General features: G+C 36.5%; 1 protein-coding gene and 1 long non-coding RNA gene across 2 annotated transcripts; one reads left to right on the top strand and one right to left on the bottom strand.

Annotated features, from left to right (window-relative positions):
* The first annotated feature begins 30,878 nt into the window (after positions 1-30,878).
* Positions 30,879-71,151, top strand: LOC129003540 (transferrin-like). Its single transcript, XM_054431835.1, has 14 exons — positions 30,879-31,050; positions 33,045-33,187; positions 34,404-34,548; positions 35,065-35,222; positions 39,350-39,474; positions 40,881-41,032; positions 50,011-50,105; positions 50,688-50,833; positions 60,110-60,261; positions 61,362-61,505; positions 62,411-62,548; positions 68,868-68,977; positions 69,886-70,035; positions 70,865-71,151. Exons 1-14 carry the CDS (start codon positions 30,879-30,881, stop codon positions 71,063-71,065), a joined length of 2,031 nt encoding a protein of 676 aa, XP_054287810.1. The 3' UTR covers positions 71,066-71,151.
* LOC129004179 (uncharacterized) lies at positions 63,370-63,931 on the bottom strand. The gene is made up of 2 exons (XR_008491680.1): positions 63,793-63,931; positions 63,370-63,480 (listed from the first exon to the last, which is right to left on the bottom strand). It is a non-coding gene; the product is annotated as an uncharacterized LOC129004179 (long non-coding RNA).
* Positions 71,152-72,089: the final 938 nt, after the last annotated feature.

Here is a 72,089-nt window from a genome sequence, read left to right as displayed (position 1 = left end):
TATTGTCTTTATTATTATCTTTATCATATTGTCCATCCACTTTATTTGAATAATGATTAAACATTCTTTTACCTCTCACTAAAGAATTCTTATTATTTAAATCGATCCCGGTTACGCCCCCGGTCACAATTCCAAATCGTGGCAGAGCGTAGCGAACGAACTTCAACCTGGAGGCGAGTTAGCGTAGCGAACGAGCTAACCTGAAGGCAAGTGAGCGCAGCGAACGAGCTCCAACCTAAAGGTGAGTGAGCGTAGCGAACGAGCTCCAACCTAAAGGTGAGTGAGCGTAGCGAACGAACTTCAACCAGGACGTGATTGAACCATGCGAACGAGATCATCTTGAAAATTAAGAAGTTAAACGGGGTAAAGCCCGCGGGATTATAAATAGTCAAAGGCAAGACAACGTCTGCCGGGTTCAGCTAGTCCTTATATATAATACGTGAAGGCGATTTCTACGAAACACTACTCCTCCGTTAATAATGGACGGATTTTTACAAACGACGTGTCAAAATAAAGTATTTTTTGTGTAGACGCCCCCTTTCACCAATTTCTGTAATAAAAATCCTCGGGCTTTGCCCCACAGGCCATCAAAGTTGGAGTTTCTCCCATAAGATTAACATGGGGGTATCTAAATATTTAATTGGAAACTTTGTCCCCACTAATTTGAGAGAACGGCTGAGCGCAGAAACTTGGTAGAGGTGTCCAAAGAAAGGTCTTGGTCTGTAGATGAGTTATCAAAAGAAAAACTATGCAAAATCCTTTAGGACTCTGCCCCAGAAGCCTTTAAAGATCGCTCCACAGAGTTGTTTACATTTTGGCCATGTGAATAATACTTTTTAATGAAACAGCTGTTCATTTTTAAATTGTATTTCAAACAACACATATTTATTGGGAGTTACTGAATTCTACTAAATAAGTATTCGCAATGTTATTTTCTGATTTTAAAATTGATTTTCTTCTTTGTCATGTCATGTTTTGCGTTCATTCATCATGTCATGTATAACGTTCCATTACGAAATCAGTGGAAAATCCTTTTATCAAAGCAATTCTTAAATTATTTCTTATTTAACTATCTTATATCTATTGTACGGGTTGGTGTCTGCCTTTTTCACCACTTTTGCCTACATTTTATCATATTATTCTACAAATATCAAATATTTATGTAGAAATACCTGCTCTGATCGTGTCTAATAAAATCCAAACTTAGAAACCTTGCCTAAAATGGTACCCATCTTGACAAATTATTTGCACCTGCCTATATTACGGACTTTGGCGCACTGGGTTGGTAACATTATTGAAAATAACACGACATTTTGGCTGTAAAATATGGTACAAAGAGAAAATACTATTTAAGCAGCTACTGTCATGACAGAGAGGTCATATTCCTTTTACACTAGATCACATAATCCTTTATAAGATACGTTGATTAACAATATGTAAACGTCAATATATACGTAACAGCCAATTTACAGTATTTTTGCTTTTTGGAAATGTCCCATTGCTATGTCATTTGAATTATTTGTTGCCAATGAAGCCACACGACCATATAAATGAGGAGGACCCTAACAGTTCTAGAATAAAAGCCAACTTCACTTCAAGTATATTCCACTACACCTAATATTCCGTAGAGAGATTATATTGACAACTTTATGTTAATGATAAGGTTGAGACAACTAACTGACATTCCCCGTGTCAAGGAATTCCAGCTTTAACAGTAACTCCACAATCAATTTCTCAAAACTATGCTAGAGGGTTCATTCATTGGCACAGAAGTATGATATGAACTGACGCGACGTGACGAAGCAAAAATCAAACTTACACTGTAACAGATATACCTCTTTTTGAAGTTATGTCTTCCCAAAAATATAATCAAATCAAATCATATTACACTGATGACATCACGGAAGCGTTTAGCTACAAAATATCCACCTATACGATTTTAATACTATTTAAAGGTTCTTCCAAAAGAAGAGATACCATATAACATACTAATAATAACTCTGATGACGTACATTATAGGAAATATTTTAATCATTGAATGATCAACCAAATTTGGCAACTAACGCAATTAATATCATTATTAATAATTATACACGTCTCACTCTTTAAACTGATACCCCGTGCGGTACCGGGTTAGAATAGCACCGCAGCCTTCTCGGGCTTGTCGTAAGAGGCGACTAAAAGGGTGACCGACGAACTCACTGGGAGTCCCTGGGAGTGCCCCTGTTGTGTTGCAGGGGTTGATGTGTGCTCTGCACTGCCGATGGGTATTCTTAGTGGGTCGTGAGAAGCCAGCCACTTCGGTCCTTGGTCAGGGAGTGCGGCATGGATGTAGAGGTCGGGCTCTGCATTGCGACGGGCGACCCCCGGCACGTCAGGTATCCGGTGCTGGGCAAACGGAGGTCAGGCCCCGGGGAACTGGGGTAGGGGTTTTTGTCCCCGAGGGTATACCCGTTCCTGACTGATTCCGGGCCGCTCCTTGCCGCACGATGCGCTGGAATAAACTCGATGGCTTTAAATAAAACCCCTCATAACACATTTTTGATTAAGAGCTCAAATGAGCCAGAAAAGACGTTGGAAGTGGAGCGGAACGCTTTTGTCCGTAGCTCCAAGGTGCAGCGGTCGCCACCACCGAAAAACGTGAGGACATCTCCCCCACCTGCCACCTTCAAATGCACTAAGGAGTTCCCCCATTTAGGAGCTCCTTCGGCAAGTGGAGCTGGGAACGGTGCGGAAAACGTCGGAGATGTAGGTGTCGAGCTTCTGTTGCCAGCAACTCTCCCCCACTCTGCCAGTTCTGCTGTAATGATGCCGGAGGAGCCATTCAAAGCACCGCTGAGGTCGGAAGGCTCTGAGATGGTGCTTCTGCGTCAGGAATATCTTGACGCAGAGAGTGACATTGAAACCCGGCTCCAAGACATGGAAGCAACGATCAAGGCTATGCTGGACACCTTCCGGACCCAGAAAGCCGTAAATCAAGTGGTCAAAAACGGCATGGCCAAACTGGAGGATGACCTTGGCTTCGTTTTTGCCTGCCGGGTGGTGAGTAAGGCAGCCATGGAGAAGATTGCCGAGAAGGTTGTGTCTCTGTCTGACGAAAGAACACTGCCTTCTAAGAAACGTAAAAGGCCTCCCACATCGGACAGTCCTCAAAAAAGAGAAGAAGGCGTCCAAACCAAAAGGACCACGGTAAAGGCCAAGGCGACTCAGACTGACCTATTGTCTGCTGTGCCCAGATCCTTTTCGGACATAGCTGCAGCTCCTGCAAAGAGCCAACAACCACAGCTACCTACGACCCCCCTTCAGGGAAGCTCCCGAAAGGGGTCAGTCGTAGAGACACCTGGGGCTGCGTGGGAAAAACGTCGTTCCCGAAAGGAGAAGAGGCAGTTGAGGCGGGCGGAGGTCGCCTCTATAAAGAATGTGGCAGTGAAGGCACAGCCGACCGGCGTGGCCCAAACTGGGTCCGGCTCGGTCTCTGCTCCGAAAAAGTCCCGGCCAAAAAAGCCCAGGACGGAGGCAATCCTGGTCAAGCCCTCAGGGGGGAGATCTTTCGCCGAGGTCTTGGGTGCAATTAAGGCCAAGGCTAAGCCAGAGCAGACCGATACGGTTGTACGGTCGATTAGACGAACCCGGGACGGGGACGTTCTCCTTGAACTGGGTAAGTCGAAAGACAAAGCAGCCTTTACTGCCGAACTGAAGGCAGCTGTTGAAGGCCAGGGCACCGTCCGTGCTCTTGAACCAAAGACATCAGTCGAGGTTCGAGACAATGATTGTGTGTCGACGGAGGTTGATGTTGTTGAGGCCCTGAAGAAAGCTGTCCCCGAGCTTGGCGGGCAAACGGCTTTCCTTAAGGTGTGGCTCACAAAACCGAACAGGAGTCAGCAGCGGATGGCGGTCGCCGAAATGGGAGACGCACATGCCACGAAGGTGCTGGGACTCCAGCATCTGAGAGTCGGCTGGGTCAACTGCAGGCTCAGACGGAGAGTGGAAGTGAAGAGGTGTTTTAAATGCCTCTGTTTCGGCCATTCCTCCCGAAACTGCAAGGGACCCGACCAAAGCAAGAACTGCCTTCGGTGCGGGGAGGTCGGTCACGTCCGTAAGGACTGCCAAGTCAAGTCCTGTTTCCTTTGCAAAGAAAATGGGCTCGCTGACAAACAATTGAAGCATATAGCTGGGTCTGGACAGTGTAGTGTATTCAAATCTGCACTACAGCAAGCGAAAGTCCTTTCACGAAGATAAGAATCCTTCAGTGCAATCTTGAGCGATCCAGGTCGGCTGACGCACTTCTATGTCAGCTTGCCCTAGAACACGATGTCGACGCGCTCTTAGTCAGCGAACAGTACCAGTACCGTGATAGGGACCCATCTTTTTGGTTCCCTGATAGTCTTGGTACTGCTGCATTCTGAGCGCGTAATGCAGCAAAAGTACAAGTACGGGGTCACGCGAAGGGCCGAGGTTTCGTTTGGGTTCGGTGCCGGGATGTCACTTACTTTAGTGTCTACCTCACTCCCAATGAGGCCATCCGTGAATTTCGCGAGAAAATAGACCGCCTGGAAGAGAGCGTGCGCAATACCACAGAACACGTCGTCGTGGGTGGGGATTTTAATGCTAGGGCTGTCGAGTGGGGAATGACCCTCACCAATTCCTGGGGCAAGTACATTCTGGACTTTGCTGCCAGAGCCGGACTCGTTGTCGGGAAACACGCCAACTTTCCGGCGCCCTGGGATGCGGGGAACGATCCCAGACATTACCCTTGCATCTGAGTCCCTTTTGCCAAGGATCAGAGCCTGGAGAGTTCTGGAGGATTACACGGGCAGTGACCACCAGTACATTATTTTTGATGTCCTGGATGGTCATCAGAGACAAGTAGCCGCGTTTCGTCAAGTGCCCGTTCGATGGAATATTAAAAAATTGGACGTGGCAAAATTCAATGAAGCCATCTTACGAGGAACACCGGTGGTTCCCCCCGCAACTAGCGTGGCTCATGCAGAGGTGTTAGTTACATCCATGATGGGACTAATCGTCTCCGCTTGCGATGAGTCTATGCCTCGCGGAAGATCCCGGTGCAATAAGCGACCTGTGTACTGGTGGACTGCCGAGATTGCGGAATTGCGTCGGTCAGCATTGAGAGCCAGAAGACTTGCTACCAGGGCCAGAGAACCTGTAGACAGACGTCGTAAGTCGGATGCTTACAGAGTGGCTAGGAGGTCTCTTCGTCGAGCCATCAACCGGAGTAAACGTAGTTGCTGGGAGACATTAAGGGACGATATCGATTCCAATCCGTGGGGCTTGGGTTACAAACTGGTAACCAAGAAACTTGGCACCCGCTCTCCACCTTCCGTCATGGATGGGGCCACTATGGAGAGGATAGTCGAGTCCCTTTTCCCGGCTCACACGTTGCGCCCACTGCGGGATTTCGGAAGGGTGGATGACGTACCACTTTTTAGTCTTGGAGAGGTGGAGGCGGCCGTCCTATCCCTGAAGAACAATAAGGCTCCTGGACCCGATGGGGTACCCGGCGAAGTTCTCAAAAAGGTTTTGACTATTAACCCCTTGATCCTTTTGCGCATGTACAATGCCTGCCTAGTCGAAGGAGTTTTCCCTTCGTGCTGGAAAACAGCTAGGCTTGTGCTTGTTGGGAAGGGAAAGGGAGACCCAGACCTGCCATCCTCTTACAGACCTCTGTGTATGTTGGATACGGCTGGAAAAGTCCTCGAGAAGTTGATACGTTCCCGACTGAATTCAGCCGTGGTGGCTGCGGGGGACCTGTCCCCTCGGCAGTATGGATTCAGGATGGGGCGATCTACGGTTGACGCTGTTGAAGAGGTGAAGCAAGCCGTGATGAGAGCTGAGGATTTTAACCACTACTCTCGAAGGGTTGTGCTGCTCGTCACTCTCGATGTGCGAAACGCATTTAATTCGGCGAGGTGGTGCGATATGCTGGATGCTCTGGAGAACACCTTCCACGTCCCGGCATACCTCATGCGTATCATAGAGGATTATCTCCGGTTCCGCCTCCTCTTGTATGACACTACAGAGGGCCCACGGACGATGAGTGTCACTTCCGGTGCTGCCCAAGGTTCCATACTCGGCCCGGACCTCTGGAATGTCGCGTATGACAGCCTCCTGAGGTCTGAAATGCCTGAGGAAACTGTTTTGGTTGGGTACGCGGACGACGTTGCAGTTTTGATAGCTGCACGTAGCGTTGAGCTGGCTCAGCTAAAGCTGAACCGAGTTATGCGTACTATAAACGCATGGATGACAGACCACGGTCTCTCGCTTGCTTTGAGCAAAACTGAGATCGTGATATTAACAAAAAAAACGGATTGACACCATCGTGCCGTTGAGGGTAGGGGCCGTTGAAGTCCAGACCGTTCGTTCTGCCAAGTACCTTGGGATTATGGTGGACAGCAAGCTTAGCTGGCGGGATCAGATTTTCCGTACGGCGGACAAAGCCGCTAGGGTGGTCTCCTCTCTTAGCCGGTTGATGGCCAATGTCGGAGGGCCTCGGTCCAGCCGTAGATGGCTGTTAATGTCTTCTGTCCAGTCTGTGCTCTTGTACGGTGCTGAGGTGTGGGCAGACGCTCTAAATAAGGAGGTATATAGGATGCGGCTTGCCCGAGTGCAGCGTCAGGCAGCACTAAGAGTTGCATCCGCCTACCGAACAGTGTCCGAACCCGCCGTCCTGGTGGTTGCTGGAGTCATCCCCGTCAAACTTTTGGCGGCGGAGAGAAAAGCAGTTTATCAGCGCCGTGGGGAGGACCAGGTACGAACAGAGGAACGCACCCGCACCTACCAGCTGTGGCAGGAGAGCTGGGAACAGGAGACTCGGGGACGCTGGACCAGGCGACTGATAAAGCAAGTCCGACCTTGGGTTAATCGGCGGTGCGGAGAGGTGGACTTCTACCTCACCCAATTTCTGACGGGTCACGGCTTTTTCCGGTCGTACCTGTTCAGGATGGGCAAAGCCGTGTCACCCGATTGCATATACTGCCCAGGAATTCCCGATGACGTGGAACATACCTTTTTCCACTGCCAGCGTTGGGAAAGGCCCCGCCTGGAGGCTCAACAGTTAGTAGGAATGCTGTCGGTGGACACGGTCATACCGATGATGACGGAGGGTGAGGACAATTGGACCTGTGTGTCACATTACATCCAGGGTATTCTCCGCGCCAAGAAGCTCGACCTTGACCGGGATGCGGTGTAGGTCATAAAGTATCCAAATGCCATAAACGGTGAGAGCCCTGAGGGCTTAGGTAACATGTTGGCCTGACTTGAAGTAATGTGACAAACAATTCCAGGTCTGTGTCCAACAGAGTAGAGGAGGTTTTTTAGTGAGTAATCTGCGATAGATTCAGGAGTCTCACACTACAGGCTGGCTACCTGTGTGCGTAAAAGCATTTTCCCTCCTCTCCCTAAAAAAAAAAAAAAAAAAAAAAAAAAAACTCTTTAAACTGATAAAAATATGTATATTTCACCCAATTTATCAAAGTTAGATGAATTAACGTAAGCCTTGAAAGTAACCGTCGATTTCGACGGGTTTCACCTAGTACTATTGTAATACTGTAAATACTTTCCAATTTAATGGAAGGTCCTCCAAAATACGTTGACAAAATTCTCAGGCCTAATTGTCTTAACTCAACACTATATCAATAAAGCGTCTTTGAATTTCTTCAAGAAATACGAGCGTCAATTTTACTTCTTTGAGCAAAATAAACTTTGTGCTAAAGTTTACATCATTCTACCCAGAAACAGCTGTGTTCTGTGCTTGTTGGTAAGCTAGTATGACTCTTTGCCAAACGCCGGTAAAGTACTAAAGTACTACTGCACGTTAAAGTACTTACTGTGCACTTATACAATACAGATTGTCAAATAAATAGCTAATAGCAAAAATTCTAAACAAAATAATGATTTATCAAAAATAGTACTGAGTGAGAATGAGAAGAGATTAAAATATGCAGAAGGCTACTTTGTAGATTCTGTGAACAGCAAGGTGGCAGTTTCTAAAACTTTTTAAAAATACAAAGAAGAAGAAGAATAACTAATAAATGACAAAACTAAATAAGTTATTACAAGAACAAAAAAAAGAATTTCTTTGAAGTTAAAATTTAAATTATTTTGTTGTTTATTAGTTATTCCTTGAGTTTTTAAATAGTTTTAGAAACTTTTACAATTATTGAGCAATTGAACAAATATTGATCCAATGGCCGTTTAAGTATAGACCCGTATAATTCAGGATTGTTGGCAAAAATGTCTGTGAGTGAAACGAGGGTCCCCATAAAGATTCAATTTTGAAGGATTTAACAACAAAAACAATAGAACCTGTAATATTACTGTTAATCAAACCGGTACTTAAATATTAAGTGTTTTCATTTTTAAAAGGTGTTGAAGTTAGACTTATTTTATTTTCTGAAATGAATAAATATTTTAATTTATGTTATGTGATAAGTTTTATACAGTACGTAGTTTGATGCGAAGTGTCGTACATAACTCGCCCAGCAAGCTTTGTCAAACACTACTTACTGGGCTATTATGTAAAATACTAGTACCGTCTTATCTACACATTACTAAATGTTCGATGTCTTGAGAGCTGTATACCATCACTTATATTGTAAAGAAGAAATTACTGTATTAAGAAGATGTATTATCAGCTCACGTACAGTTTCGTATTTTTATAGAATCATCAGCATAAAGAGAATTTGTTGGACTTGACAATGTCAAAGTTAATTGTAGTGAAACCAACAATGAAGTGCTTTACAATGTTCAGCGTCGTTTTGCGGACTTGTGCTTGTAAATCCTGCGTCGTGTAGAAACGAAGGCGCAAGACAATCACAACCTGACGTTACAACACAACTGTAGGTGGAGCTCTGTCCTTCGAAACGTTATCAGGCTGAGGAGGACCATGGTCCTGGAAAATTCTCAGTCTGGTGGGGTTTCGTTTCCCTGGACTAAAACAAAACATCACGAAATTAAACCTTCGAAACTGTTTCATTGGCTCTGTGTGTCCGTGACCTTAGGTGCTTGCTGAGAAATAGAGTTGCGTAAGTAAAGGTACTTCGTTAGACTATCATAAACCGTTAACTGCGAAGTTGTTGCTTGATGAGTCAATTCTCTTATAGTTGTAAAAAATGCTACAGAAAAACAATCTTGTTTCATTTGAAAAATATATCTCCCATCTGTGTCACTTTGGCACTAAAATTTAAAATAAAACGGAATAAATGAATTAATTCATTTTTTAATAAAACTGCAATGAACAACTACGACAATATAGTCGGAAGATTGTGCGGCAACAGTAAAACGGCCTCTAATTAGTCCCGATAAGAGATGTAGGCCTTTTTGTATGTGTTGATGTGTACAGAGCTACAGACCACACCTGAGATCCCATTTTGATGAAATTTAGTTTGTGGGTACTATATAATGTATAATATCTCCAGGTGTTTTTATTTACATTTTAATGGTGATTTTCCTATAAAAACACTGAGAAAATCGTATTTTCTAGAGAAATAGCCCAAAATATTTTGATTATAAGTTGAAAGTTTGCTATAGCCCTTTTGACTCTAATAATAAAAATAGTACAACCCCCATTGCAGCAAAGATTGCGGTTTAAATTCTATTGTAACTTTTATTATTTCCCTCATGAAAACCTATTGAATGATGAAAAATCTTATTTAAAGATGTGAATGACTTTTGCCAATTTAAATTGATCTGGAAAAATGCATGGCATTATTAGTAATTAATAATATGGGTCAATGGAATGGATATGAATTGTCATCTTGCTCTAAATATTTTGTTAGAAATATCGTGATTCCCTGTATGTGTCCCTTACTTATATTGTTTATTTTAATAAAACAACGAATTTTGCCCTTTTTGTCTTTTTTGTTTTTGTTAAGTCAAAGAATCTTACGTTCAAACAAGAGTTGAGTAATGTCAGTAACCGATGCAAGTACCGACTCTAAAAAGTGGTACTGACACATCACTGATTATGTTTTTATTAAATAATTATAATTTATAGCCATGGAATCTATACAGGGTGTATATAAAATTCCGCACGGGCTTAAAATCTTCTAATCGACAACAGATAAATCAATAAGATTTGGTACATAAACACCACACCTAAAAATCTACTTCTTTAAGGAACTATGAATTTTCTGTCATATCATGGGGACGTCCCACAAGGAGTCGGAAGAAAATCTTAAATAGAAGCATAGGTAAATATGCACATAAAATGAAAGGTCTCTTTTAGTAGAATACAATGCCGCAAACCGCACTTCAAAAGGTTAATCTTGCGCAAAATGGCAGCCGTTCAAAGATTTCTTGAATCTGCCATTTTGAATCTTTGAACGACTGCCTTTTTTTTTACTCAGGCGTTCTTTTGAGCTTGAATTTATGGCATTGTAATCTACTAGTGAAGACCTTTAATTTGATGTGCATATCGACCTATTATTACGTTAACAATTTTCTTCCGACTCCTAGGGCTGTGCCCCCTGAGGAGTAAGCGTATAATAGCAATGCAAATTAAATGAATCTTTGAACAAATGTCATTCTTGGCTCGGTTGTCCGTTTGAGTTCAAATTTGCGGCATTATATTCTGCTAGTAGATACCTTTAATTTGATGTACATATCAAATTATGCTTCTATTTAAGTTTAAGATTTAGTTTTAGATTTTATTTTATTGAAGATTCTATTTAAGATTTTTATTTTTAATACGCAATATGTGAATATGTATGTTTATTACGCTAGGCATATTTTTGTCATAATTGTTTTGGAGTGGTGGTGCTACCAATCACCATGTCCAAGGTGTCGTTAGAAAGGTATGTAGTTTTGCCATCAAACAAAAAAACTTTGGAATTCCATCAGGGCTCTGCCCCAGTGGCCTTCAAAGTTCCCATGTTATTCTTAGGGAGAAAAAGTTTGTTTACATTTTAACAGATGAATACTTTGAAATTGACACTAATATTTGAAACTGCTGGTTATACTAAAATTGGAGACATGTGCTATAAGGATTTATTAGATTAGTTGAAGAGCTCATGTATGGCCATACTGTTTTATTTTTTTATTTATTTGTAAATATGTTTGTACGTGTCTCGTGTTTTTATTTTCAAGACTTTATGACGACCTCCTAGGAGTGACAACACGTCTTTAAGGCTTGACAATGACACCATGAGTGTCGAAACCGGTCGCCATCCAGACGACAGTGGATTACAGTGGCAACAATAAGGTATTTAACCTCTTGAATAATAGTTGAAAAGATTGATTTTTCACTATTTTAACCCAGTTTTCATTTGCACAAAATCAAAACATAACCAAAAAAATGTTCACATAATGGAGACCATAAGACGTCGACCAGGACGGCCAATAGGAGGAGGCCGACGAACTTTAACTGGTAGACGCGAACGAAAAACAAATAATACTATTGTCGTTGATAGCCGAATACAGCAAGCACCCTTCCGTGGTGGGTTCAAGCGTGCTCTCCAACAGCCACCTGAAGATTTCACATTGAATTTAGGACTGTTGGATAATCGCTGCATAAGCTGTTGATTTTGGAAGACAAGGATGCTGGTAGGACTACATCGGAAACAGAAGAGTGGAGATATTAGATGAGTGGCAAATGTGTTATGAGCAGTGTTTTATGTTAACATTTTAAAGGTAAACGTTCAGATATATACCTAACATCAGAAAGAGACTGGAACAAGATTGGGAGATGGGCCATTATGAAACGCAGTTTTTCACAGGGCATGGACAATTTAAAGGCGAATTGGTGGATATTTCGCCTGGTGGAAGAGGAAGTATGTAGATATGGAGAAATAAAAACCACGAGTAACTTATTTATAATTTGTTCACTTCAGGAGACAAATAGGAGAGAACAGGAATAAGTCTATGATAAGAGAGGTCTAAAGATGTGAAAATAAAACATGATGTGTGACAAGGAAACAATTGAGATGGTTAGAAAAGTAGCTAGGGAAATAGGAAAAACCAGGAATACATACAGGCTTTTAAATTAAAAAAAAATAAACAAACAAAAACTAAGAAAGAAAATGAATGAAAACTTGCCCATGAAGGGGAGAGCGAATCTCAATGATCCCTATCGCTCAGGGCGGAATGGGGAAGGGAGTCGTGCTATTAGGCTTTTGGGCACATAATGTGTATGGAAACCTGATGCGGTTATTTGTAGAAAAAAAAACTATTTACAAGAAATGTTGATTATATCGATCTGTTATGTACATCTTGAGTATTTCCATAATCTTCGAGTCAAAGCTTTTAAAGTCTTCAGAAATTATGACTGTTATTCGTTTTAAAATAAAATAATGCCTGTAATACTTAGCAATTCCTCGAATTCGAGCAGGGTACACTAGTTATTTACTATTCATATTACTTTTCATCCTATATTAAATAAAATTTAATAGGTTCGACAATTAATATATCTACAGTATATATTGTTCTCAGTAGAATAAAGGTTTTCTTTGTTTACATCCCCTTTTCAACCATTGTACTTGACCGATTTTTCGATTGAGGTATCATTTTAAATATTATGATCTAGCGCAGGAACAAATGTCAACAATCTCTCAACTTACATTTGATTTATTTCAATCACTATGAAAGGTCAGATGATGCTACGAATGACAGAACAGAAACGGTATGGCTCATAAACATAAACAAATTACGTCACTAGTCCGAAAGCAAACATGTTTGTACTGTCAAAAACGTCCGAACTAAACGTTAATGTTATTACTGTAGTGTATAAAAATCGAGTCAGGGACGTCATTTGTTTGTGTTTATGGTGCATACCGTTTCTGTTCTAATATCCATGGATGCTGCTGACGAACTTTTTAAAGACAAACGGGTTTTAGTTTAAAATGTAATTTAGCCGCTGAGCCTCCAGTTAACATTTTTAACTACAGTCAGATTGTAAACAAGAGACAAAACAGTTTACGAAAATTGATTGTTTTTAAATATACTACTTTAATTGAAAACTGTAACCTGATTGAGGTAAATAAGTTAATTTTTATTGTATGGATCTGTAGTAAACAACAAATCTAAAAACTCTGTCTTAAACCAAAATATTCATTGACATGTAAAAAGGTATTGCATTATTTGTATTGTTATTATAGACATTATTTGTAATGGGAAACTTTACACATTTATTCAGATAGTGAGATATTGTTAATACAACGTCTGCGTGTAATATACATATAGAAAATGCCAAGGTAAATATCCAAGGTATAATTTCTACATCAACTGTATTGCGTATGTGTTTGTCTCATTCCAGTATGATAATCGTAAGCTGATACCTCATATGTAACACGAGCCAGTCAGCTGTTTATCCTCCTCAACAGGTGACGTCATTGGTCTGACATGAGTCACAGTGGCGGAATACCCCGGTAGTGGTAGTGGTGGTGGTGGTGGTAGTGGTGGGGTAGTGGCGCAGTGTTGTACGGGTAGTGATGGGGTACACATGGTGGAGTACAACGGTGGTGGCGCTCCTGGCGTCCCTAGCCTGTAGCCAACAAACATGTGAGTACATGCGGGTCCAGTTACACACGTTAACCTCTAGAGGGAGAAACTAGTGGGAATTTCATAGTCATCCTAGTAGAAAGTTATCAAACATAATGGTACCTCTGGATAGTTAAGAACACAAATACCCCCGCCGCAGCAAACCTGCAGACTTATAATTTAAACAGAACTTAGATTTAAACAGAATTAGTTTAATGGGTACTTAGGTTTGCTGCAACAGGGAGGGTAAAAAAGTTTTTTTTATATAGGCCTAAAATGTTAAAAGGTGCTGTGGAAAATAAATTAATTTAGTAAGAAATTAATGTATTTTCCAAATTTGATCAAAATATGTTCATAAACAAGCAAACTACAACAGTTGACTTATTCTCCATAAGAATAACAAGGGAATTTTAAAATTACAATTTTTTTGAATTTTCTCCGTAACAATTAGGCACATAATAACGCTTCAATATACTAAATTATTTGTTTTTTTAAGCTCTACAAAATGGTTTGAAAAGAAATTGTAAAATTTTGTGTTTTTAGGGTCAAAAATGGGAAAAACCTATTTTTACCCCATAAAACCCCCCATAAACCCCCGTTCCCATAGTTCGATCATGCTGGTTCGCGAACTCATTCAAGTTTATCCCGCCTTACACCTTCAAACCAAATTTTATCAAATCGGACAAAAATTACTCAAGTTATCGTGCGGATGGACACATATATATATATATCTCTATATATAGATATATAAAAATTTGAACGAATGGTGTTTTTGGCCTCTGGGGACATCAAAATGAAAAAGTAAATCGGTCCCGGGCTTAGGTCTTACTATGAGACCTACGGTAATAGCTACTTCCCTATAGGGAAATTCGCTAAAATATACAAATTTCCGTTTGGGTGCCATAAGGTTTACAATAACATTAGGTAATTCCCTCATTTAATTTTGAACAATTTTGTGATGGTGATTCCAGTCTTAAAACGCAGGAACACATGAATTTATTAATTTTTACACAACTATATTCTGACTAATAGAATATGTGTTATCAAAATGAAAATGTATTTTCATTCACATAAAATAGACTTACCTTACACAGTCGTACTACCAGAAAAGTAATCAGTTGGATATCCCGATAGTAAGGTTGTCGAATCCATTTTTTTCTAAATCTATAAACAACAATAAGTTCCATCAAATACAATTCTATCATAAACTAGCAGAGTACCCGTCCTTCGTACGGGGTTGGCATATAAGAATAAAATGCTTATTGCAGTTATGGGTGAGGACATGGTTTAAGAAAGGTTGGTTCTTTTGTTCTACCACTGCTCTGAACCATAGAAAAAAGTAAAGGTCTCATTGTGTACCACAGCTTATTTTGTGTGAAATAAAACGGTTGGTTGGATAGGTATCAGTTGTGTTATGGTTAGTTGGCCATCAGTATTTTTGGATGGTTGGGCCATTGTTGGACAATGGTTGGCTGGAAAACAGTTTAAAGAGGTGACATTTCTACCGTTGGCCAACTGTGTGGCTCCACAATTTACCAACGTTGGCCCAACCATCTGTGCTACATGGGAAGGGCCTAGGTTGATACAGCAATGATTGTAGAATCTTAATTATTTCCTTTATCCATGAATTAGGCCTATTTCTTTTTCAATGAAATATTCACTTTAAAATATTATTACAGCATATCACAAATATTAGAACAGACTCAGTATAATAGCTGTCAATGATAATAGATTATAAAAATAAACAAATTATGTAACTGAAAGAATCCTATTATAATGAAATGACATTAGCGTATGGTTTGACAGCTCCATTTAAGTAATGTTAAATAATGTTTACATTCAGGATAGTGACATCATTATTTTAAATATGATCCTTACCCTCTCTGTTCTAATATTCATGCAGTATTTAAATGAATGTTTGAACCAGCTGTATGGAATTGTGAAATCAAAATTAATTTGACAGTTAGTACTGCTTGTTTACATTTTTAAACTTTGTAGGTTTGTTCTTTGTTGTCATGGATACCATCAATCAATATTTACTTTGAAATCTCTCACCTCCGATTTTTGAAAGCCCACGGGGCAGAGCCCTAGGACAATATTGAAGCGGGAATAGTTCTATATGTATCCTCGGAACTGTAGCTTCATGTGTGTGCAATTTGAGCCCAATAGGTTCAGTAGTTTTTGAGATTAGCTCATACAAACACACACACACACACACACACACACAGACACCACCTCTTCTTTATAATAGTATAGATAGATAGATATAGATAGATATACCTTCATTGTTAAAAGAAATGTAATAAAATAGTTTCTATGCATATCGACAGAGAGGCCCATTTATAAAACTGTTTTCATTCAGTGGGAAAATATTGAATTACTAAATATCTAATACTTTGATTAGTTATTTAATATTATTGTGAACACTAACTATTTTATAAAGGTAAGTATAGTCTGACGGTGTCCATTGCACCTCTGCATCTAACGGCAACAAGTATTCTTGTTCTTATCTGTAATCCTTATCCTGCCTTTGATGTAATCAACTTCTGTAAAATCCTAGTGGATCATACAGTGCAGTGCAGTTTGATAGTGGTTCATTGGACCTTCAAAACAAAATAATCCTACTTTTAAATGTATTATTGTTCAAACATAACGTGACAGGCACAACACTCAATCAATAAAACATCTTTAGGAATTCTAATATTTAGCGAACTATCTATTTCGGAAATTTGGTAATTTAGCTCTATCTAGCTTACGTGTTCACGAGATTCAGAATCCTCAAGGATACAAATAACGTAGGTTAGGACCAAAATAAGTTGCATAATAGTTGAACGAATTCCTCGCCGATAATAGCCAGGTCCTGGACCGGGCAAAGCAATACATTAGACTTCTTGACATTATAGGGACAAGGTCGCTAGTGATGTAAGCTGTACTCAAATGTACCTTTCAGCTAACATGGCGTTAAAAACATCAACAACTTATCTTGCTGATACCCTGTGAAATTATTATTATTCATGTTGATAAATATAAAATGTCCGTCAAAACGTGTAACCAAAACAATGTTGAACTTCGCTATATCACTGTTAGCTTAGAAGATACTTTATTCATCTAATTAATAGTAATATTTTTCATTTGCCATAGCCATATCATCCGCGTTGGCGACCTACAAAAACGTTGTATCGAGCAACTTAGGTTGTTGGCGTGTCAAGTATTAAAATTATGTTTTCATTTAACAGTATTAAAATCGCATGTATAAGAATAAGAGGTTTCATGGAAGAAAAAATATTAAAAAATCAAACTAAATCAACTACAGTACCTCATTGTTTTGATCTCGTTGATATCTTTAAGTTTGGTGATATTTGTTTAAATAAAGAACAGTTATACATATTTGTATTGTGAAGTACATACAAACGCTTGATATTGTATTGAGTGCAATGATTTATTTTTTAGTCAACAATTCAAACATTGTAATAATAAGCGAGACGTGTCCATGCCTTATATCGCCAAAACCCAGTTAACTAAGCTTTCGCGTATTCGTATACTCGGTGTTATGTACTTTGGTTGTACTGCAGCTTAGAAATGCACAATTTAGGTATAATAAATAAAGCTTATTTTAATTTAATACTTATGTAGATTACCATCATATTTGAAGTCTTACTACAATCAGGAGGCTATGATACAACCCATGTCAATAATTTTAAAAGTACAGAATTTAAAATGTCACCTTAACTATTATTTAAGCACGTATCACATAACTATGAATTCGTTATTCACTAGCTCTTATGTGTAATGTATATCAAATACCAAACTATAGTGGGTATATCGACTCTAGAGGACAATTCTCAGGTATTATGAGGACGAGGGAACAATTAATTACACCATGTAATTGTACTACTTGAGAATTCTAAGTCTTGATTAATAAAAAGTTAGTTTTTATAAGTTAACTAATAAAAAATTAAAACGAACTCGTCACTGCACATTATGAAAATTAATTATGCAACGGAAATCGTACAAACCCTTACGTATCTCTATCGTGTTTGTGTCTATGTTACAGTTTAAATTGTCAGACTTAGGCCCGGTTTCCCCAAAATGGTGTAAACTACGTTTATAATAAACTAGTTTATTTTTAAACTCCGTTTAAAATGTGTGTTCGGTTTCTCCAACATTTTACTGGCTTCGTTTAAGATAAACGGCAATTCAAGCGGTTGGCAATCCTGAATGTGTATTTGTAAGGAATTTTCGGTGGGCTTTGGGCTAGTGTTTCCTACAACCACCACAACGCTACGCTACAACTCAGTAGAGCAGACAGAGACAGCAAAATGCGAATGCAGCTAGAATAACATCACTGTTTAGGGTTATGTTATCAAGTTATTATAAGTTGTTGCTAAATTCAGATTCATTCCATTTATTGAAATGGTAAATTCTGTCCCTTATTTTAGTAGGCTCTCTTGTTCTAGGTACTAAAGTGTCATAATCTTTATCTTCTACTGCTTCTAAAATGTCTATTAACTCTTCCGCTTGAGTTAAGGGGCAAGTACTGCAATCAAAGTAGCCTAACTTGAAATAAAATCAAATGTAAAAAAAGAACTTAATAAAAACAATAAATTACAATATAAATAAAACTTAACTTATACGCTAGCCCTAAACCAAGCATATTTTCGTCCAAAAGAATTTGTAGTTGCTTCAATTATTATTGTTTTAACCCCTACGTTTTGTTTTGATTTGAGGTTATGTTACTGTTGTAATTTACTAATTTGAACTCAGTTTATTTTATCCCCGGTAGTTAAACCAAGTCGAGAGGTGGTTTAGTTTGAACTTAGATTAGTACCTAGTTTAAATTTGGGGAAACACAAATAAAAGTTAAACTAAGTTTAAATCGCCGTTTAACTTAAAACTAAGTTTAAATGAGTTGGGGAAACCGGGCCTTATTCACAACTTGTATCGCGCATTCAGATTGTTCGGATGTTGTTCCCTGACCTCGGCCACTATCAGCTGATTACTGTGCTGTGGCTGACCTTGCCAGCCAGGACCTGTGCTTGTTGGTTTTGTTGGTCGCTGGTTCATTGATCCTCCTTCCTCCGCCGCGACCTTCGATAGTTTTCCGCGGTTTTCCCGATTGGTTTTACTTCAGTCGACTGAGTTTGGCTTAATTCTTTGAATCAATTGAAATGCATCTGCTGCATATGTCACGTCTACACAGTTGAACTTTTTGTAATACAGTACAATCAGGTCCTAAAAAAATCAGTCCTAAGTTAGATTATTTAGGAACTGCATAGGTAAATCTTTAGCCAAATTGTATCCAATATTGTGTATAGTCTCTCTCCATGTAAACACGTCATTTAGCATAGAACCAGCATAAATAACATAATTTTAATAGGTACATGCTGATAGACCTATGCTAACACATGTTAATCCTATGCTAATACGAGCTATGTCTGTTTGTCTATCCGTATGTCTGTCTATCCGTATGTCTGTCTGTCTGTAATATAAATCTCGAAACTAGCGGAATGATTTTGACTAAAATTTGGAATTAGGGACTTATAGCCCTAAAAACGTGATTGGTGACAGGCACTACCTCAGGAAAACTCGTATTTCGCTGCACAGCTCATTTGAAATTTTAAAATTTAACATTGGCCTTATGGGTTGCCTAGTAACTATGTTGGTTGAACAAAATAACAAGGAGAGCTTAAACAAAAGTCTTGTAACGTGTGCTTATAACAAGTCATCCACAGTATACTAGTAAATTACAAGATACATTACAAAGGGAAAACATCAGTTGTTACTATTGAGCAAAGATTACTCTCTAAACTACTAGATATAGGGAAATATTTCCGATTAAACACTGATTATTTTACTTGACTCTCTCCTACCAAAACTTAATCCCCAAAGTACTGAGGCAATTATTAGCAAACTTTGGTTTAGCAGTGAAACAAATATTTAATAATATTATTTTTATTTTATGTAAATTGGAATTAAAACAAAAATGTTGAATCAGTTGTTTTAAATTTAACATATTGTCAAAACAATGTGTATGCAAGTGTAGGGCATTAACGAGTGTTTTTTTTTTACTATGACTGTGAAATAAATTAACGTGTTGTGGATTGCCAGATTAACATTTCCATACTTAATAAATTTATATTCCACTGACACTTAAAAAATAAAAGCCAAAATTAGTTGTTAATAAAACGAGTTTAGTTTCCTTTATATTGTTACAATCGAATTCAGCTATACCGAGCCATGGCTCGGGCCTCCGGTACTTTTACCTAAGTAATCTTGAATTTTGAAGGGAAACTACAAAAATTATTTATCGAATTGTGCTGTTTTTCTTATCTTCCGAAAATGTACATTTTTACTTATATTTTTTCTTGAACAACCTAGTCTAAAGGAACAGATGGAAAATATAAATAGGTCTCCTGTTCCCAAATATTCCTTTTGCGTTGACTTGCAGACGACGAATGTGAGTGACACAAATTGTACGGCTCGTTCCCTCAGCTCATTAGTTTAACATTTAAAGAAACCCTCCGTCTCTCTTGAGAAAGCGTATTTGGACTACAAAGACGAGTGCATCCACCCCTTACTTCGTTTATGAATTCCTTCCCCAAAATATACATTTTCATAGAGTACCTGGTTTTAACCGTGGTTTTCCATTCAAAATATTTTATCATGTCTATAGATTGTTTTAAATTACATAGGTAAATATAAACAAACAATTTAGTGTATGAATAAACTATGATTCGTACAGGGTGGTACGAACGTCCCGGGACAGTTAAATAGTTAAAATATTATAAAGATTGAGCTACAAAACTTGGAACATAAAAATCGGTTTAATTCGTTATTCGTGACACGCTATCTCCTCAGGGTGAGTCAGAAGGAAATTGTAAGTAAAAGAATAGGTTGATATGCATATCAAAGACCTTTGTGTTAAAATAATTTGTATGTAAATTTGTTTTAAGGTTTTTAACACTATTGCATTATATTTTACCATCCCAGGAGTTTTTGTCACCCTGATGTAAGAAGTTAATTCCGTGTCCTGTTCGTAGGCCTACATGTTAAATGGAAATAGTAAAGAATACGTACCTTTATAGTGAACATCTCCATTAGCTCCCAAGGTAAGTATATCGTATATTGTTGCAAGAGTGTAACACAATAGTTTATAGCTGTCGGTGCTCGCCTGTTGCTAGACGTAACGACTCCCGCCATAAAACATAATTTGCCGCCATTATGGGAGAGTTAACGGCGGAACTTCTGTAGGAATTAACTATCCTTATTAATCGTACTTCGACATTGCAAAGAAGTAAAAGAAGTATCTACTACAATGCTTAAACTCTTCACAAACTCTGTTCATGTTTTCTTTTACATTCTTTAGAGTTCTACAGTACTATGAAGATTCAATTATATAAGATGTTTAACTTTTAATTACTTTTATGTAAGAATAGTTCAAGAATTGTCCAACAAGTAGAAGGTTGAGGACAAGATGACCTTGAGATGTCTGCACGCACCCTGGGGGGAACTGGAGTTGTTGATAGCGCGGGCCTAACATTATAATAAGAGTGGAACACTTAATAAGCCCCCCTGTAACGTTGAATTATCTAATTTCATGGCTAAATGTGATTCGCTTAATGGTGCATTTTTGATATTCTGCTATGAAACTAGCAATTTGGAGCGATTTCACACAATTTTATACCTAGGTCTATTTACATTAAGTTTTGATCAAACAAATAAGGTGTAGTATGCAACATTTTGACTCACGTATTATATTTTCCGTATTTATTTATTTCGAATTTTGAGTTTGATTGGTTCATTTTGTTGGGAGTTACTTCAAAAAATTATTCCCCACAAACACTTGTAGAGCCATTATTTATATTGTTTCTGCCATAGTCAAATGTACATTATTTAGTCTTTCTTTCCTGGCAATCATAAGTAAATAAGGTAGAATCTGGTTGATTAAAACAGTTTCTTGAGACATTTAAAATATTAATAATTTTGTAGGCCTACGAATTTTTGAAGTGAATTCGTAGATAATTATCAGAACAGGTAAAATTAAAACATGTTGTTCAAATTGTGAAGAACTTATTGCTTACTAATTTGGCAAAGGAATTCATAATATTTGCTTTACAACTGTGATAATATTAATCTTAACTCTACTTTCTTTACGATTTTGTAACTTAATAAAAACTTTTATTTAAACAGAATTAAATTTTACTAAGTTCTATATTTCACGATCACCCATTTCACATAATACGCTGAATTCGAGTTCATAGGAAATGAGAAATGATAAAAAGAGTTTAGCAATATGTGTTAAATTGTTGGTGAACAAGGTAATAATGAAGCAGATAATTGAATTCGAATTGTTAATCTGTTAGAATGCAATTAAATCTTGCACAACTGCGTAAATTACAAATAATTAAAGAGGTTTAGCAGTTGTGTAAGTGAAACTTACAGCCTGCCTCAATAAAAGTCTTTAAATTTAGATGTGTGTTTTTTAACCTTTTATTGATATGTTGTGCAACATTATAGCATACATTAAATATAACTCGAATGGCAAAAGATTAATATAGATTTTGCCAAGTCTTATTAGGATTATGTTTATCTTATCCTCTCTTGTGGGGGGATTGCCCAACTCCGCGCAGTGGTCAAATTTAATCCGAGGAAAAGTGTTATGGCCCCCGAAGGGTTCAGCCCAACTCCGCGCGGTGGTCACTTTTAGTGTCAAGTCTAACTCCGCGCGGTGGCCACTCCTAATATCTACGGTGGTTGTTTTGGTAAACTTTTTATCAAAACAAAGGCTACAGCACATTTGCATGGACGTGAGTTGAAGTTTCCAAAAAGTTTGTTGCTGTTATTACAATACTACCCCCGCCGGAGCAAAACTGCAGACTAAGCGAACTTCCATTTGCCTGATTGCATTACCAGTAAAATATATCTTTCAAAATATACTATTTATTCCCTATTTAAATAGCATTAGTTTAATGAGTGCACATAGGTTTGCTGCAAGAGGCAGGGTAATAAGTGTTTTTGTGAAATGTCAATAGTTAAGTGTAAAATAAATGCATTTCCAAATTTAATCAAAATACGCTCCTTTTACAGGAAATTACAACAATTTACTTATTCTCTATAAGAATAACACGGGAATTATAAAATTAAAATTTGTTGGCATTTTTTCTGTAACCATTATGGCGCATAATAACACTTCGATATACTAAATTATTTGACTTTAAGCTCTACAAATTGCTTTAAAAAGAAATTGCAAAAATGTACATGCTTTTAGGGTCAAAATTGGGAAAACTCGATTCTTTCCCCATAAACCCCAGTTTCCATGGTCCGATCGTGCTGGTTCGTGAACTCGTTCGAATAAATGTAGGTTTAACGTCCATATAAAATTTAATCAAAATTGGGTAACTTTTGCTCGAATTATCGTGCTAACGGACATATATATATATATATTTATATGAATTCGAACGGATGGTGTTTTCGGCCTTTGGGACATAAAAACGAAAAATTAAATCAGTGGGTTTATGTCTTACCATAATACCTACGGTAATAAGTTATTCCCTATATGGGAAATTCGCTGAAACGTTGGTCTGGGTCCGGCTTCAATGAAAATCCTCTTCATAGACGTCAAATTCGACATTTAGTAAGACGTAAAAGAAATATTTTAGATTATTATACATGCAAAATTATAGATTCACAACTGGAGGTGAAACTTAAAAACCACTATTAAGAAGTTCGAAAAGTCCGTGCGAAGAGTGGATACGTATGAAAGTTTCTGAAATTCACAGCTCACAATTATTTAATACTAACGATGATTAATTTGACCAATTTTGGCTCACTTTCCCTGGAATTTTGAACATTTTCTACGTAGAGTAATTAAATATAAAGTCAATTTTGAAGTCTGAAGTTTTATTAAAATTACTATACTGCTTTAAGTATTGATATAATTTTGTATTGCTAAGTCTTAGTAAAACATAGAAGTTTGTCGGCCATTTTTTTCCATTTTGAGGTGTGTAGCTAACTGTTGTATGAAACAGAGATTACAGCTAATTTTTTATAGCAATCTGCGGTTGTATACAAAACTAATATTTTTGAACTTGGTACTAAAGTTCAGAGAGCTCATAAGCCCAGTAATATGAATGATTGAGTATTGTAGAATTTGGAACGTATAAATTCACAGTCACTCTTTCTCGCCGACTTTTTAAAACTTCTCATATTAGGGGTTTTTAAGCTTCATCTCCTGTTTTAGGTATATCTTATCTCTTTACTTTCCCATAAATGATAAACATAACATAAAGTATAACATCATTTCAAAGTTCAAACACAAACTCTCAGCCGTCAGGGCTGTGAGAGCCAAAATTGACCACTGCGCGGAGTTGGACATGTGCCGCGAGGGATCCGAAGTGACCACTGCGCGGAGTTGGACAGTCGGTTTTGACAGATTTCTGACCACTGCGCGGAGTTGGGATAAGCCCCTCTGTGGTTCTCCTTGGATAATGAGGGTGATTTATCAGAAAGAATGTCAAGTTCATTAATGGGACATCTGAATAATTGGTTCCTTTATTCTTTTTGTAGACCATGGTTTCTTTACTGTCCTATAAGAGTGTTTTAAATTAATACATTTTGTAAATGTGGTTTTTGCTTGGGTTGTTTTGAGTTAATAGTTCATGTTGTATATTTTATAAACAATTATAACATGTTTACAACAATAAACTACAAAGATACAATTTAATACAATTTAACGTCAAAGAAACTCGATGTTGCTTTGAGAAAATTAAATTCAATAATTTATATTTAGAGGTGATAGGCCTAGTATATATTTTGAATTTGGAATGTGAAGACATATACATTGTCTGTTATCCATAGCCATTTATTAAATTACTCCGTAGTTCATCCATGGTCTGACTCTGTTTTATCACTGCAAAAATGTGATATTTTCCTGTTCTAGCTTAAATTTAATTGTCACATGACGTCTTTTTATTGCATTAATAATGTTTTTTATTTGGTACCATAAAAATAATCCAGTGTAGATATGAAAATATTGAAATTCACTGCACTATGAGAATGCTTAATTATAATTGATTGTTAATTTATTATCTTATTGTCAAAAAGCTTCTTAGAAATTACAAAATAGTACACTCTCGTTTATAAATAAATATCAATGACCAAAGTACATACTAAAATGCATTTTAAGATGTTTATTAAAACAATTAAATACTTTTTGTAGACCCTTTGAGTTTTATAAAACTATTTAAACCCCCATTTCTCAATACTTAGAGAACTATTTTAAAAATATGTCTTCTCACTAAGTTTCATATTAATCATAACAATTTAACACTTACTTTATAAAATGTTATTTCTATAACTTTTTTTGTTTGATTTGGTTTTACCCTAGAGCCAGCCAAGGTCAGCTACAATAGAAGTGGAACAAACTACATCAGTTTGACGTGGATATGATTTCTATATGACTATTGAAATGGTTATATTGTACTTCTTGGTAAAAAACTGCATTGTAAAAAGCGAAACTGATTAGTCAAAAAACAGTGTCAGAAATCATAAAGGGGAACTGTGCCTACGGCTTTTACCCTTGTATGGTACCTCTCTTTGAGCTATTGTTGCACATTTAAACTACTGTCTTGTTCTATATGTACCGTAATGGGTAAGATTAATTAAGATTAAACATTTTACCTAACCCGCCATGTTAAACTTCCCTATCCCAAGCGTGATGTATACAACTTCTTTACTTCACGAGTGATGTAAAGTTGAAAAAACTCACTCGGTGAGGTAATGAAACCCATTTAAATAACATTGAGTGCTTAACTTAAAAAAATATACCTCTATGGAGCCAACGACGTTTAACGCTACAAAATCAGCTGTGCGCTTGAATGTTATTATTATGCTTTAAAGTATTTTCCTAACCTAGCTTTTGTTTGTAGAAGAACGTTACTGTTAGAAGATGAGTAAAATGGACAATGAAAAATATTGTACGTAGCCCCCTGTATATTGTCGGGTCAGGTAAAATCTTGTACGTTACACGTTACGCAAGAGCGTGTTTACATCACTGCTTAGGTGAATTATTCACCTGCGTGATGTAAAAACGTTCTTACTACACTTGTAAGGTAAATAGCTATTACCTACGACAGTTTTGTTTAATTATCAGTTTCAGTTCAGATCTTAGAATTGAAAAGTTTCATATAACAGCATTGTTTACACTTTCATAACAGCATAGTTTTACTCATAACAACACGGGTAACGGACCAATGAGGTTCAAGGATTGAGAGAGAAAAAGTAAAGTTGTAATAATTCAAACTTCTTCAACTAATCAGCTGTTCAGGCCAATTTAATTGTTGAGTGGTGCAATTAGTGTTTCGTAAAATTTTTCGTAGCATCACTGTCAGTGGCAATGAGAGGTTATAAACGAAAACATAACCTCTCTTAGAAGTTTTGAGTACCTACTGATTGTTTGTAATTAAAACACTGTCGTAGGTAAAGTAGTGTACGCAACTCGCAATCGTTGCGTAAACTACTGTTTGCTTGGACTAAATTTGTATATTGATAAAGTGGTTTTACTTCTGTAATTACTAATTAATCAATAAAAGGATAGTGGTTTTAAGCTTATGTAGACAAATTTATCCTATCCCAGAGGGATTTATATTTTGAACTCAATCATAATAACATGATAACATTTGCCAGGTGTTTTTTGTGGTGTTATAAAATTACTTAATCCAAATACAGTGCATTATGTCAAATGGAACTGATTTCCTTCACTGCGGCTTTCACAAACTTCCTCATAACTTTCCCTCGTTGCAATCTATAAGTGAACCATGACAGTGGACATCACTCAACCATTCAGCCATAATGATATAACACTGCTGTATGCTACTGGCATTCAACCCATCTACAGATAAATCGTTACCAAGTACGGTTTGTCATCAGATTTTAACACCATTTTTTTAAATACAAGAATCGTTTTACAATGCTGTGCTACCAATTTAAACAAAATAAATTATTATGTATACACTAATTCACAGTGCTACACATTGATTATGAAAGGGAATATTTGTATTTGTCAATAAATTAAAACTTATTCTAATTAATTGTAAATTTGTTATGTCCCTAAAGATATAACAGTTCCTTAGAGGATAATCTTATTAAACTATCAGCCAAACAATGTACCATATTGATTCACTAATAAAAATAAGTCAGGCAACATAACTTGCAATTGTATTATATGCTTTAGATACAATTGTAACTGCAATTGTTTTGTGAGAGGATTACTCTGGTAATTGTAATGGTCAGTTAGTGATAATGACATTGGCCGTCCCAATTCAATTATTCAGCTGCTCTAGCTTCTGTAGCAATCCCTCTAGCAGACTCCTCATTGTTATGCTCGTTAATTTATTATGACTTTAGTCACAACATGTTTCTATTTAATTTTTCTGTATGATGAAAAGTGAGAGTTTGTACTATGTATTTTAGATTTTAAGTAGGTAATTGATAATTGGATTTAGAATTTTGTATTTTCATTTCTCATTTGTAGCAAGAATGCCATTAAACACAGTTGGCACTAGATAAACTCGAACAATTTATATTTTGAATTCAATAAGCATTTTTTGTAAAATAATGACAAAACCTAATTATAGAAATTAGATGTTTAAATCGTAACAGGTCTTTTGAACAACAAGTCTTCGTTTGGGTCATGTATATTAGTCAATTTTGTATGTTTGTGGTATTTTTAGATTTCAGGTTATCATAATTTTACTTTTGTTAATTTTTAGAGACTTTTGGTATTATCATCAGTAACGAGACAGTTTTGATAAAACGACAAAGCTCCCATATTCCTATAGGTGTTACTTTGTTGATAATCTCCTGTGGTATTCTTGACTGGCTGGGGTAGATGAGTGATTATAGTGCTAACCTAAACAATAAAACGCAAAATGTTGCCGGATCGATCCTGAGAAAAGTCAATAGCCTTGATGGTTCGAAATCTTCCACCATGGTTCGAAACTGTAACCAGTTGAGCCCGATCATTGGGCTTTAAATAAATGATCCTGACTAATGAAACAGCTGATCTTAGTTAGTAACAAAGCTACACAAGGCATCACACTCTACACTCGTCCTTCACTCATATTTGATTTAAAATCCACACATAGGTGTCAGGTGGTGTCCACATCTCAATTGCTAATGAAAATAAAAATAATAGTAATACTATAAATGACATTGTGCTTTCATATTGTCACATATATTAAATTCTTGCTAAGGGGTTGCACAGCTAACCGCAAAACAGACTGATGTGAGGCTACATGTTACAGACCACCTGTGTGTGCTGCCGCAGACACCAAACTATTACTCTTCAGCAGTCAGCTGTGACAAGTTAGGCTCAACTCCCTTCAGATGTGTCACTGCCACAGACAGGTATTTAGACTATTGAAAAAAAAAAACATGTACCAGTATGTAATAATCTATAGTAATCCCAAGTCAGTCACAAAGCTACCAAATATACAGGGTGTTGAAAATGTCTGGAACCAACATTATATCTCGTGAGTGGTTAAAGAAAAACAATTGATATTTTGTGTACGGATATACTATGGTTTTACCTATCTTTTGGTGCCTTATGACAATTTTTACCACTTATAGGGAACGTCCTGTGGAGGATGCGGTAAATGAGCGTAGCGAACGAACTTCAACAGCTAATTAGCAACCAAATGGTGAGTGAGCGTAGCGAACGAACTTTAACCAGGACATGATTGAGCCATGCGAACGAACTCATCTTGAAAATGAACGAGCATTTTACATAAATCCACACTAGGACAGGACGACGTCTGTCGGGCCAGCTAGTAATCTATAGTAATCCCAAGTCAGTCACAAAGCTACCAAATATACAGGGTGTTGAAAATGTCTGGAACCAACATTATATCTCGTGAGTGGTTAAAGAAAAACAATTGATATTTTGTGTACGGATATACTATGGTTTTACCTATCTTTTGGTGCCTTATGACAATTTTTACCACTTATAGGGAACGTCCTGTGGAGGATGCGGTAAAAAGTTTTAATGGAAGCCTATGGTAAATGATACATCATTTTAAAGGCCATTTTTTTCTGAGTAAGGAGCCACAAGTTTCATCTCAAAAGGACCACCCTAGCGAAAATGGCGACTGTTTGAAATTTAAAAATTCTGGTACCTATAAGTGGTTTTTTAAATTTCAAACAGTCGCCATTTTTGCTAGGGTGGTCCTTTTGAGATGAAACTTGTGGCTCCTTACTCAGAAAAAAATGGCCTTTAAAACGATGTATCATTTACCATAAGCTTCCATTAAAACTTTTTACTGCATCCTCCACAGGACGTTCCCTATAAGTGGTTTTTTAAATTTCAAACAGTCGCCATTTTTGCTAGGGTGGTCCTTTTGAGATGAAACTTGTGGCTCCTTACTCAGAAAAAAATTGCCTTTAAAATGATGTATCATTTACCATAGGCTTCCATTAAAACTTTTTACTGCATCCTCCACAGGACGTTCCCTATAAGTGGTAAAAATTGTCATAAGGCACCAAAAGATAGGTAAAACCATAATATATCCGTACACAAAATATCAGTTGTTTTTCTTTAACCACTCACGAGATATAATGTTGGTTCCAGACATTTTCAACACCCTGTATATATCACTCTTATATACCAGTATGAATATCTTTATACTGAGTAAAGACAAATATTTATTAATTTGAGACTATAAGCATGTGTTGAGAAGCACTAAGATGTAGGCCTACTGAAATTAAAAAGGAAATCCATACTTAGGCCTACCTATTCATAAAAAAGTGAAAACGAACCTTTAACATTATACAAGTACAGTTTAATAGTCCTACCTAACCTACTTTTATTCTTGGAAGCTCCGTCCAGTAATTGAGATAAATTTGTACAAAAGGAAAATAATTTATTTTAGTTGGTTAAAAATGAAAAACTGGCCTAAGTTAACTGAGAGTCAAAGTTACAGTTTGGCACAGTAAACACCACTACATGAATTATTAAACAGTAACTTTGACTTATGGGCTATTCTGCAAGGGCATTAAAAGCACATCTTAACCATTCTTAGAATGGATGCCAAATATTCTTAGATGACTACCTATAGAAATCGTCTACAATATACAATTTAAAAAAAGTTCACAAAATTATACAAAAATTATAATTACTAGTTAGTTTTTTTAAAGAAATATTGTTTGTTATTTTTCTATCTGAGTCACTAATTGATTAATTTCAATAAATTGAGTAGTAAAATCATTTAATTTAGGAAGTTGGTCAAATTAGAAGTTTAAAATTCCTTATTTGATCACCAGATAACCGTTTTACAAAAAAGAAAAACACCAATGTATAGAATATAAGAACCATTTTAGAATTCAATTTTTCCAGGTTGGATTGTATGAATAAAGGCCGGTATCCACAGTGCGAGGCAGCTCGCTGCGAATGCCTCGTTGCGAATGCTCGGCTTTGCCTCGGACTGTGGATACCGGGGTTGCTCGCTGCGAGCACCTGTGCGGCGCTCGCGTCGCACAATGTGAGGCGAGCCGTGTACTTGTCGGTCTCAGAGCAGTGCTCAAAGGTGCCTCATCCCGAGCTGTGCGTTAAGTGGATACCTGCACTGTCTGCCTCGCACCGTACCAGACTGTTTTCTGCAAACCATTCCACGCGAAACTGTCATCATGGATACTCATGATAGAATAAGAGATTAGTGAAGTGTTACGAAAGTAAACGTTTGCTTTGGGACTCTAAACACCAAGAGTATTATAATAAGTTTAAGAGAGAAGACTTGTGGCGCGAAATATCGCAGTCAATGAATGTTCCGGTGAAAGATCTGAAAAAGAAGATTATGTCTCTGTTGGGGTCTTACCGACGTGAAAGGTCGAGGCTATAGTAATCAAGAATCTCAGATTACTATCTCAGAGTATAAGAATTTAAGAATCTCAGAATCTCAGAATATAAGAATCTCAGATTAACTGCTAATCTTTCCTTGGTCGTAATAGCACTTCGCATGTAGGTATCGCGTTTTTTCATGGCAGGCTCTATCAATGTAATTAAATGTTCAAAATCTTCCTTTGACATTCGCAAGAAATTTGTCACGTCTTCTTCGAACCTCACGTCTTCTAGGAGTCTGTTCCCATATTCAAACCGATTTCGATAAATCTTTTTGACCCACCAACGATGTTTACGTCGCTTTTTCTGTTGCTTTTTATTAATAATCGTTGCCATCACAATAAAAGCAGCAGCCGAAACTTGCACTTTTCTGTGGAAAAACACCATTGTACCGACTGTCTTACGAATGCGGGTGGCTCGCGCCATGTTCGCGTGCTCGCAGTGAGCATTCGTGGTTACAAACTAGCTGCCAGCTAAAGAGCTCACCCTGAGGCAGATGGCACGAGGCATTCGCAGCGAGCAGCCTCGCACTGTGGATACCCGGCTTAAAATTATTTCCGGAGAGGCAGATTTTGCAGTGTTTGAAGCAGAAGATCTCTTGATGGCTGCCAACAACAAGCACCTCTCTGACATTCTCATCACTCACAGGATCCATGCTACGGAGGACAGTGAGTGGAGAAACTAAGCTTAAATATTTCTTTGGTTCAATAGTATTTTCGATTTAAGAGCAGAATATGTAAAAGTTATAAGCTTGAAAACAAGAATTGAAAAGTTTTTTTTAATAATTTCTTAGTACATAAGTGATTAAATTAAAATAATAAATATCAAATAAAATATATTATTAACAAATTAAATAATAAAATATGTCTAAAATCCAGCTTTGTACAACCATTTACCAATCTATATCAAAACTACACACTACAGCAACAATTCCAAAACCTAAACTGAAGTAGATTACATGAAAGTGGTAATTAATTTACTTCTTGTTTGAGATAAATCAATTTTACCCAGACTACTGTACACTGTTTTAACTAACTTCACACGCAAGTATTTAGTCCAGAAAACAGCTGTTTGCCACCAGCTTAATAAAATGGGGTTTCATTACGTACTACTGTACTGTAATGAGTTTTTACCGGACACCAATTAGCTGATTATATTTGACAATAAGTGGTTACAATCAAACATATAACCTGTGCTCTAAGAGAGTAATGATTGTTAGTCCTTTAGTCGGTGGTAATATATAAGGATTTGTACAGATTTTTTATTGTTAAGTTAGCTTAGAGTAGTATGGCGTAAAATATCTTACGTCACTTCCTATAGAAAACGATTATTACAATTTATCTAAACCTATTTGATTTCCCTACAGAGAAGTATTTTCACAGTTCATGAGCTTAGTTAAGGCCTATAGGTTTAGGACCACTGTACTCTATTGTTTTTGGATCTTCAGATAACATAAATCCGTTCTCATGCAAAAAAGTTTACATATATTAATGGTTTACAAAAGGGTCTTTGGACGACAATGGCTTTATGGCTTTTCAAGTGATTTGCAAGGGCAGTGTAATTTATATTGAAGTGTGTTATTGCGTGTGAATCTAGGGAGATATTTCATTCTATTATTTCCATAAAACTATTTTAATTTTCAATAAACCCCATTTCAATAAAACTATTTCAAGGACTATTTCAATAAAACCTTGATAACACAACTAGACATTTTTCCTTTCTCTGAAAGTTTTCTGAAACATGAGGTATTTTAATTAGTTCTAAGAATCTATAAGAAAAAAAAAATATATATATATATATAACCTATAAAAAATAATATGAATTAACAAATTTAAATACCCCCGCCGCAGCAAACCTGCAGACTAAGCGAATTTCCATTTGCCTGATTGGATTTACACTAAAATGTCTCCTTAAAAATGTCACGTTTATTCCCTATTTAAATAACATTAGTTTAACGAGTACTTAGGTTTGCTGCAACAGGGAGGGTAAAAATGTGTTTTATTTTTTTGTAAAATGTTAATAGTTTAGTATGAAATGAATGCATTTTCCAAATTTGATCAAAAAATGTTCACAAACAAGCAAACTACAACAGTTTACTTATTCTCCATAAGAAAACATGGGAATTTTAAATTAACCGATTTTTGGAATTTTCTCTGTAACCATTAGGCGCATAATAACGCTTCAATATACTAAATTATTTGTTTTTTTAAGCTCTACAAAATGGTTTGAACAGAATTGCTAAATTTTAAGTTTTTAGGGTCAAAAATGGGAAAAACCTATTTTTACCTCATAAAACCCCCCCTAAACCCCTGTTCCCATAGTCCAATCATGCTGGTTCGCGAACTTGTTTGAATAAACGTAGGTTTACACGTTTGTACCAAATTTCATCAAAATCGGATGATTTTTGCTCGAGTTATCGCGCTAACGGACACATATATAAATATATATATATATATATGAATTTGAACGGATGGTGTTTTTGGCCTCTAGGGACCTCAAAACGAAAAAGTAAATCGGTCCCGGGTCCAGGTCTTACCATGAGTACTACGGTAATAGCTTATTCCCTATATGGGAAATTCGCTAATATTCCCTATATGGGAAACTCGCTAAAATGAAGTCTTATTTTTGTAAACATTCCTAAATTATTATTATTTTCTTTCAGAAAAGTGGGAATTTGCTGTTGTTGCTTTGGTTTCCAATAATGCAAAAATTTCAAAGTTGTCTGACTTAAGAAACAAGAAACTTTGCCATCCTGGTTTTGATCCTTTTGCTGTCAAGTACGATTGGAGTGAAGTCTTTTCCCTTGTAAGTATGTATAAGAATAGAGGACACTGGACTACACTTTTATGTCAACGAAATTAAAATTAAATTAACAAACTGGATTTCCCAGGAATTCTCTTATTTTATTATTATATAGTTTTATATATCGGTTTCCCATTAATTAAAACCACGTTTTATGAATATTATAAAATTTACTTACCATTAAAATTGTTGTAGTTTTTAATTTTTAATTTCTTTAAAAAAACATTTCTATAAAAAATTTAAATTGATTACAGAATACAGAAGGAACAAGTAAAGTAAAAAAATTATATTTTGGGATTAAAACATTGAAAGTACATGTATATATTTTATAGTTTAACATCAGAAGATTGTTTTAAAAATACAGGCAGTAGTTATTAGTATTACTTCAAAATTCATGATAAAAACTATTACTTTCCAGTTGCTTTAATTTGTGTTTACCGCTCAAAGTCCTTATCATAAAATTTCGAAGAAGTTTTTAGAATAGTCTAAACAATTAGTTTTCTTACCAGTAAAAGAAATAAACTAGAAAAGTAAAAACAATGTAATTAAAACATAAACTTATATTACGTTCATTTATATAAACCATTACAAGACTTCATGTGTCACAGTTTCTCACAGTTAAAATGCACTTTGCAATACTGCAATACTATTTATGGTACTAATTACAGAAGAGGATTAATCATGTCTTGTTTACCATACAAGGAAGCATTTATTGTGCAAACACTCCAAATTAGAAAACCAATTCCTTTCTATTGCCTTAGATCATACTAGCTTGTACTGTAGATGGTGTAATTATAAGACCATTCTTATATGTATTTATTGGTTTAGTTTATAGCAGTTCATCATATTTGATTAATATTTTGATCTTTTAAAAGTTTAACAAGTTGTTACAAGGATGGCTGTGAACAAACATTAACATCATCAAAAGAGCTAATAATTTTTGTTAGAGCCTGACTCTTTTCAACCTATAAAGATGTGTGTAGGTTAATTATCTAAGATCGTCCTTGCTTTTTTTAACGAGAGGTTTACTCATTTTTAGTTTCGGTAGCCAGTAAAAGACCTTTCCTATTTATATATTTATACTGTATATCTAATGAATCACAGCAACAAACACATACAACTAAACAAATTGTAGAAGCTACGCACATAGGTGTAAATACTGAACTTTTAAGCACAGAAACTCCAATTTGTTATTTACTAGTAGCTTACTATTTTCCAGTATTTTGAGAACCGAGTTACTCCACAGAGCTGTGAGAAGGATATTTCCATTGAGGAAAATCGAGTTAAAGCTCTTGCAGGATACTTCGGGAAATCTTGTAAACCAGGCCAATGGGCATCAAACCCGGAGTTAGACCACAAACTCAGTAAGTTATTTTGCCCTGCTAATGATTTAATACTATCAAATTCAAGCATGATAGTTTATGATTATATAAACCTTACTCTCATATTTTGTTATAAAAATAAAGTATTTTTCTTCCTTCTTACAACTTTAATTATATAGTAATGCGACTTTATCATTACATTGATGATTATAGTCATAATTTGACAAAATTGTTAATAATTTCTGCAGTAAAATGTTAATTCCTTTATCACTATTAATTATTTATAGCAGTATCAGTGTACAAGACCACAGCAAATCAAGTACTGTCATTGGGCTGCCTATTCTTAAAAAATGATTGATCTAAAATAAATTGATATAATTATTGACGGATTATTCCTCAGTCATATTTGCAGGAGTTTCAAGATTATTTTTTCATATTATACTTTTGAAGTATATCCAATCTTCTCTTCAAAACATGAGCAGTATAACAGATTATTTATTTATTCATGACCTAACCTATCAAACTAAAAGAATATAATATGTGGTTTTACTTGTCTAGAAAAAAAGTACCCCAAGTTATGCGGACTGTGTGATGTGCCCAGCCTATGCTCGGAGAGAGACAAGTACTGGGGTAGACAGGGAGTTTTGTACTGCTTGTCTGACTGCCTGGGAGATGTTGCCTGGTCCATGCTCAAAGATGCTCGGCTTCACTTCACAGTGAGTAAACATCATGTCTGGCACTTCTGAGTATTGTTTTACAGGGTTGACAGTTTTTTTTTTTTTTTACTTGCGATTTCTCGGTACATAGGTGTTTGATGTAAACCTGGCACTGGGGATATAAACAACATAAGACAAGTTTTACGACTGAATCAATTGAAACTGAATCAAATGAATTGATTCCTTCCTCAGCCACTTTAAGTATCAGTGGTAAAGTAGAGTTTATTGTAATTATCCAAACTTCATGACCTAAAACTGTTAAAGTGAAAATATGTCAAAGCTGGATGACCATCTCCCACACATATTTATGCCTTTAGAAGCACCAAATTATTTTTTTCAGCGTCCGTACATTCAATTAAAACAAAATAATAATAGGTGTGCATGCAGAAATCATCTAATACTAAAAAAAAAAAATGGTAAAAATCTTTGCATATGTTGTAAAATTGTTTGTTGTCTTGTTGAATGTGCATACAGCGGCGATCAAAAAATATTCTGTTCCTCCAATATTCAAATTTTAATAATGTTAATAATAATAATCATGATAATTATACAGGGTGAGTTTTAATTGTCCCCCCCCCCTAACTTTTTTCTACATTTTTTCAAATATCAACCCCAGACCACTTCCAAACATTGTTGGGTAGTAAGTACTTCATTTTGACAAGGTGGTCATTTCCGGCCGCCATCTTGGATCCACCATATTGGATGCAAATTTTTTTTTTCAAATGTAAAGGTGGGGTTGTGACCCATTATTTCGAACTACATTTTTACCCTGATTACAATGCCGCAAAAACCGTTTTTAAAAATCTTGATTCATTCTAAAGTTATGAGGCCTTTTTAAAACTTTATTTTTAGCCCATTTTAACATTGTGCTTGTACAAACTAAGACCATAATCTCAAAATAGTGCTAGATAAAGATAAGTATACACTACCAGTAATTGTCGACCTATTTTCACTTGGTTATGACTGATGTATTTTTTTCGGCCGCCATCTTGGATCCACCATTTTGAAATGTGATAAATTATTTTAAATATGAAGAGGGTGTTGTGACCTATCATTTTGAACTACTTTTTTAAGCTAAACTCAATGCCGCAATCTATTTTTTGTTATCAAGTTTTATTTATGAAATATTGCAATTTTGTTGTTAAAAATGTCAATATTTCAAAATAAAAAAATGAAAATGAAAAACAGATCATGGAATTAAGTTCAGCTTAAAAAAGTAGTTCGAAATGATGGGTCACAACACCCCCTTCATATTTAAAATAAATTATCACATTTCAAAATGGCGGATCCAAGATGGCGGCCGAAAAAAATACATCAGTCATAACCAAGTGAAAATAGGTCGACAATTACTGGTAGTGTATACTTATCTTTATCTAGCACTATTTTGAGATTATGGTCTTAGATTGTACAAGCACAATGTTAAAATGGGCTAAAAATAAAGTTTTAAAAAGGCCTCATAACTTTATAATGAATAAAGATTTTTAAAAACGGTTTGCGGCATTGTAATCAGGGTAAAAATGTAGTTCGGAATAATGGGTCACAACCCCACCTTTACATTTGAAAAAAAAATTTGCATCCAATATGGCGGATCCAAGATGGCGGCCGGAAATGACCACCTTGTCAAAATGAAGTACTTACTACCCAACAATGTTTGGAAGTGGTCTGGGATTTATATTTAAAAAAATGTAGAAAAAAGTTAGGGGGGGGGACAATTAAAACTCACCCTGTATAATAATAATAATAATAAAATGTATCAAGCAATGCCTACGTTTAGGCTAGGGCCACACTTGGCGATTTTGTCGCGGCGACTTTTTTTCACGCGACTTTGTCGTGACGACAGAGTCGCTGGGGGTGGCCACACTAGGCGACAAATTCAACCTTTCAGTTTACTTTTTTTTACCATACCAGTAAAAATAGAGTTTCGAGATGTTATACTATTTTCAAAATCGTATAATTGATTATGGAAATAAATAAGGATCCATGACATTTTTTGTATGTTTTTGGACCAGGCCTTAATACATCGATGATTTTACTATTATTTGCAGTATTATACAATTTAAGCTGATCTTTTACAAATTAAATCATATAGTTACAATATGTTCATAAGTGTACCAGTGCCTCCGTATATTTCGTACTACGTCACGTAGTTTTTAACCATTTACCTGCAATTAAAGAAATACAATTTTAAAAAAAATGTGTTAAATTATGTTTCTAAGACCAATGTGGACCCCAAATAGTCAAATCACAGTGGAATGCTTCCTGTTGCTTTTTATTGCATACCCCCGCCGCAACAAACCTGCAGACTAAGCGAATTTACATTTGTCTAGCTAGATTTCCACTAAAATATTCCCTTAAACTTGTCGGATTTATTTCCTATTTAAATTAGTGCTTAGGTTTGCTGGTACAGATTAGGTAACTGAATGAGGTGTGCTTGATAATTTAAATTTTGATAGCTTAGTATGAAATTTACAATATTGCCAAATTGTATAAAAATATATCCATAAACAAGTAAACTACAATAGTTTATTCTCCATAAAAATGGGCATTTTAAATTTGCAATTGTTTAAATTATCACCGTAACCGTTAGGCTTACAACAACGCTTCAATGAAAATATTTGTATTTTTAAAGCATATTTCCCATATTTAACAATTGCCAGTCCAAAACTTAAAAATACGGTATAGCCTAGATGTGAAAAAGAGCAGTGAAGGGTGTGTGAGCGAGCGAATTGTCGCCTGGTATGGCCGGTGCCGTAAGATAACATGGGGAGCGTATTTGTCGCCGTGACCAAAAAACGCTCCCGGTCGCGTTTATTTTTCTGTCGCCGGTGGTCGCTGGTCGCGAGTCGCTTAGTGTGGCCGCCTCCATTTAATTTAATGCTACGCACTTTCATTCATTGTCTTCGCGACTTTGTCGCCGCGACAAAGTCGCTAAGTGTGGCCCTAGCCTTATGATTTCCTTCTGAGTTCTGCGGCCGTCCCAAAACTGCAACTTCAAGAAATCTTTCAAAGGCTGCTTTCGACTTGTTTGTTCTTTTAAGTTCAGGTTTGCGGTATTGTATTTTACCAACAAAAACCTTTAATTTGATCTTGATATAGATATCAACCTATGCTTACCTTAAATATTTTCTTCTAACTCCTAGGGGGTAGTCCAGTCCCCCTGAGAAAGTAGTGTGTCACTAAATAATAAATTAAAATTATTTGTGTGTCCGGAGACTTTGTTCCAAGTTTTGTAACTCTATCTTTATTATTTTTTTAAATATTTAGCTGCCTACGGGACTTTAAAAGTTGTAAAAATTGTAGAAAAATTGCAGTTTTTAAGCTTCTGTAACCATTCACTTTAACAAGATAATGAAGATAAAATTTTTTTTAGAATTTTGTGTATATTATTTTAGTACGTATTTTGTGCTAAAATGCATATTTTCTGAGATAACCAAAAACAAAAAACTTTTTAAAACTCTTACCCCCCCCCCTCCACCAAACCTGACACTCAAATTGGTGTAACTTTTACTGAACATTATGTGGACTGTACTGAAAACTTGGAGTCAAAAGTGTACTTTCTGTTTGGTTGTCCGGGCTAAGCCTTTTTTTGCTAATTGTACCACACTAACTCGTTTGGTGAGTCGGTGGCTCAGTTGGTAGCATCACGGACTTTGGGCCCAAGGCAGCGATGTTGTGGGTTTGGATCCTGATCACTGCCGAGTGCCGCAAACATTTGATCAATACAGTTCACCTTCGTACTGTACCGGCTCACCCCTTGCTTTGCTGGATATGTTCCACGCACAGATCTGTAGTCTATGTAGACGGGCAAACACAAGGTTAAAAGATGCCACCAACCTCTAAAAAAAAAAAAAAAAAAAAACTATGTTAATGTTTGACATATTTATACCCTGAAGAACACGAAACAATTATGAAGTGGGCATGTGGAACTTTTAATATAATCACTTCTTTATGGAAACAATTATTTATGGCAACACTTGACTTGACTGAGCAGTGAACCAGTCAATCAAGAAAGTCACATACATTACAGAAAAGGCTTCACTTAATGGACTCTCCTGGTCATTTGACAAGACTTGTGAGTTTGTCAGCCATCTTACACAATCTAATGTGATGTAATCGATTGTTCACAGAGAGCAGATGTTTCAGTTTGTGAAGATGTCAGTCTGTTATGTCCTGATGGCTCCACTATGCCCCTGAACTCTACAGATCCATGTGTCTGGGTTACCAGGCCTATGCCTGTTATTGCTGCCAGGAGGTGAGTACTACCACAAAATAAAAATTCAAGCCAGAACCCACACTGAGCCAAAAGAGTTGAATTTTGAATCTGCTAGTGTCTTTAACAAAATCTATAACCATTGTTGTCGCTATGTGGTTTTTTTAACATACATTTCACTTTATGATCAGCTGATAACAAAGGAGCAGTGATGTTAGTTCTCTTTCCTGCCATCCCTAGGTCGGTCCTTGCCCATTAGCCAGCGACAGCAGTGCAGCTCTTCTAGATTCTGGTAATGATATGCACAATAAGCTTCAGTTGACGTGCTGGACCACGAGTCCATCCCTCCATTATTCTGATATAGATACTAAAGTAGATTGAAACGTAATCATTATTTTACGGTTTTTTTTTTTGCCCATTGAGGATTGGGTTAGTTCTTTATTCTATTATAGTGGTACAGTACTGCAAAAATTAGACATATTAACAAAGATTAAATAACAGTCTTTATGACGTACAGTATAAAAAATATTGGAAATCTAGCTATAGTGAGACCCTATAGCAAAATCTAAATTACTACATTATAAATATCACATTATCGTTATTGACATTGTTTGATTGTAGCTGTGGAGTCTCAAGTTTGTAGCATTTTCGATGTGTCTAATTTATTAATTTAAAAAATAGTGATCTATTTGTGGTACACGACTGTTTTTTTAACTAGCCGTTTCAGTACAGTTCTTAGTACTGAAAAGATTCACTTTACAGCATCGTTTACTTACTTATCAGCCAGCATTGATGTTTTACCATGAGTAACGGACCAATGAGGTTCAACGATTGAGAGAAAAGAAGTACAATTGTAAAGCTTCAAACTTCAACTAATCAGCTGATTACCATTTTAATTGTTAATGATCGGTACAATTAGTGGTTGGTACAATGGAGTCATTGCATCACTGTCAGTGGCAATAAGAGGTTATAAAAAAAAAACATAACCGCTCTTAGAAGTTATGAGTAGTGATTGTTAGTAATTTTAAAATGATGTTAGGTAAAGTAGTGTGCGCAACTCGCCTAAATATAGTCTCTTAACACACTATCTTTACGTGATCGTTGCGTAAACTATAACAGGTCACCATTTCTTTATGGTTTACAATTATTAGTAAAACAAACCATTTAATTGATTTCATTAGTGAAGGCATAGAACAGTAGCCTATCCAAAAACCTGTATAAGGGTGAAATTTTGTGGACCATTTTGGGAAATTAACATGGCTAGAATTAATGGCTTTATATGTTTTGCTAATCTCTCTAATATAATATACTGATACTGGATGGAATAACAACGGTAATTGTAGTTTTAAAAATAGCCTCTATATAAGTGGTGCTCTTGTTAGGAAGAGGCTACTGTATGGTACTTAACTTATTAGTATAATTTTGTTTAATTAATGAATTTTAACCAGAACAAAAGCAGAAGATATACAAAAGAAGCTGAAAGAAACCTTGTTGAAAGCTGATACACCTGATGACTTCATCAATCTGTTAGAGTCTCGCATCTTTACTCCACCTCTTCAGCTGAAACCTAGCATCACTCCTGATGACTACTTGGCTACTGGTGAGCAGTCGACTCAATATGTCAGGGATTAGAAATGTACACTCACAAAACAACAAATTTGCTCATTTTGATTCGGTTACCGCAGTGGCAGTCCCAGGATTTAATTTCGGGGGGGGGGGGGATGACCACGGGGAATCTGGGGGTATGGAATATCCCCCAGAAAAAAGGGAGGTTTTGGGTGACCCCCCCCCACAGAAAAAATGTAGAATTCAAAGCCTAAAAATATATTTTATGCGTATTTTAGCTCTAAAATATGCTCAAGCTAATATATTTATGTTAGCTAATAAAATATAAAATATTTCAGGGGGGATATATCCCTCCCATCCCCCCTTGGTACCGCCACTGGGTTACTGTGATTTCTTAATAAGACACAAGAGTTAGTATAGGCATAGACTCGCCTTTGGCTCGCTGGGGGCTCTGCCCCCAGGCCCCCTAGCTTTTAGTCGTCATTAGCGGTGGGATGAAGGGGCGTGATTGTCGGAAAATGCCTAGAAGGTAAAATGTAGCTTTTGGGAATGTCCTAGGTCGTTTGGGACCAAGATCAACAATCCTACCAAATTTCAGATCTCCAGCTAATCTAGAAATGGGTAAACGTGATTTTGACCGATGTCCCTGTAAGAATAACATTGAGGGGAAGGAATTCAATATTTTCGGGGGGGGGGGGGTTATTATTGTTGGATGTTACTTTTTAAAAAGGGCACAAGACCCGCAATCGTGTCCAATTTCAATCTCCAGCTAATCTATAAGTAGGTAAACACGATTAAGATCGATGCACCTGTGGTGGCCATAGGAAAGACATTAGGGGGGAAATCGATTCAGGGGGGGGGGGTTATATTTATATTTTTTATTTATATTTCGGTGTAAGCTCTAATACAGTAAACTATGTATAAGTTCAATACCCTTGCGCCTATGGAATTTGTTAAGAGTATTTTAAAACCTTGTAAAAGTAGTAAAATAGTAAAATATTTCAAATTTTGACATTAAATTTTAGTTTTAGGGGTTAAGGAGTAAAGTTACGAAAAAACATGTAGTGAGTAGAATGTAAGATAAACTAAGGAACATAGAACAAATAAAAAAAATGTTCAAAAAAAATTACTAAGGTAGGAAAAAGTAGTGAAAACCATAGACAGTTTAAAAGAATTTTTCCAATTATTGAAAGTAGGGAGTATTTTTAGGGGTAAAGGGGTGAAGTTTTCGGAAAACACCTAAGAGTGGTTTGTAGAAAATGTAATTCCTGACCATGAAATTTTTTTCAAATCTTTGCTAGCTCTTATCGTTTTTGAGTTATATCCGTTAAAGAAAATGTGTTTTGTCGTTTTTAGTTTTCCGCCATTTTGGATTTTTTGGGGGTTAAAATTTGAAAATGGGATTTTTGCAAATTTACCCATTAACTAAGGATCCCATACTATGATACTACCAAATTTCAAGTCTCTAGCATGTTTCTAAACGATTCTGATGACCATACCATAGTCATTAAATTTCAATGTTATCATCATCCATAAGAATAACCTGGGGCTTGTAGTGCGATTTTTGAAAAAGTCATAATAGAGTCTTGTAGGAAATTTAATTCCTGACCATGAAAATTCTTTCAAATCTTTTTTAGCTCTTACCATTTGCGAGTTATGGCCGTTACAAAAAAACGTGTTTTGTCGTTTTCAGAGGTCCGCCATTTTGGATTTTTGGGGAGGTTAAAATTTTAAAATGTGACTTTTGCAAATTTCACCCTTAACTTAGGATCCCATACTACAATACTACCAAATTACAAGTCTCTAGCACATTTCTAAACGATTCAGATGACCATAACAAAGTTATAAAATTTCAATGTTAACTTATCTATACTATTATAAAAAAGAGGTGGTTGCTGTATGTGTGTATGTGTGTATGGGAAAAGTAAACTCGAAAAATACTGGTCGGATTGGGCTGAAATTTGGCATGATGATAGCTCACATTCCCGATTAACATATAGGCATATTCTTATTTCAAAAATCCTTTCGGGCTCCGCCCCAGTGGCTCTGGAGTTTCCCATGTTAACCTTATGAGAAATGGAATTATTGAATCTTAACAGCTGTTTCAATTAAACAAGTTGGTCCTGTTCTATGATGTTCAATAGCATTAAAGTTACAAGGATTACCAACAGGGTGCAGCACTATTATTTCTTTTACATTTATGACAACAGCTAATTTGCAACCAAAAGGTGAGTGAGCGTAGCGAACGAACTTCAACCTGGACTCGAGTTAGCGTAGCGAACGAGCTAACCTGAAGGCAAGTGAGCGCAGCGAACGAGCTCCAACCTAAAGGTGAGTGAGCGTAGCGAACGAGCTCCAACCTAAAGGTGAGTGAGCGTAGCGAACGAGCTCCAACCTAAAGGTGAGTGAGCGTAGCGAACAAACTTCAACCAGGACGTGATTGAGCCATGCGAACGAGATAATCTTGAAAATTAAGAAGTTAAACGGGGCAAAGCCCGCGGGTTACAGCTAGTTCTTTATAAGAATAACATGGGGCTCATAAAAACTTTCAAATTTTGACCTTAAAATTAAGTTTTGGGGGTCAAGGAGTAAAGTTACGAAAAAACATATAGTGAGTAAAATTTAAAGTAAAGTAAGGAGAATACAAAGCAATAATAATATTTGCAAAAAAGAATTATTTAAGTATGAACAAATAGCGAAAAACGGTAAAAATTTGAAAGGAATTTACCAAATTTTCAAAGTAGGGCGTTTTTTTGAAGCTGAAGGAGTGCGATTTTCGGAAAACGCATATTAAGGTTTTGTAGAAAATTTAATTCCCGTTCATGAAAATTCTTTCAAATCTTTTCTAGCTCTTACAGTTTTCGAGCTACAGCCGTTTGAAAAAAACGTGTTTTGTCGTTTTCAGAGGTCCACAATTTTGGATTTTTGGGGGGGTTAAAATTTGAAAATGGGACTTTTGCCAATTCCACCGGTAATTTAAGACCCCCTTCTACAATAATACCAAGTTTAAAGTCTCTAGCACGTTTCTAAACGGTTCAGATGAGCGTACGAAAGTCTGTATTTTTCAATGTTAATTCCCATAAGAATAGCATGGGGGGGAAATTCGAAATTTCGGGGGGGTCATTTGTTTATGTTTATGATCCATACCGGTATTTTTCTAGTATTTGTGATGCTCCATTATTAGATTTCCCATCCTTATGGAACAGCTGAGCCAATTTTATTGTTAGATCTGTCTGGTCTACCGTACTGTAGATGTCGTGTTTTGTTTACAATTTGTTTCTATTATTTTAGGGTCAGTTTCTCATGATTTGTGCCTCACTGTTTGGTTATTGTTATAATTTCTAATAGACTGCATTTGAATTACCAGCTGATCATATGATCTTTATTCTTTTTGATTACTATTGTTTATGTTTAGTTTCTATTCTATGTTAATGGAATAATACACTTTTTTATCTGATTTATCTTTTATTATGTTATAAAGAGTTACAACAGTTTTGGCGACGAGGTAAAAGTATAAATTTGTTTATTCATACATTAATGACCAGTTACATTTTTTTCAATTACCTTTTCTTCAAATAACATGTTAATAACTACATCTCAGGCTTAGGAACATTCAAGTTACAACAACAAAATGAACTCAGAACAATTTGACAAATTCATAGAAGGCCAGAAACAACAAATGGATCTTCTATTTCTGTTGTTTGAGAAACTAGAACAAAAAATGAAAGATAACACACCAGATCCAACTGCTCAATTTGAAAGTTACAACTCAGAAAAAGAAAGATTTTCAGCCTATATTGAACGATTTGAAAACTATCTCAGCATGAAGAATGTGTCAACCAAAACTAAAAAAGCTCAAATTCTATGTGCATCAATCGGTTCTATCCATTACAACAACTTAGTTGCATTCAAAGGACCTACAAAGAAAATCAAAGACTTGGAATATGAACAGCTAGTTGAAGCCTTTGGCGAAATGCTATCGCCTAAAAAGAATACTGTAGTGTCGCAGCATTACTTTTTCTCCACTTACCAATCAGAAAGTGAAAACATACCTGACTATGTTGCAAGTTTGCAAAAACGACTTGCTGACTGTGAATTTTACATAAAATGTGAATGCAGAGAAAACATTTCAACAGCTCACATTTTCTTAAGGGCTCAATTCATTAGGGGCATTCGTGATAATAGCATTCGAGAACAACTTTTACAAGGAAAGGAAGAGAACTTTGATGAAATAGTCAGGAGAGCTATAGCTCTTGAAGCAGCCCAAATCCAGTGCAAGGAACTTTCAAACATTTCAAAACCTCTGATCCCTAGTTCTTCAGTGCCAGATATAATGAAAATTCAGAAGACCACTAGACACGATCATCCATCCACTCGGACATCATCATCATCATCATCATCATCAACATCATCTCCCTGGAAAAAGCCATCATACAAGCATCGATCAAGCCAAAGAATCGATTATGAGTCCTTAGGAATCAACAATCTTTGCTTCAGATGTGGAACATCTAACCACCGATCAAACCAGTGTCGAATAAGGCGTGAAAAACTATTCTGTGAAGCATGTAAGAAGAATGGCCACATTCAAAAAGTTTGCATCAATACCCTGTCCAAGAAATATGCTTCAAGTAAACAAGTTAACCGATTCTCTGACAATGATATGATCAATGACTCACAATCTGATTGGTCCTACGGGGCATGCAACATAATCAGTTCAGTATCCAAAGATCAGAAAATCATCAACCTCTACGAAATTGAACCTGGACATGGAAAGTACATAGTAGAGGTAGCGATAAACCACAAGAAACTGAAGATGGAAGTAGATTCTGGCGCACGGTACACAATTTTACCAGAGGATAAGTTCTTAGCATTGAATTTGGGAATAGATCTTCAACCTTCAAATCTAAATTTTCGAGCTTATTCCAATGATATTGTGCCATGTAAAGGAAAAGCAAAAGTTACATTACAATATAAAGAACGATCTTTAAAAGCAGAAGTGTATGTAGTTTCATCAGGCCACGATCCTATTTTAGGTAGAGATTTGATCCGTGCTTTCGACATTGAACTAAAACAAATCGATCATGACATGAAAACTAATCCAAAAGTCCATTTAGTTGATGGCGACAGAAAGAACTTTCAAGATATTAATAACATTCTGAATGAGTTTGCTTCAATTTTTGAGGAAAAAATTGGTTGTATTCCTAACATTCAAGTTTCATTAACTTTAAGAGATGACGCAAAACCGGTATTTACAAAAGAACGTGATGTCCCATATGCACTTAGAGAACGTGTTGAAAAGGAGTTGGAATCTTTAGAAAAAGATGGAATCATCACTCCGATTGCGACAAGTGACTGGGGATCACCTCTCGTCATAATTCCCAAACCAGATGGTGGACTGAGACTTTGTGTGGATTACAAGTGCGGTGTAAACGAGAGGTTAGTCTCGGCAAATTTTCCTATAAGGACGGTTGAAGATGTTATTAACAGTCTCCGAAATTCCAAATACTTTTGCAAACTTGACCTTTATAAAGCGTACTTACATTTAGCAGTAGACAAAGAAAGTAGTGAAATCCAAACTATGTCAACACATAAGGGAACCTTTCTCATGAACCGTCTCAGTTTTGGCATAAAAACCGCTCCCTCAGAATTCAACAGAATTTTGTCACAAATCCTCAATGGACTTAATAAGTGTAAAGCTTATTTCGATGACATAGTCGTCCATGGAGCAACCCAAGCAGAATGTGCTCACAACCTTCGAATGTGTTTAAGAAGACTAACAGAATACGACTTACATCTAAATCGAAAGAAATGTACATTTTTTGAAACAAAGATTGAATACTTAGGACACCTGATTGAGCAAAATAAAATCAGCAAATCTCCCGAGAAGATAAAGGCAGTGATGGAAATGTCAAGACCGCACAACGCTGATGAGGTCAGAAGATTTCTTGGAATGATTACTTATTACTCACGTTTCATTCCAAATCTATCTACGTTGTCCTGTCCCTTAAGGGAGTTGCTCAAGAAGAAACACCGTTTTCAATGGACGACAGAATGTGAATCATCCTTCCAAAAGCTCAAGCAAGAGATTTGCAGTGACAGAGTCCTGATTCCTTATGATCCAAAATTGCCAGTTGTACTTTCTTGCGATGCAAGCCCTGTTGGCATTGCGGGAATACTTAGCCACATCGTAAATGGTCATGAACGCCCTATCGCTTACACATCCAGATCACTAACACCTGCAGAACAAAATTATAATCAACTAGATCGAGAGGCACTTGCTATTATATTTTCTGTTGGAAAGTTTCATAACTACTTGTATGGAAGCCAGTTCACTCTTGTCACAGATAATAAGCCTTTGAGCAGAATCTTTAGTCATGACCACTCTTTGCCGAAAATGACAACAGCTCGATTACTTCGATATGCTTCATTTCTATCTGGATTCAATTATAAGTTGAAAAACAAATCAGGAGATGAAAATGAAAATGCTGATTGTTTATCTCGAGCACCTTTGTCTCAAGACTCAAGATCAACTGATATGAAGATAAATGAAGAAGTTCACCTTCTGTATGCTGAGTCACTTTTCCAAATATCTTCAACTGCTATCACGAATCAGACCATTGCAAGTGCAACATTAAACGATTCTCATCTCAAATCTCTTATGAAAACTCTACAAACAAGCAACGAAGACACACCCTACACCCTTCTTAATGGAATTCTCTTTTGGCAAGATCGAGTTGTCATTCCACAGAGCCTTAAAAATTCAATTTTGAGAGAACTTCACACAACACATATCGGTATAACAAAAATGAAACAACTTGCAAGGCGGTATGTGTACTGGGAAGGGATGAACCATGACATAGAAGACCTAGTTAGATCTTGTGAAATCTGTGCTAAGCTCCGTAACAACCCCCCGAAGGTGATAGTACACCCGTGGGATCAGCCTCACTCCAATTGGGAACGTCTACATATAGACTATGCAGGTCCTTTCGAGGGTCATCATTCTCTAGTTGCCATTGATGCCAAGTCAAAATGGGCAGAGGTCCGAGTCATGAGACATTCTCCTACAACTGAAACAACAATACACACACTTCAAGAAATATTTTCATTCCATGGCTACCCCAATTCATTGGTCACCGATAATGCATCAATTTTCACAAGCGATGTATTCAAAGCCTTCTGTATTGATCATGGTATTACCCAAAAATTTATTGCCCCAGGCCATCCAGCTACAAATGGATTAGCCGAAAGAAATGTTCAAACTGTGAAGAAACGTTTAAAATCAATGGCAAGTGAAAAGGGCACCATGCCAGAAAAGGTCAGGAAAATGCTTCTACGCTACAGAGCCACACCACTTGCATGTGGGAAAAGCCCAGCAGAACTTTATTTGCACAGAAGATTAAGAATAGAGCTGGATGCCATATTTCCTATTCCAAAGAAGATAAATAAAGAAAAAGAAGTTAGGCAGACAAAACATGTAAGATCGATGAGAGTAGGAGATAGAGCCCAAGTTCGCCTTTACTCTGGAAATGCCGAAATCTGGGAATTTGGAACCATCCAATCCAAACTGGGCTATCGACATTACATGGTAAAGCTTGACTCTGGACGCTTAATCAAAAGGCACATCAATCAACTCATAAGAACAAGAGTACTGCCTAAAACGACAAATCAACGGGAAGAAGATAATCAAAGACGCTCCACTAACCAACAGTCAGAAGATATTCAAAGACGTACTGTTAGGTTCAATATTCCAGGGATACCAGCATTACAGCTCTAACCAACAGTCAGAAGATATTCAAAGGCGTACTGTTAGGTTCAATATTCCAGGGATACCAGCATTACAACGCTCTCCAAACAGTGGTTCAACCATTGTCGGTCGTACGCTACAACGGCGTTCCACGACTGGTCAAATACCAGTAGTGGAGGCTCAACATCCTGAATGTGGCATCCATTTTCCTGATGAAGTCAGAATTCAAGATCAATCACCTCGACGTTCCACGACTGGCCAAATACCGGTAGTGGAGGCTCAGCATCCTGAATGTGACATCCAGATTCCCGATGAAGTTGAGTCACCTCAGTTACGTAGGTCAACACGTGTTCGACAACCGCCAAGTTACCTTGGGGCTTATGTGTGAGCTCAAAACTTATGTGGGGAAGATTGTTATAATTTCTAATAGACTGCATTTGAATTACCAGCTGATCATATGATCTTTATTCTTTTTGATTACTATTGTTTATGTTTAGTTTCTATTCTATGTTAATGGAATAATACACTTTTTTATCTGATTTATCTTTTATTATGTTATAAAGAGTTACAACAGTTATATAGTTAGTGGACAAGTTATTGTTTATGATTAGATAGTTTTATTTGGTTAAACGAGGTTTTAAATTACTGAATTAGCTAGAAACGAATTGTAAACAAAACACTACTATACAGTACACCAGACAGAACTGACAGTAAAATTGGGTTCAGCTGTTCCATAAGGATGGGAAATCTACTAAGGGAGTATGTTTTATCTATGGTATAGGTAAGATGGGATTTTAAGCATTTGGTAGGATAAATTTAATAAGACGAAGTAAACTTTCTTTTGCTGCATGCCTCCAAGGCATACATGTAGTGGAAGGATAAAAACATAGGTGTGCTATTTCCCGTCTTGCTGACGTCACCCAAATTGCAACACCATTTCACCATTTAGAAAAAAATTAAAAACAATAAAAATCAAATCAAAACAAATATATACTTATGGCAATATGATCAGGTGATTTTTTGTTTACAATCTGGGTGACGTCAGCATATGACGAAATAGCACACCTATGTTTTTCCTTCCACCATGCCACCAAGGCTACATACATCACTGATTTTTTTTATCAACCTAAATATAAAATATTTACTCAGTTATGTATGTTTTATTTTCCTTGTTTCTATTTTAAGGTTCTGTTTCCATCTGACTTAATGTTGTTTGGCCTCATAGGGCTGTGTACTTTTGTAAATGCTATACCTCAGACTGTTTTCAGCCCCTGGATACCTCAGTGCCAACTCCATGTCAAGCTGTGGTCAAGATAGTCGAGCTATCAATCTCTGTATTGGCACACTGGAGGAGAAAATCAAGGTTTTTTTAACAGCCATAATTTGATATATTAGACTATGGACGAAGAATAATATACAGTACACCGTCATTAATCCAGACTCAGACTGATAGGTCAGGTGTTCCAAGTTGTCCATATAAATGAAAGTCTAGATTAGTTTTATGAATTTATAGTCAATCCAGTTTCAAGAACGTTGTATTATTTACTTTTAATTTGTGTCAGTTGCATTGATGAATAAAAAGACAAATGATAAAAATAAAATATGCTATTACAAGAGTCCTTCTATTCAATGAAAAATATGTATAAAGAAAAACTTGAGTAATGTGTTCTATATGTGAAATCACAGAAAGTAGTTGTGTTAAAATACAAGGGCTGTTCAAAAAGTAAGGAACGTTTCCGTGCGCTGGTTGTGCACTTTCTAGTACAGACGTGTTCGCCTACTCGATTAATGTCCAGCCATCACAGTGGAAGCAACATTGTGCAAAATCTCACTTGTTGTGCATCACCTTACAAAGTTGTGTACAGTTGTGCGCCTCCTTCTACCAAATTAAGTTAATAGCAATTCATGGATGCTCAACAACATGATATACAAATGCTTGTTTTAGTGTGACTGGCTGGCAGCTGTCTCGAGAGTTTATGGTCTTCAGCCAACTCTCAACTGTATCTACGGAGCCAACTGCCTTGTGTCTGTGGCTAACAAATCTGCTGATGTCACTATAACTACCACAGACAAACTGCTGCCTGCAATCAGGTACTTTTCAGGGTGATTTGCTATAACCATGTTCATAACACGGTTTACAACAAAACATCTGACAAGTTTTATGACAACAGTTGTTTTCAATAAAGGTATTTAAAACATTTTGTCATAAACCCTGGTTTAAATTGTGGCTTTAAAGTGTTCCAAACAAATTCTCGTGGCAATTCTAATATTATTATAAAGATTTCTTAACCCAAACATCATTTCTGATTTAGTTATACTGTGCGATGTGCATTCCTTGTGAAGCTGGGTAGTAAATAAGTCAATATAAAGTTATATAGCTATGGTAGTGACAAATATATGATTTCAAATTCAAAACTTCTTTATTTGTTGAGCGAAGCTCTTATACGTCGACTTTTATGCATTTCGTAATACGCAAACTCCTCCTAGACGGCTGAATCAATCGTTTTCAAATTTTGGATGGTGATAAAGACCATATCGGTGAGTGCTAACATCTATATGGCGTTAAAAATAACTCTCAGGAATCCGCCCCACTGGGTCTCAAAGTTTCAATGTAATCCTTATGGAAGCAGTATTTGACACATAAACAAAGACATATGATCAGCTGTTGACTTTTGAATGCAGTAGATAAAGAAATAGCTGATAGCATTATTCCACAGATATTAGAACAGAAACTGTAATGATCATAAATATAATCAAATGACGACACTAGCTTCAGGTTGAGGTGGTCCGTGACGAATCAAGTGGTGAAGGAAGTAGTAGAGGTGAGCAGTCTGGAGTGTGGAAACTGTTTATGACGATTAGATTAAGGTACTGTATCCAGGGCCGGATTTCCCAATAGGCCCGGTAGGCCCGGGCCTATGGGCGCAAGCTCCCAGAGGGCGCACGGCCGAGAGGAAAAATATTTTTTAAATGTCTAAAAGTAAAATAAATAGCCATAGCTTAACATATTTTGTGAGTTGATAAAAAAAAAACTCTTGCCAATAAAGCATTATAATTTTTAAATTAATTAAAAGAAATAACCGTTAGAAAATATAAACAGTTTTTCAACATTATACTGTACATCAATTTTTTTACAACATTGATAACGAACATTGGTTATACGGGAGTAGGCTGTAGGGATGTTGTCGAGCGCCCGAGCGGTACGCATCCCGCATCGTATTGCCAGTTGCCACTGTACTCTTTGCACTGCCACTATATGCTGGCTCGGCGCCACTGATCTGAGTGATTGGGGGCGTATGCGTGTTAGACACCGTTACCACCCTTAATTAACAAAAAGAAAATGTATTAACTAATCTTTTGATCAGTTTACAGCAACCTGCACTGCAGGGTCGAGTTAAAATATATAATACGTTTTGAATATTAAAAATACGACAAGTTTATCTTTAAAATTGAATAACGAAAAAAATATCTGAGTTTGCAACAGGTTTTAGAAAAATTAAATCCCCTCCAAAGCACCATTTGATGTAATTTCCTTCTCAGCTCAGACCTGAGAATAATTATGGTTGGCCGGACTATTACTTTGCAAATATAATCAGAATGCAGTACCACCATAGATTAACCATAAACTCAAGTCGACTTGTTATCATATTGTCAATCCTAAATATAGTTTTTCATGTCTAGTTTATATATGTTGGTCACACTGGAAGTTAGTTTTGACGTAATTTTGTTTCTATTATTCTATGTTGTCGTTGTGAGGGGTTTAGTTTCTTGTAATATAACCAGGGGACGACCTATTGTTTATGATTTGATCGTTTTATTTTGGACAAACTAGGTTTAAATAACATATAACTTAAATAAAAAGAATTGTTTTCAGCTAATCCCTAAGGATGACAAATCTACTAAAGGCCTATGTTTAATCTATGGTATCACGTACTGTTATGGAGTTCATGTTTTGGGGCCTGAAATTGGAGGTGTCCGGAAAGATGGGGACGAGGAAACTTAGGGACACGGAAACTTGGGGACAAATCGGGTTTTGAGCCGAGGGGGAAGCAAACGGAGGCTGACTAAGCTCTGAGAACGACTCTTTAAATCGACTCGTTCTCTATTGTTATTGTACCTAGGTCTAGTTGTAACCATCGAAGTATATAACACATTGTTGTGTTATATACTTCGATGGTTGTAACTACGACACACTTGTTGTATTTATATATAGTTCTACCTCCCCTTACATTTTTCACCTTGTTTAAATGGTTACTATTTGTAGAGCTTAGGGACAACAGATTTAGTACATTTAAGTGTATTTGTAGGGTTATTTTATTAATCACGGAGTAAACCCGAATTGTAAATGATTATTCAAGCATACATTTTTTTAATCAAAAATGCACTTGAATATTTCTAAAACAGTAGCATCAACTTCGTGATGATGTTATAGCCTTCAATTTATGTTATACGACCGTGAACATGGACGAATTTCTCTCGTTTGTATTAGAACAATAATACAATATAATTCAGGAACAACCCGTGACTAGCTATTACTGAGAAAGATTAAAGAAATGCCTGTTGTAAAATGTAGTCATAGGCATCTGGTACAAAGTATTCCACCTATTGTTTAATCCAAGCAAACCCAGAAACATTCAGTACTTGGAAAGGTAAAGGAAATATGAGTGAACAGAATACATCGATGTCCCGTTAATCCCCTCGCACGTTTCTCCGAATCGACTTCATTTGCAATTTGCAGATTTTCCTTTCAAACAGGCCAGTTGTTGGGGTGTCAGGTCACTCGGGTCAGTTAACTTTTGTGTAGTTGCGAGAGTGTGATTGACCTCCAATTTCCAACATAATTATTGTTTTGGTTTTACGTGGCAATCGCAAAAGAGGAACTCTAAGGATCAGCTGTTGTTAAAACTTTTTTTTCTGAATTCTTAAAAGTTGTGGTAATTTAGGCCTAATTTATTCCTTCGTCGTCAATATATACTGATTGAAATATTTATATACAAAATTACCCAAAACACTGATTTGTATGATATTAGACACGTTTTCTTCAATTCTTTACTGCGAACGTCACTTACCAAATACCAATAATGTGACGATATAATATTTCGTCTAAAAACAAATGCCGATCTGTTTAGAAATGTGTTCTTCCTACAAAATTGCACTTGTATCTTTAAGTTATAAGTTATTTACAATCAGTGACGTGTTTTGGAATCACTTCCAGGACAATTAATTTAGTGACAAATTTTACACGTTCGTTATCAGTACAGGTTTTTGAAAAAAAAAATGTATTATTGGTTCAAAGTACCAGTAAACAGTACAATCGGTACATAACTAACTCATGTCACAGACTCGCGGGCAAGAATAACTCGTAGTAGTGAATCAATAGTACTAAGTCCTACAAAGAAATACATTTTGATCAATTTTTGGTCAGGGAGTAAACATCATTTTTATTCTCTAGGGAGTAAAAATCAGCTGTTGTAAACAGTTGTAAATTACGATTGTGGCAATCGTATCGATATAAATTATTTATCGATCGATTTATTAGGTAAGGGTTTAGCCCATTGTTATCGATTGCTCGACCTATCGATGGTACAATGAACTGTAACACAATCGTAATAGACGAAATGATTGAATCACTTACTAAACAGCTGCTTATTTGCATTGACAGAATTCAAAACAAGCTGGAATTTGTTTTGAAAAGTTATCTTTACATAACAATTATTATGTTTTCTAGCTTTGTTTGTTAATTAATTATGAAATATAACAAAAAAATATAGTTCACCGCACGGTCAAAAAGAGTCACTTTAGGCCCTAGCGATGAAATATGCTATTAGTTACAACTATCTATAAGAGAAAATAAATTTGGTCCATCCAACTCCAAGCTAACATCTACATATTAATATGCAAGCTTGTTTCTTGAAAACCTTTTTTCTCAGCTCGTGTGCATCGCAGGGTAAATCTACGCATACTGTTGAAAAGATATTTTTCCGTAGATGTGAAAAATCCCTTTATTAATTAAAATGTGCTAAAAAAAACACAAACAATTTAATTTTAATTTTAATAAATTAATATGGACCTTTTGGGTTGCCATGCTTGTTACGAAATAACGCAAAATATATTCAAAATCAAAACAAATGGAAAAAATTCCAATCACCTGTTTTATTTACAGCGTGGGTCAATATAGAAAAGTCTGTAAATTACATATTTTTGGTCGAGATTTCGACCACTGGACAACCTATAGTTTATTTAAAACCTTTACATTAAAAAAGTTATAAATTTATTACATTAATTTATTACCGCAGCCTATGTTGGGTAATTTATTGCCGAGAGATATATAGTTTGTATTTTACTTTTAAGTCTAATTTATTTAAAGGTTTAGCTTTTAAACCCTCCCCATAAATGAAACAAGCAAATCAAGTATACTGTGAAGTTACAAATAGTTAAACAATAAAATTGGTCAGTTTTTTAAAATGTTCGCCAGTTCCACATTTCACATTTAAACAATCAAAACTACTTGAACTCGATAGTATGCGACCGTTATTGCCAAGTGTTCTACGAAATAGACCCCCCAACGGACGACATTCATTATTTCCCTGTTCTGCAAATTCATTGAATAGAATACTGAACCTCTCAGAGAATTCGAGATAGTTTTGCCTTAGACCTTCCACGAAACACAGGTCCACTGAACTATACCCCGATCCGTTATGTACACATATTTAAAAAAAATACATTGGGCCATTTTCACCAATTTAGTGAATATAAAAAAAAGAGTTTAATCCCGTGGCGGATCCAGCCAAGGATTCCTTGGCCAGAAAATCTTTAACCATCGGGTAATATCATATAACATATTTCGCTTTAATTTTACAAAGCCTTGTAAACCGATTTGAACCCCTTAAAAAAATACTGAATTTTCGTTGAAAATATATGTCAAAATATTCAATCTTGACCGCGAAATATTCAAATTATGATTTTAAAGTCAATCCCGTTACTGTAGCTAAGCTCTCTGTGAACTGAAACAGGGGAACGATTCGTTCTAAAAGAGTCGTTTCAGAGCCTAGTTCAGCTAATCTCTCCCTCCCCCCCGGTCGAACCCCTATTTGGCCCTAACTTTCCGTGTCCCTAACTTTCCTTGTCCCCATCTTTCCTAAACTCGAAATTGGAATTAGTGGACATGCTTTTTTTGCAGAAATGCTCTGTGGGTTGGATTGTTTTGTTTCAGTCCCACAAGCGTGAGCGAGCATTTGCTAAAAGCATAAAATTGCCAAAAGTGTTTAAGACGGCATTTTGTTGAGGCTAAACAAGATAATTCTTAAAAAAAACTTGCAATGATAAAATTCCGACGAGGAGTGGTGTTCAAGCAATTAACATAGGCCTTTAGGCATGATATAGTTTTTAATAAAGGTTTGTAGGAAAGAAACTGTGACCAGAACAGGGGGCGGAAAAATTATTTGGGCCTAGGGGCGCCAAAATGCTAAATCCGGCCCTGACTGTATCTGCATTCCTAAATTTCTATGGGAAGGGAGAAAAACAGGTCCGCGACGTAGGAAGTGGTGAAGGAAGGGGGATTGCCCAACTCCGCGCAGTGGTCAAATTTAATCCAAGGAAGTAGTAAAGGCGAGCGAGCTGTTCGGGGTGTGGGATCTGTTTGTGACCATTAGATTAAGGTATTTGCAAACCTATGATGCTATGGGAAGGGAGGGAAACAGGTCCGTGACGTAGGAAGTGGTGAAGGAAGTAGTAAAGGCAAGCAGTCCGGACTGTGGGAACTGTTTGTGACGATTAGATTAAGGTATCTGCAATCCTAAAATGTTATGGGAAGGGAGGGAAACAGGTCCGCGACGTAGGAAGTGGTGAAGGAAGTAGTCAAGGCGAGCTGTCCGGAGTGTGGAAAATGTTTGTGATGATTAGATTAAGGTATCTGCAATCCTAAAATGCTATGGAAAGGGAGGGAAACAGGTCCGCGATGTAGGAAGTGGTAAGGGAAGTAGTAAAGGCGAGTTTTTCGGAGTGTGGGATCTGTTTATGACTATTAGATTAAGGTATCTGCAGTCTTAAAATGCAATGGGAAGGGAGGGAAACAGGTCCGTGACGTAAAAAGTGGTGAAGGAAGTAGTCAAGGCGAGCAGTCCGGACTGTGGGATCTGTTTATGACTATTAGATTAAGGTATCTGCAGTCTTAAAATGCAATGGGAAGGGAGGGAAACAGGTCCGTGACGTAAAAAGTGGTGAAGGAAGTAGTCAAGGCAAGCAGTCCGGACTGTGGGAACTGTTTGTGACGATTAGATAAAGGTATCTGCAATCCTTAAATGCTATGGGACTGAGGGAAACGGGTTTGCGACGTAGGAAGTGGTGAAGGAAGTAGTCAAGGCGAGCTGTCCGGAGTGTGGGAACTGTTTGTTACGATTAGATAAAGGTATCTGCAATCCTTAAATGCTATGGGAGGGAGGGAAACGGGTTTGCGACGTAGGAAGTGGTGAAGGAAGTAGTCAAGGCGAGCTGTCCAGAGTGTGGAAACTGTTTATGACTATTAGATTAAGGTATCTGCAATCTTAAAATGCAATGGGAAGGGAGGGAAACAGGTCCGCGATGTAGGAAGTGGTAAGGGAAGTAATAAAGGCGAGTTTTTCGGAGTGTGGGATCTGTTTATGACTATTAGATTAAGGTATCTGCAGTCTTAAAATGCAATGGGAAGGGAGGGAAACAGGTCCGTGACGTAAAAAGTGGTGAAGGAAGTAGTCAAGGCGAGCAGTCCGGACTGTGGGAACTGTTTGTGACGATTAGATAAAGGTATCTGCAATCCTTAAATGCTATGGGAGGGAGGGAAACGGGTTTGCGACGTAGGAAGTGGTGAAGGAAGTAGTCAAGGCGAGCTGTCCGGAGTGTGGAAACTGTTTATGACTATTAGATTAAGGTATCTGCAATCTTAAAATGCAATGGGAAGGGAGGGAAACAGGTCCGCGATGTAGGAAGTGGTAAGGGAAGTAATAAAGGCGAGTTTTTCGGAGTGTGGGATCTGTTTATGACTATTAGATTAAGGTATCTGCAATCTTAAAATGCAATGGGAAGGGAGGGAAACAGGTCCGTGACGTAAAAAGTGGTGAAGGAAGTAGTCAAGGCGAGCAGTCCGGACTGTGGGAACTGTTTGTGACGATTAGATAAAGGTATCTGCAATCCTTAAATGCTATGGGAGGGAGGGAAACGGGGTTGCGACGTAGGAAGTGGTGAAGGAAGTAGTAAAGGCAAGCAGTCCGGACTGTGGGAACTGTTTGTGACGATTAGATTAAGGTATCTGCAATCCTAAAATGTTATGGGAAGGGAGGGAAACAGGTCCGCGACGTAGGAAGTGGTGAAGGAAATAGTCAAGGCGAGCTGTCCGGAGTGTGGAAAATGTTTGTGACGATTAGATTAAGGTATCTGCAATCCTAAAATGCTATGGAAAGGGAGGGAAACAGGTCCGCGATGTAGGAAGTGGTAAGGGAAGTAGTAAAGGCGAGTTTTTCGGAGTGTGGGATCTGTTTATGACTATTAGATTAAGGTATCTGCAGTCTTAAAATGCAATGGGAAGGGAGGGAAACAGGTCCGTGACGTAAAAAGTGGTGAAGGAAGTAGTCAAGGCGAGCAGTCCGGACTGTGGGAACTGTTTGTGATGATTAGATAAAGGTATCTGCAATCCTTAAATGTTATGGGAGGGAGGGAAACGGGTTTGCGACGTAGGAAGTGGTGAAGGAAGTAGTCAAGGCGAGCTGTCCGGAGTGTGGAAACTGTTTATGACTATTAGATTAAGGTATCTGCAATCTTAAAATGCAATGGGAAGGGAGGGAAACAGGTCCGTGACGTAAAAATTGGTGAAGGAAGTAGTCAAGGCGAGCAGTCCAGACTGTGGGAACTGTTTGTGACGATTAGATGAAGGTATCTGCAATCCTTAAATGTTATGGGAGGGAGGGAAACGGGTTTGCGACGTAGGAAGTGGTGAAGGAAGTAGTCAAGGCGAGCTGTCCGGAGTGTGGAAACTGTTTATGACTATTAGATTAAGGTATCTGCAATCTTAAAATGCAATGGGAAGGGAGGGAAATAGCTCTGTGACGTAGGAAGTGGTGAAGGAAGTAGTCAAGGCGAGCAGTGTGGAGTTTAAAAACTGGAGACCGTTTGTAGCAGTTTTAATGTATCTGCAATGCTGAAATTCTATGAGAGGGATGGAAGCATGCCCACTACATAGGAAATGGTGAATGAAGTAGTAAAGGCTAGCCGTATGGAGTGTGGGAATGTTTGTGGCAATTCACTATGGAAAGTGATGAATACAGGTCCACGACGTAGGAAGTGGCTTAGGAAGTATTTAAGAATGGGCATAGTGTGAGATCCGTCTGTGGCAGTTAGATTAATGTATCTTCAATCCTAAAATGCCCAAAAAAATCCTAAAAGGGAAGGAAACAGGCCCCACGACGTAGAAAGTGGTGAAGGAAGTAAGGCTGGCAGTGCAGAGTGGGGAACCGTTTGGGCAGTTAGATAAATGTATCTGTAATACTTAAATGCTATGAGAAAGGAAGGAAACGTGTCTATGGCGTAGGAAATGGTGAAGGAAGTAGTAAGGCTAGCAGTGCAGAGTGTGGGAACTGTCTTTGGCAATTACATTAAAGTATCTGCAATCCTAAAATTCCATGGGTACAGGTCCACGAAGTAGGGGGTGGTGAAGGAAGTAGTAAAGGTGAGCAGTGTTTAGTGTGGGAATGGATTAATGTATCTGCAATGCTAAAATGCTACAGGAAGAGACTGTAGACTATTATGTTAAAATTATTACGAAGCACGAATCTATACATATTTTCGATACATGCAATCGTTTACAGTCGAAATTTACAACTGAGTTGACAACAGCTGATTTTTACTCCATAGAGGCTAAAAACGATTTTTACTCCCTTATTATTAAAAATGCTACTTAGATACCCGCAACGCATGCAATAAAAACGACTATTTTTACTGCAGAATGGCAAAAACAATATAATATGAACCCTTGATGACTCCGCTCAATTTTGTGGATGCCTCTGCGAACGCCACCTAGTTTAATGTACAGCAATACAATAAGTAGCGTCACAGTTCCTTAATCTAACTCAGTACATTGCATTGAATTGTTCAGTTATGAAATTGACAGTTATCTACATACATCAGCATTCAGCATTCACATCAGTTTTCTTTGATTTTCTTTAATCAAATGGGATATAAAACGTATAACTCAGCCCAGGGCCGTACCCAGCTTTGGCAGCCCTCGGTAAAGGTAAAGACACCTGGCTCAGCCAATTACTCTACTGTAATAGGACTGTGGTTAAAAGTTTAGAAGAAGAACTTTTAAGAATCTACCTATTGATAGAAAATTGTTTTCAGAGACAATGGCCTGCAACCACTGATTGTTCATCTACCCAAACAATTGAAAAAAGCAAAAACAGTTGCAGCCATAGTTAAATCAAACTCAAAAATTAACTCACTGTCAGATTTGAGAGGGAAAAAAGCTTGCTTCTCCTCAGTGGATGGTATAGGTAAGAAATTGTATTATCTTCCCTATACGTCTTCTTTATTTGTTTACATGAACCACCAGCCTATAGGCCATTATAATGTAAAAGTAAAAAAATCTGTATTTCACCCCCCCAATGATTTTAATTGTTAATAACTGGGAAACAAAATTGAATTGATACCTATATTACTCTCTTTTGGCTTACTTTGGCTCTTTTTATATTACCCTACCTGCTAATTGAAAGGAACTCAAGTGATCATATTGATTGTTATTGAAGCCTCCAACTTCCCTCTATTATATTCTGCCATTATATTCTGCAGAGACTCTAGTCTTGCCAGAACGGACGTACTTGCTTGTCTCATGTTAAGTAGGATACAGTAGATAAACAGCTGTGCTGGTAGCCCGTAGCTCCGGTGAGGTGAACATCAGCTTATAGTACATTTAAATCTTTCCACACGCTATCAAAGATTACTAGTGCACCTGTTGCTCAAATTCGAGCAATTGCTAAGTATTACATGCGTTATCTCAAAACTAATAATAAAAGTCATAATTTCCGATGACTTAAAAAAGTCCACTCAAAGATAATGTTATCGATCACTCCACTCTAGTTATCGAAACTGAAAACGAACTTACTCTGAAAACAAATGCTCACTCCACTCCAGTTATTGAAACTAAAAACTAACTCACTCTGAAAACGAACGCTCTTTTTGTGTATTATGAACAGCTGCAATGAATACAAATTATTCGTCTGTTTAAGTAAACAAAATCTTTCCTTCATAAGAAATACATTGGGATTTTGATGACATATGGGGCAAAGCCCGAAGACTTTTATTGCAGGAAATGTTGAAAGGGCGGTCTACACAACAAATACTTAATTATGACACCAGGTTTGTAAAAATCCGACCATTATTAACGGAGGAGTAGTGTTTCGTAGAAATCGCATTCACGTATTATATATGAGGATTATATGTTTTCAATATTTGAAACAAATTATTATCTTTTCAGTAATTTATGGACCAATTTCAGAACTATTCAATTGAAATGTTTACATTTTCTGAAGTTATTAACTTAAATTCTAAGCTATTAAATTTGTTATTAATTCTTTAAATGGTTTCAAATTTGTAGGATGGACTTCATTTGCAATGTACCTACGAAACACTGAAGAGTGCCCCTATACCAAGGCAATGTCCAAGTTTTTCTCTGATATATGCATCTCCAAGCCTAGCTCTTCTGTGGCGCCTTACTCCAACATCAAAGTTTGCTCGGAATGTAAGTGTTAATTTATTTTTAAATATTACAAAATATTATTTTTTAAATTGATTGGTGAATTTGTCAAGAAACACATACATTAATTCAAACGTGATGTCTCAACAATTTTTTTTACATTTATTTTCATGAAGGTACAAAAAATACGTCTGCGATGGTAAGTTTGGTGATCGATTTCGATTGGACACTTCAATCGTCATCAGACCTCAATATCTTTTATATGTATTTACTGTCTTGTTAATCAACACAAGTGTGTAAATCTATTATTACAAGTGTTATTATACATATTTTTGTACTTTGAGGTAGGTAATTTAATAACACCTACGATGCTGATTAAGAAGTTATTTAATTATTTTCTGTTAACTGGTGAGTGCCAATCCAAATTCGCTTTATTTCATCCTAAGTGTAGAATAATACACTCCCAACACCAGGTTTCTACATAAAGTCACAACTAACTGGTAACAATTAATCCTTGACAAAAAAGAGATATGCCATATACTAGTTCTTAGTCAATTATCCATAATTCATTGAGATGGTCTTATGAGTCAAAGGTATAAGAAGATTCAGATTGTCTCTTACTTAGCACTTATGTTTGTTGACATTATTTCAAAGTCTGATACATCAGCCACCAATAGCAACACCACCAAACTTCAATTCATAACTGACTATGCAAGTACCTATAACTGAACAAAAATGGCTGAAAGCTATACTTGACATGTGCGCTAGCTGAGTGGCCAGGAGCATTTGTCTCTCTAGCCAGACTAGCACCATATAGACTAGAGGTTTAAATTCCGTCTTGGTCAGGTCTCATGTGCAAACTCATGAGGAGGACTGTGGAAGAGCTTGGAGAGGAAGAGCCCAAAAGTTAAAACTGTTTGTTTAAGGTTTATTGTTGACTTTATTTACAGACATTGCTGACAGATGGTTTGATCAAGGAGAGTTTGGCAATTCACAATACGACAATGAAGCTTTGGCATTTCAGTGTCTTGCAGTTGGAGGAGGAGACGTGGCATTCATTTCTAAAGATTCTATCCCAAAATATCTAAGTAAGTAAAGCTTATCCCCAACAGCACAATGGGCTTGCTGGGAACTTGTTCCAAGTCCATTGGCCCAAGTTCCCAAGCCTGGTTTAGACTCAGGGACCAAAGTCTGTAGGCTTGGTTTTGACTTGTTTTAGAGACCGAAGTTGGCAGTTGTTCAACTTGTTATGGGTTTGGCTCCCCAAGTCCAACCCAAGTCCCAACCCCAAACCTACAGTGAACTCATGGGCACAAACCCACTCTAAGCTTGGAATGATGGATACAAAACGGGTCTGGTGGATTAAGCAGGCTCATTATGGACTTGTTCGGGACTTGGGAGACCCAAGCCCAATTTTAGTAGGCTCATATTGGACTTGGCTTAGACTCATATTGGAATTGGTTTTAGCACATTTTAGACTTGGGCAAACAAGCTCACACGGATAAATTAAACAGGCTCATTATGGACTTGGAGACCCAAGCCCGCTTTTAGTAGGCTCATATTGGACTTGGCCTAGACTCATATTGGAATTGGTTTTAGCACATTTTAGACTTGGGCAAACAGGCTCACACCTATAGACTCACTCAGAACTTGGTACGAAGTTTTATATACTTCAATTACTGTCATGATCAGAGATAATAATAATTATTATTATTATAATAGGATATAGTAATAGTAATATAATTTATACCTATTTAACATACAAGCTGTTTCACACCATTCATTTGCTAGCCCACATTTTTTCTTATAATTAATTTTTTACCAAGAAAGATTTATTATAAAATGAAGCCTATTTTATGAGTGATCTTGAAAAAATATTGGTTATATATGAGGTTTAGAAAGTAAGACATTCACATTTCAAGACAATTTATTAATATAATAAATACAATGCCCACTATCTTCCACTTCACCTTCAACTTCTTTTCTGAACCCATCAACTCCACCGCCTGCTTCAGAAGATCTATAAAAAATACAATTGCATTAGAATTATTTGGTTTATTAAAATTTATCATTTAAATCATTTTTCATTATTTTTATTTGTTATTATAATTATTTGATTATTTGGAATTTGTTGGTGTTGCAAACTCAGTGAAGCGCTGAGTATGTCAAAGGTTAAAACACAAAAGGTTTAGGCTATAAACAAAATTCTACGGGTTCTGGTTCTTGATGCAATGAAATTAATTGTTTGCTTAACTTAGCTTACTTATATCATCATAGACACATAGACTAACCAACACAAGTATATTTTTTATCAATGGAGTTTAAATCTTACCTTTACAGGAATCCCTTAATTCTTCTTTGCTTCGTCTTGGTATCAAAACCATAAACAAAACTCACAACTAGTAACGAAACGAGTAACTCACAACACCAGAACTAGATAAGTGAGAACTGACAACTGAGAGTGAGGAAGTCTAAATCCAACAAAAATGGTGATTCAGCACAAAGAAACAGGTTTTAGGAGCGTTCTGGGTAGGGGTGGAGGGAAAATTCTTTTGTCATATGGCACTGCTCACTTTAGACTCACATGAACAAGCTTGTCGTGGGTCTGGTTAGGTGTTTAAATTGTGGACTTGGCCGACCAGGTTATATGAGGCGGTCCATTCCAAAACTCGCCTACTCCCAAACTCAAAATTTTTCAGGAAACGCGAAAAACGTATAACTAACATATGCCTTTAGACTTTTTGATGAAAAATATTTAAAAAAAAAGAAAAAAATCATACAAGTTTATTGAATACTGTAAATACCAAATATATTTATTACAAATTTAGTTATTTGCGTTTAAAAAATGCACAAGGCGAGTTTTGGAACGACACTTTGGATTAGGCAAGTTTTGCTCCAACATACATTGGATTAGACCAGTTTTGCCATAACAAAAATTGGATTTGAATAATATTCTTCTGTTTACAGTGAACATGGTGGGTATAATAAATGAAAACCTTTGAAATTAATATTAAAGTGAATGATTTATTATTACAAGTTTTTTATATGAAAACAAAATATACAGAAAATTTTGATTGAAAACACATTTGAAAATCTTTTAAAAAACTTTAAAAATCCTTAAATTGAAAAAAGCATTTAATTCAAATCTTTAATTATTAAAAAAACAAAAACCTTTAAAACTACTTTGTAAAAAACTTTGTCACTAGTCAGTGTCTCATTGTCTTTAGTTTCAAACAATTAAATCGACGCCTTCTTCCCCCTGGCAACAGGCATATTCTTCATCCTCGTCGATACTGGCACCAGTAGCTGCTACACCATGACCATATGTATTAAGAACATTCTTCAGATAGGTTGTTGATGGATTATCAAACCAATTTTCACCAAAGTGACTGATGAGTAGTTGTTTGACATCACTGATTTTGCTTGGCTTAACTACAACACCCCGTGGAACCTCACCGATGACTGCATCTTTCAATCTTTTATTTTTCTTCATAACTGATCCTGGATTGTTCATGTCAGACTGGTATGACACCTCACCTCTTATTAGAACATTAGTCAATGATTTTGTTCGTGACAGTATGAACCGTTTGCAAAAGGAAAACTGGAAGTGCCATTGCCCTGGTTTTTTAAAAAGTTCTGTGGCACTTGTTTTCCAATCGTACACTTTACAATCTTCCCCTAGTTTTGATACTGTCCCATATTTGTTGAAGACATCTGTGTATGTATTAGGTTCATAGATAACGGGCATTTTTTTGAGGTCTTTTTCGATTAAACCAAAAACCCGGTCGGATGGCAGGAACGAATGCCCCCTAACTGGAAAAACAATTTCTATTCTCTTCACATTCGCTGGAGCACTATTTAGCAGATAGTGAGCACACATAAATATCATGTTAGAGTTCCTGTTCTGGCCACCACAACCGTCAGCACAAAGCCTAATTACAGAGATATTAGACAGGTCAGTTTTCACTAAACAATCATGGACTGCAGAAGCTATTTCATTGGATGACTTACTATAGTCATTTTCATTCCAAGTATAAATGTATACGTTGTCTTTGGTTAACTTTTCGTTGGATGAACCTTTTACTATTGTAAAATTGTAGGTATATAGTTGCCTACTATAGTAGGCTATTTGGTCTGGCACTTTAGGAACTACTAAATTTTTTTGGCAGTCAAAACTAAATGTTTGCAAACCGTCTGCATTTTCCTTAAGCTTAGTATAGAAAGCATTTGCACGTAATTTATGGACACGTAAACTTATCATTGTCTTTGATTTTGCACCAGGATCCTGTAAGGTTTTCAACTGTTCTTTGTATGATAAGCAAGTTGAACAGGCGTCCGTCACTGGACTTCCAAAACCAATATTATATTCCACACAAAACAGTGTCCGAAAAAAAGTTTTTCTTACTTTTAGTTCAACTGGTGCCTGATTGTTGTACATCCTCCAAATTTTAGATATATTTAAATCTCCAGGCAAATACTGGCGAGCTTGTGACTTTCCCCTACAGTAATGTGTTTCAGAGCAGTTTTTTAAACCTTCAATAAAATTTCTGACTGATGTTTTTTTGGCTAAGAACCTTTTTGACGTTTTATCACCACCACGTTTCTCAAGAGGCATTTCACCTGTACGTAAATGATTGCGAGCAATCCTCTGCACTCTATCTTTTGAAATTCGCAAGATATTCAGAAAAGTTTTTTGGCAGACTTGAAGTTTAAAATCACCAGCATTCTTAACTTTTACATAGTAGTTAACAGAAATACCTTTCTTACTGCTGTCCATCTTTTTAGACCTTCTTCTAGCTGGTTCACGTATTCCAATATATTTTAAAATAAACGCGTCTTGGGTTGCCTTGTCAGTAGTCTTGTAAAAGTTATCGTGAAACTCCTTGACGTCTACGATCCTTAGATTCTTACATCGAAATGTCTTGTTGCCTTTGTGGTCACACGATGGCATGTTTGGCAATCCCTTTGGCTTGTGCCTAAAACAAAACAAAGCTATGTAGTACGCCTATAATCAAGCCGATAAGTAAGCAGCTGATCAAATAACATTGCACTCAATTATTCTAAAAATATATTATTTTTTAAAGTAAAAAGTAGTAACAGTGTTAAAGTTTGGTTAGGAACATTAAACTAAAAGTAAACAAAACAGTGGCTTACCTTTGTCGTTTTAATTTGTTCTTTGCCCAGTTGTCAGGATCTGCCTTCCTCTTTCTACCTTTCCCTTTTTCTGCAGGCCTTATAGATATATCCATTTTCAACTAATTATCAACCTTTAATCAATTAATAACTTATTATTTAAAATAAAAAGCAAGGAACTACTGTCACTTTGACAGAGACAAGAAGATCACACACAATGGCTGCCGGCCAATCACGTGACCTCACAGCTGGGCTGTGATTGGTCGGTTGGATTAGACCAGTTTTGGAATGACATGTGCGCTGGAAAAGGCGAGTTTTGCTATGATACTCGATTTTCAATGCTTATTTTAACGGGAAAAGACAATTTTTGGCACGATATGCTTATTACAGTCAAATGAGGATTAACCCAAGGAATCCAGTGGTACCAATATCTCAATTTCGAAAAAACATGGAAAAGGCGAGTTTTGGAATGGACCGCCTCATATATGTAAATAAAACAAGTTTAGTTTTGGCGCATTCACACAAGTTCACTTAACCAAAGCTGTTTTAAATTTGTAGTGGGTTCCAAATTCCAAGTTTGTCATACCAATTCAGAAATATGTAAAAACCAAGTTTGGTCCAAGCTCACGTGCTGTCTGGGTATTAGATATCACTACAGCCAAGAGACACACTCCTCTTCTCTGGTTTTGTCTTCGTATATGGCTTTAATGTGGGTCCTTAGCATTCGCTTAGTGACAAGGAGCAAATGGAGTATAATCACACTGTGCCAGTATGAAAGGGTTGCTTCGTGATATGTAATATTTTATTTTGGAAGCTCTGAGGCAGTGGCGGTTCCAAGGGGGGGGGCTACAGGGGCTAAAGCCCCCCCCCTTGGACCCTGGAAAAATAAATTTAAATGTACATTTCGTCCTTAAAACAAATTCGTCCATAAAACAGACATCAATGTAGTTTTTATTAAACTTAATAAGCGATGGCAGGGGCAGTATTAAGTTCCACATAGATACACTTTGTGGACAATAGCACAACGAATAAAACAATATTGACGCTATGGACATTCACTGAATGCTATTAATGAATTCGATTCTATACATATTGTGACAGATCTATGAAATGGAGAAAAACGTAAGGTTAAAAACGTGCTTATACTTGCTTGCATGACATATAACAGTTGAAATGGAAGGTTTTAGGACAATTGGACACAGTTCTAGCCGTTATAAATGGCTTTATAAAGTCACCAAACGGCTTTTAGGAGATGGCTTCGTAGTCTACAGTAGGCCTATGTTTTGAAATTCATGAATGCAAGTTCGTTATAGTTTGTGCTCGTTTGTAATTGTCTACTTGCTCATGACTAACAAAAATAACAGGTGAAATGGGAGGTTTTTTGGACAGTTGGAACAGATATAGACGTTAATAATGGCTTTAGAAAATCAGTAAACAGCTTTTAGGAGGATACGGCCGTAGCCTACAATATGTTTTGAGATTTATGAATGCAATCGTCATAGTTATTTTTAAAAATGTCTACTTATTCATGACAAATAAATAAGGAAATGGGAGGTTTTGCGCACAGTTCTAGACGTTAAAACTGGCTGTAGAAAGTCATCAATCGGTTTTTAGGAGGATATAGCCGTAGTCTACAGTATGTTTTGAAATTCATTAATGCAATCGTATAGTTTAATTTTTAAAATGTCTATTTGCTCATGACAAACAACAGGTGAAATGAGAGTTTATGGACAATTGGGCACGGTTTTAGGTGTTAAAAATGGCTTTAGAAAGTCACCAAATGGCTTTGAATATTGCAAATTTTCCCGGGGGAGGACCCCCAGACCCCCCTGCTTTATTGTGGGGTGCTCCGCACCCCCCCAAACACCCCGGTAGACCCCCCCTTGACAAGGTCCTAGAACCGCCACTGCTCTGAGGTTATGTTTAAATGTATTGAATCTGTATTTCTTTCATTAAATGTTTAAAGGTAGGTAGTATTGTGATTAAAAGTACTGTTCTTGTATGCTCCCTTTATTCCTTACTTCTGTTTTGTCTTTTGCAATGTGAATAGGTAAAGTTTTTTACAAAAAAGTTGTGTTGACCAATAGCAAAAGATGCAATCCCTAAGCTAAGCAATGGCTGTAACCGAACAACTAGCTCAGTTGCTTTAAAAGCAGCTACGATTAATCTAACAGACGTCAAGTCGCTGAAATGTAAACACCACAAAAACAGGGGTTTATTGTTTCAATAGGTACATTTTTTATTTTGCTTTCTGACGTATTTTTTATTTTCTAGAAGATCTGAACAACAACCCTGATGCAGCAGGGCTGACAGTGGACAGTTTCAAAGCGTTATGTGAAGGAACTAAGCAAGATTGCTACCTCAGCTGGTCAAGCTATAGCCAGGTTTGTATTGAATTATCTTGAGTTTGGTAATGACTGAAATTATAATTTGTCATGTTGATGCAGTAGTTATCTGACTTTTCTGCATCCAGATAGACTTGAGCATGAGTGATGAAATTACAGTTCAGTATCAATCCATTCACCCTGATCAATTTTTGGGACTGGATCCATAGGCGGCTCTACTGGAATACCCCTCAGTGAGAAAAAATATGTGAAAAAATATAAGCACTAAAGACGTATTTTAGGCTATTTGGAAATTAACATAAAAGGAATTTCGGATTCAGTGAAAACAGTGAACATACTTGAAGGACCATGTAATCTGCTAATTTACAAATTCAATGTAAGAATTTCACCCTTACATTTTATAATAAGAAAGCATTTGATAAATTAAAATAAAAGCCTACCGTATATTATTCATTAAAACTTACTCCTATTATTTTTTTAAATGAATTTTTCTAACTTAACCAAAAAGAAATTGAGTCCTTATATCTGGGGGGGGGGCTAAGCCCAGCCAAGCCCCCCCCCCCTTTAGCAGCCACTGACTGGATCTCATCTGAATAAGTAAATGCCTGCATAGTTGGGTTTTCAAGAAACACTATAAACACTATAGAAAGACAGCAGCTCTTAGCAGATGACTCGACACCCACCGATCAATATGACACTTCAATATACTCGCTGCATGATGGACATAGTTGGTACATATTAAGATGTGATCCAGACAAATGGTGATCCGAATGATTGGAGTTCGGGAAGTTAGAGTTAGACTATATATCAAAAACAGTGGTTAGAAGGTTAATGAAAAATGAAATTGGGCAGTGAGCACCTATAAAGCACCAAAAACTAATAAAACCATTATTTAAATATCTAATGTCCAACACATTTTAATGTATTTTTTGTACTTTATGATGCAGGTTATGGTCAGTGACAAAACAACGCCAGCAAAAAGAGAAGACATCATGGCTCTGTTTACAGGCCTCAATAATTTATTTGGACATTACAACAGTCCTTCATCTCGGACTTTTAGCATGTTTGCACCCAGCAATACACTCTTTGATACAGTGGTAAGTATATATTGTTAAAATGTACATTACCGATACATATGAAACTAGTAATGTTGCGGTGTAACCAACGCTTTTTTAAATGTGAACAGTCTTGCATGATGAATCTGAGTGATGCACACCTTGAAACTTCATCAGACATTTAGTAAAGGCATCCGTTTTGGTCATAGAGGCTACAAATTCATTCTTGAAAACTGTATTAACTAAATATATACCTATTTAATAAACCTACGTTAAATCATTTATTTAGAAACTATAAAAAACATGTTATGTAGAATAAGCTGTAACACTTATTAAAGTAATAATTTTGTGGGCCTCTATTTAAAAAAAAACTTTAATTTTATCTGTTTTACTTGCAAGCTTAACAAATTTTGCTACAGCGTCCAAATTATTTAATCACAAACTTATAACTAGGCATCTTTATTGTATTGTATGTATTGTACATAGCGCAAAATGATGAATACAAATTCTTGATTCTTAGAATCAATAGCCACCAACCAACAAATTGTTATATACTTATATAGGAGCAAAAATGAAATTAACACAAGGTCCAAACCATATAGCACTCACAAATAAAAATTTTAGGTAAAATGTTGTATTTATCATATTTTAGAAAATGCCAAGTGGCGCTGGATTTTAAGTAGTTGATAAATTAACATAATTTGTAATTCATATTAGTGCATTAATTTGTTTTGCAATAGAAGATAATTTGAATCCTATTGTGATATTACAAGTTTGATCATATATAGGTCTAATTATTTAGGGGGACATTTCAAGTCTAGGGCTTCAATATAAAATAATATAAAACTACTATATTTAATTTATTTTTCAGGATTCATCTGAGATGGCAGAAGTAACTCAAGTACTGGAACAGTTTGATCATTTTATTAAAAAGTCTGAGCCTCGACCCAAAAACTATGAAAGATCCGTTCCTTTAATGACAACATGTTCACCTTCGAAAGCCAGTTTTATAGACAAAGAAAATTTAATTATCTACATTTCTGTTTTATCTACAATTGTTGCTTACATTTAAACAAACTGTATAAGTAATTGATCATAGAGTAAGAGACTGAGATTGAATTCCCAAATATTACAGATAAAGATATATTTTAAAGCTTATTTTTTTAGATAGTCCTGTTGTTTTTTTTCTTTAATCCTGATGGTCAGCTGATGAATACAATAAATTAAATCCAACCAACCCATCTGTAGACAGTCCTTTGTTCATAGTCATCCTACTCACAGAGAGTGCTACAGTGTTTTTTTTTTTTATATTTATGTTTTCAATTCAAATCAATGTTAAGTTATCTTTTCCTTATACTACAGAAAAAAAACAGTTTTTAACACATTTTTTGTGAGTATAAAGTAGTTTTTTTGGTCCCTAAGGATTAAAAGGCCTTTTTACTCCCATGGGAGTAAATACCCCCGCAAACCTGCCGAATAAGCAAATTTCCAGTTGCCTGAATTGATTTTCAATTAAATGTATTTAATTAACATTAGGTTTTATGCGTACATAGGTTTGCTGCTACAGAGAGGGTAAAAAGTGCGTTTTTTAGTAAAATATTAATAACTTAGTATAAAATAAATAAATTTACCAAGTTTGATCAAATATATCCATAAACAAGCAAACTACAACATTTGACAATATTCTCCATAAGAATAACACAGGAATTTAAAATTTACAATTTTTTGAACCGTACAAAAACACTTTGATATACTAAACTATTTTTTTTAAGCTCTTTAAAAAGGTCGAGAGAGAAATTGGGAAATTTTGTGTTCACAAGGTCAAATATTAGAAAAACCAATTTTTACCCCATAAACCCCCCCCCCCCCCCCCCGTAAAACACCGTTCCCATGGTCCGATTATGCTGGTTCGCGAACTCATTCAAGTTTATCCCGCCTTACACCTTCAAACCAAATGTCATCAAAATCGGACAAAAATTACTCAAGTTATCGTGTTCACGGATATATATATATATATATATATATATATTCTTGAGGAGATCTTGATAGAGTTTATGATGAATGAAACATTGCAAATTTTCGTTTAATACAAACGT

The sequence above is a fragment of the Macrosteles quadrilineatus genome, unplaced genomic scaffold, assembly GCF_028750875.1.
Source record: "Macrosteles quadrilineatus isolate MER2022 unplaced genomic scaffold, UCM_ALF_1.0 Scaffold_9__3_contigs__length_116548681, whole genome shotgun sequence".
Lineage (NCBI taxonomy): Eukaryota > Metazoa > Arthropoda > Insecta > Hemiptera > Cicadellidae > Macrosteles > Macrosteles quadrilineatus.
The sequence above is the reverse complement of the archived record's forward strand: the minus strand, read 5'-3'. Positions and strand labels throughout refer to the sequence as shown.

Excerpts from the sequence above, each read along its gene's own strand:
- LOC129003540 (XM_054431835.1), top strand. The coding sequence starts at position 30,879 with ATGGCACGAGGCATTCGCAGCGAGCAGCCTCGCACTGTGGATACCCGG. Across the intron at positions 33,188-34,403 it reads GGAGTGAAGTCTTTTCCCTT|TATTTTGAGAACCGAGTTAC; the intron begins GTAAGTATGTAT and ends ACTATTTTCCAG. Across the intron at positions 61,506-62,410 it reads CATCAAAGTTTGCTCGGAAT|ACATTGCTGACAGATGGTTT; the intron begins GTAAGTGTTAAT and ends CTTTATTTACAG.